Here is a 60,948-nt window from a genome sequence, read left to right as displayed (position 1 = left end):
ATTTTTCCTAAGTTAGGAAAAATTAAACCATCGTCATAATTGGTTTAATTATCCAATTAATTAAACCATTAGCTTTTCATTTTTTGTTAATATATTATTAATTAATAATATGTAAAATATATATTATGTTATTGATAAATTAATACATTTATTTATTTATTATGTATTTTTTTATTTTGTATTAAAATAGTGAGTTTTAATGTTAAACTATATCTTATGTTATTACAAAATAATTTATTTATTTATTATATTCACTTATGTTATTTTTAACTTATTTATTTATTTTAAATAATTTATTCTAGTCACATATTATTGTTTTAATTTTATCATAAACTATAATTATTAAGTAATATAATAAAGTTTTTAATTAATTAAAATATTAATATATTCTAATACTACACATTGAATCACTTATAAGTATAATAATCAATATTTATTTTGGTTAATTATCTGTTTAGGTATATATTCTATTTTCTAGTACACTTGAACTCGTCTACACTATCACCCCAAAGATGAGTTAAAATTGAATCAATTAATTTATGTTCAATTCAATTTTTCACTCAACTCCCCTCAGTTATCCATGAAGCGTATGCCGGACCGTCTTAAAACCTCTGTTGATTGTGCTTCTTTTCCTGTATCCCGCTGGTGATGTATTGGTCACATTCGCTCCTGAGGTGACGAATATTGTGATTGAAATGGACGAAACGGAAGTCGAACTCAGGAACAGGGTTACTCTCCCTCGAGTATTCCAGATAGTGAGCACGGTCCTCCCCCAACGAGACGTAGTGACGCTGCTGCTGGTTAGCCCTTGGTGCTGCCGCACTTTGGCCTCTGATGCGTCTCTTTGGCAGGTTTCTTTTGTTTCCCATTTCTCCCGAATTGCTAAATTCGCACTTAAACGCTCATCATACTTATTAATTTTCCAAGTCTTGTAGACTCATGGAATGCTTGTATAATCAAATCTCTTAAGTAACGATCCAGGCTTCTCAAGGATGGCGCGGTAGAACTTCGCCGCTCTTTCAGTGCACTACTTTCAAATTTTTTTCCTCTTGTGTTAGTTATTTGGGTTTGTTTCCATGAGGACCTCTTCACTGCTTGTCCTTGTTTCAACTTGCTATGAAGATTCAAAAATCACTTTCTTCTGGTTATATCTCTTGCTCTGGTAGGTGGCACCAATACATGGCAAGTTTCGAGTTCACAATTTTGTGCAACTGCCATGGCATGTCACAGTGTCTTGATTGCAGTGCGGAAAATGTGCTAAAAGGGAGTGCATTTTTCCTTTTCTTTTATGTGTATTAATCATAAAGAAAAACGATAATATGCTCTATGTACCAGACCGAATCATATAGCTCATTTTGCCTGACTTCTTATGTTCAAATACAATGTTTCTTCACACATATTGTTTACAAGTTATATTTGTTGACTTTGTAGGTCCTTGATCTGCATGAAATGAATAAAGCTGGCGAGCGACTTACAGCTGCCCTTGCACTGGTTAGTTTGTTTGCATCTTTTGAGCTACTGTGCTAAAATGTGTTAGATCTAATAAATTTTACTGGAAATGTTGGTACATTTTAATCTTTATTTCAGCAACATGATATGCTTTCTCCCTGACTTTTATGGAGGCTAACCATCACATAATCGATTCAATTTATGTTCGAAAATGAAAAGCATGTCTGGTCTTCTGTTCCTCTTTTATTTCCTCTTCTACTTCTTTTTCACTCTTTTTCATACGAATTCCTATTTACACTAGAAATTATTTTCCTAATTATGCACTATTAAGTCAGCAAAGGATAGACAGATAAATTAGTTTCATACTGAAAAGGGACAATTTCAATATACTCTCTGAGCTAAACTTTGATAAATAGATCAGCAAAAGGGTGAGAAAAGTAAAGGCTTGAATTAGGATTCTTCCACTTTGATGATAAAAGAGGTTGTACAGTCCTGAGGAGTTCACTGACCTGTTCTAAATAGGCATAGGTAATGGTATAAGTTCAAAAAAGAAAAAGAAAGTTAGTGGTAATATTTCATCTGTTGGTAAAGGCTCATAAGAAGGTTCATAAAAGGCACTTTTGGGAGCTTAAAAGTTGCCCATTTTTCTTGAAGTATATATAACTATACTGTGCACAGTTCTTATGTATTTATTCTTCAAAACAGTATGTATATTTTATTTCTTGTAGATGCTTATGCTTGAGCTGTCAGAAAAAAAAAAACGACTTATATTGTTCATGAAGTGGAAAGGATTGTCAACCAAAAACCCGAGTTAATGAGGTGTAGAACTCCATATTTGTACCTATAGTGAAAAGCTTTGAAGTCCTGCTGATAGAGCAGCTAGATTAACGCTGAATCTTCCTCTAGTGAATCAATCCACATGAATAGTTGAACTACATCCTCTGCACATTAAATTGTTCAATCTGCATCTTTCTGTTATTATAATCTTGATTTCTGGAGTACAGATATTAATTCCTTGAAGAGTAACTCCTTTCTGTGTGATTTTTATACATTGCAGTCCAGATACCACCATGTTAAGCAGATAAACCTTGAATTTGCACAAGATGTTGAAGACAAACATCTTAGTCTCCTAACAAGCAAGGTGACCTATTAAACTTTAGCATTCAGCTTCCTTTCAGTCCTGGCTTACCTGTTTACAGAAAGTAACATAGCTATTTTTCTAACCTTTATATTTCCAATTAATGGTCTTTCTTTTGCATGTATCTCTTGCTTCTCATCTTGCCTTGGGTTACTCCCCATGATTGATGTATAGTGAGGAGATAACTGGCCGAAAAAGGATTTGATGTGGCATGATCTTGCTTCCATAGAGAAGAAGAAAACGAGGGCTACCTTCAGTCCTCTCTCTCTCTCCTGCATACGCATGCCACTCTTTGTACATACCATTTTAAGACCAAACAAAGGGGACCATGTGATGGGTTTTCATGACTGAGATTGCTGTTAGCATGAAGTATGAAGGTACAAGAGGAATCTCAAGGGCCTGAATGGTGGAGTAAATTTACTCTGTCTATTTATTACATGAAGTATGAAGGTACAAGAGGAATCTCAAGGGCCTGAATGGTCGAGTAAATTTACTCTGTCTATTTATTACGTAAGGGCCCCATCTTTTTAGAAATAAAAATTCAGAGCAAATAAGAAGGTGGTCACACCAATCACTAAACATGTCATTTCAGCTTGCCTTCTATCAATATTTAAAAGTGGGAGGTGTGGCTGTTTGAAGTAAATCTTGTTGAATTTATGAAAAAGGGAAGTACTTCATTGATTTGTTCGAATTTGAGTACAATGAGCCTCTATTTATAATGGTGAAATAAGTAGAATTTAATTACAATTAAACTACCCTTGTCGTAGTTACACCCCAAGTTAAACGCTAAAAGATAAGTCCTAGAATAACTGAACATAAATAGAAGACTAACATAACTAAAAATCAGGAGCGACAATGCGAAACAAAGGTGACAATGCGATAGGAGGAGACGAAAGTGATAAGGAGCGACGACACGAGGATACGATAGGAGGCGATACGGAGCGTCGAAGCGATGATGCGAGATGCAGCGATAAGAATCGATGAAACGATAAGGAAAGTGCCGATGGGATAAACAATGCACGGGAAAATAATATATCGAAGCATCACGGCGAAAACAAGTGAGATTTTACGAATGTGTCGGCGAAAAGCAATGGGAATCGTAGAGTCGATCGGTATGAAGGTCTACGAAGCGAACCTCGAGAACTCATCTTGGGGCTTCCCTCTCCCCCCTCTCACATCTCGAAGAATCCAGACCTCTCATAAGCTCGCCCCCTCCCACTGTAGAATTTAGGATCTCATGAAAGGAACTTTAGATCAACAAGAAAGAAGGAGAAGAAGAAGAGAGAAGGAGAAAAGAAGAAGAAGAACGTGGAAGAAGAGAGTTTGGATTAAGGGAGAAGAGGGTCGCGTCAAAAAGAAAAATGAGGGCTGGACGAATTTGTGGAAAGAGAGGAGAGTGCTTCAATGTCCTACCTCTTAGCCAATACCTTTATTTATAGTTTTACAATACCCGTAGGGCTACAACTTGATAAAACAAAAGACATAAAAGGAACACATATTTATACTTCTATGCCATCTTTATGGAAAATACCATATTTTACACATATGCCACTCCTTTGATGTGTGGGCTTCTTATCTTGAGCTCGTGGGCTTGAGCTCATCTTCCAACACCCACAACGTCCCCAAAAGCCTTCGGTGGACGCCGGGTCGACGGAGAAGACGCACTAGTGCATTGCAGCGAAGGCTTCCAGATCGACAAAATCGTCTGATGAAGAAGGTTGGCAAACTGTAGTAAGCCGCACATCAAGAAGGAGAATCAGACTGGACAACCCAGAGGATCTTCACTTCCGAAGTGGCTCTGGAGCTATCTCTCTTCAAAAGATGACATACCGCTTTGGCTCCTCCTTGAAAATCGTCTCTCGAGCAGGAGTGAAGCGATCCTTAATCTCCCTCCCAATCGAGGTTGTCGAAGCTTTCAACTTCGTATTGGAAAAGGTTTTGGAGGGGAAGATCGGTCGAAGCTTCGGCTGCTGCCTCTTCACCCGGGATCTAGAGTTCTAGATCCACACCTAGTTCCATGGGGGAAAGCTCGAATGTTGGATTTCCCAGAGGCGAGCAAATAAAATCATAGACATGATTTTTATACAGCAGAACCCTAACTCGGGATTGGGCTGGAGATAGTTCATGTCTGCGATATTCCACCTCTTTCAGTGTCAAACGCCAGAAAAGCCACCCACTGCCTACCAGAAAAAAACCCTACCTTGTCGCCTCCTGTCTCCGCCCTTGAGAAAAACACAGAAATCCCAAAATTCACCACTGGAAACCCCCCTACTAGACCTCTCACTTAGAAAACCTTGATACAACTCTCAAAGGAAACTACCCCTCCTCCCACTCCCCACCCCCAAAAAATAGACACCCATGAGAGCTATCTTTCTCTCATCCTCCCCGAACAGACCCTAGAAGAGGGTAGGAAAAGGTTATCTTCTGCTGCAATTGTAGCTGTTGCGAATGATTGCAACTCAATCATGTCCATCGGAGCTTGGACTGGGAAAATCCAATGGCCAGCGAGGGCCACCCACATCCACAATTTACTCTGGATGATAGCCTTCAATTCCCCAGAAGACAGAGAGGCGTTCCTCAGAAACAAAAATGAAGAAGGATCCTCCATTACAGGCAAATGGCCTTGGGATTCCGGCTTATCCTGGACCGGACAAAGAGTAACGGTGCACGGCATACCTGCGGAACTCCGATGTAAGCAAACGATCAAAAGCATAGCCAATTTCTTCGGTGAACTCATATGGGCTAAGGACAATCCTCAGGAATTACTCTGGGAGAATTTCTACATTAGACCAAAATCTCCGGTAAGAGGACTTAAACCCGTTGAGCTTTTTCTGGTGACTTTTCCCTTTGGATCTCACTGGAATTCGATGACCTGTGCTGCCCCCTCCCTCCCATGGATCCCGACTCGCGAGCTCTGGACTCGCAGTTGACTCACCAAAATCCCCAATCGAATACTGAGTCACACCAGAGCTACTCTAACCCATTGATATGGCCTGAGTTCACTAGTCCAACTCAAGCCAACTCGGTCTCCCTACCCGGAATCATCTCGAAACAAAATTCAAATTTCAATATCACCACTTGCATCACACAACCCATCACCTCACCGCCTGTTCCAGAACCCGAGAATACTCCACCTCACGCTCTACAAATCCCAAAATTCCTCTTTGTCACTGCATGTCCCAGAACCCGAGAACCCTCCACCTCACGCTACCCCCACTCCTCTCTACAAATCCAAAAATTCTTCTCTGTCAGAAACTTCCAACTCACGCCTCCTATCCCCTCCACATCACCTCATATCTCCCTCCCAAAATCCTTCTCTGTCAAAAGCTTCCAACTCACGCCTCCTATCCCCTCCACATCACTTCATATCTCCTTCCCTGATCTCCTCTGGAACCAAGTACCACCCTCATCCCTACTCCCACGACACCTGGAATGCCCAAATCATTGTCCCTCCCCAATCTTGAACTTCTGCTCCTAGAGCCCATAACTCTGGTCCCGAACGTCATTCATCTACCACATCCTCCATCATCGAGCACCTTCGCCCTCCCCCATCTTATCAACCACTCCATTCCCGAACATCGCCTCCATCTACCTCTACAACCATGTTAGTCTGACACTGACTCTTCCTACCTCGCCTGCAATCTTCCAACCCTAAACCCAAAAACCCCCCTAAACACTCTAAACCCATCCCGCCACCCCCTAAACACTTTGGTCCCGAACGTCATTCATCCACCACATCCTCCATCCTCGAGCATCTTCACCCTCCCCCATCTTATCAGCCACACCTTATTCGATGCAGATTTTACCTATCCTGACAAATCCCTCCAAACAAATGATTCTTCCCCCCCCCCCCTGCGGGAACCCAATGGTATCCTGATCATGATGAAAATATTTCTCCAGAACCCATTCCCCCCCTTCCCGAAGTTTCACCTTCTATTAAAGGAAATCCCCCCACCCAAATCAACTCACCACCTCCCACATCCAATTCCATTTTCCTTTTCCACACTCCACTAGGAACAATGAACCCCAACTCCTCAAACAATTCATAAACCCCTACCACTCGCTATGGAAACAATAATATCTCTCCCATCACCTATTCTAGGCGCAGGCCCAAGCAAAAAAAGCCGCCCGCAGCCCCCATCAAAACTTACTCCTGAAGGAAAACTCACAACAAATCCAAGGACCCTACTCCAGAATCCAGCAACCCTCAACAGGAACCACCCTCCACCCCCTTCCTCCCTTGCTCGGAATACCTCAATGACTACCCTCACCTCACCCGGGAGGAGCGATGTAAAAACATGCAAACATGGATTATGAAACATTCGGCTGACAACCTCCCCTCATAGACTCGAGAAGATGATGGAGTATTGCTGGGACTTCTCCAAATATTACAATGGCCTCTTTTGCTACACGGACGAGGATATTCACAGGATCTCCTGGCCATGATAGTCTTATCCTGGAACGTCCGTGGAATCAACTCGTCCTCCGAGCGAGACCTTATCAAAGATGCCCTTTTTGAATGTAAGCCTGATATAGTTGTATTTACAGAAACTAAACTACAATCTTTTGACCACTCTGTTGTGCGCAGTATCTGGTTTAATACTGACCCTAAGTGGGTAGTAATTGAAGCTATTGGGCACTCTGGAGGCATTCATGTCATCTGGAACCACATTCCTCGCTCTACTAATCACCTAGCAGACTCTCAGGCTAAGACGGGTGTATCTCTCTAACACTTTGTTGTGGAGTCAGGCCCCCAAAGCTAGGTTTGTATTTCCCCTTTTGTTATCAATATACACACTTTCATAAAAAAAAAAAAAGTTACATAAACCCTACTTTATGTCCTTCTAATTTTATCCATTAAACTTAAATTTAGATTGAAGTTTTCTTAGTCATTGCTGAAATCTGTTATTCAGATTGTACTCTAGCGGAAGCATTCAACTTGTTATTCCTTGAATCTAAACAATTGTGCTGTGTGAATTAGTATTAGAGCTAAGGTTGGCATTTTGGGTTAAATTCAAGGCATCCGTCATATAAGTCCAAGAATTGCTGATTTCATTCTTGCACAGTAAATGTGGAGGCCATTCAGAATACAATCACTTGTGAGGAGTTCTAAAAATCTCAAGAGGAGTTATGAGTGGAGATAGGCAACAAGTTTGATTTAATTCTTTAACAATTTTCAAAGGTTGAAGAAGCTGAAAGTTCTCAAGTTAGAGATAAATTTGTTGAGTTAGTAATTTCACAGCCATTTGATCCAAGCCACCCGTCACCCATGAAAGGCTCACGTCCAAGTAAGTTGTTTTATGAGCAAAATCATGGTGATAATTTTGCTGAAACAAGATAAATACCAAATGGGATTCTGGTTTTGAAGAAGTGATTTCTGAATTTAATGTTGGACAAGAAGTAGATGGTTATCTAGATTGGACATATCTTTATCGATATGTTCAAAATCAAGAAGTTTTGGCCTGAAGTTAGTTTCCCTGATTGCAAGTAGATGGCTGGGACATGTTACTGCTTGGTGGCAGGCCTTCACCATACATCGAAAAAAACTTTCTAAGCAGTTCGGATATGGGAACACTTGAAGGAGCTTATTAATGAGGAGTTTTTTCCTTTCACTTATCGGCAAATATTGAAGTGAGAGAACGACATTACCTCTAACCCGGTCTTTCATGAGAGTTGGCGTCAACCTCGGAGTACCTATGAAACTCCACTGTGATAGTCAAATTACGATCGACATTACCTCTAACCCAGTCTTTCATGAGAAAACTAAGCATATTGAAGTGAACTGTCACTTTGTTAGAAAAAAGCTGCAAACAAGAATATATGTCTTACACATGTTTCTTCTCAGAGTCAAGTTGCTGATATATTCACAAAACCGGTTAGCTAAAATGTTCTCTCCACTACCTACACCAAGCTGGGCATATATGATGTCTTCTCACCACCAGCTTGATGTATTCTTGACCACTATAAATAAAGCTCGAGGGGGAGGATTAGGTGATTCATCACAACTCTAATTTCCCCTCCTCCTCTATGTGCTCCCTCTCCTTTCTTCTCTAGCCGTCCTCTCCTCTTCCTTCCTTCTTCTTCTTTCTTCTCTCCTTCTTCCTCCTCTCCTTTCCTTTATCACACATGACCTTAAAGTTCAGAGATGATGGAGTTCTGAAAACAATAATATATAATTTGATGGCATGAGTTGTTCGAAGATTGAAGCTTCTTGCTACTGCTCCTAACATTCGTGTTGCCTGACCTTTGCGGCTTCACAGGCTGATTTCTCCTTGTAGAAAAATAGGATTGATGACATTCTTTTTGCGTTGAAAAGTAGACTCAAAATCCTATTCAGAAATATATAATTTGTAACATAAACATTACAAGATGATGTTGCCAAATCAAGAAAAGTGCGCTCTAATATTTCTCTGTTATGAACCACAAATTGTGAAAGGATAGAGGAAGAGAAACGAAGAGAGAAGACGAGAGAAGAGGAGGTTAGGGTTTGGACAAGTTGGAGAAGAGAGGAGAGTGATAGAGAAGATAGAGGAAGAGAATTAGGTTTTTGTCAGCATTGCACACATCCTTAAGCCTTTCATTAAATAAAAGATTACATAGAGTTTGAATAGGAAAAGGAAACTAACTTATCCTAAGCTAACTTAGATATTAACTTGTAAATTAATTTGTCATCAACCTGACTTCTAAAAATAGAAACTCCTAGACTAAGTTAGACGCCAACTTTCTTCTAAATTCAGGCATCAATATAAGTTTATTTTACCCTTCCACTAAAAGCCCATTACCCTTTACCTTCTTATCCCCTACATTATTTGGATCCTGACATTTAGCATTTCATTATGAGCCCGAATTCTAGAAAAGATAGTGGAAGAGAGAAAACGAGAAGAAATGATTAAAGATGATTAGGGTTTGGATGAGTTGGAGAAGAGAGTAGATAGATAGAAAAGAGAAAGGAAGAGAATTTAGAAAGGAAGAGAATGGTTCCCCTTTGTGCTGTAATTGCTGAACCCAAAATCTCCTAACCGGCGTGACCGAAGGCTCAATTCGCCGACGTTTCTTCCACTGGCGATTTCCCTTTCGCCGCACCTAACTTTCCTCCCTCAGAGCTCCTGAGTAGCTCGTGAATTGCTCACATATCAGTTCTCAATTCTTCCATTCCTTCTTTCAGTCCCGAAACTTCCTTCTCGATAGACTCCATCCTTTTGTCCATCTTCGATTTCACCATGCCCAATTTCGTCTCGCCTTGATACCAGTTGATGGAAAACCAGAGAAGAGAGAGTGATTACCTGAGACTTTTGAGGGTCCCGACCTCCCAAATTCCAAATTCTTCTCTGTTGTCCCCTTTCCTCCAATTCCTTTATTCCTTGGTTCCCTCACTATTGTCCGGCCTCGACTAACTGTCCTGGGAAGGACAGTCGGCTTGTGCTGCTGCCTTCCCTTCTAGCTTTCCTACAATTGCCTATTTTTCTCCTCAAATTCCTTTTCTGCCCCTGCCCCTTCTCTCATATACTCAGTAACTTAAGGGTCTATCATTGACCTTCAGATTTCAATCCAGTACCATATATGGAGAGAATAATAACCATATACACATCCGTGGGCTCAATTAGGAAGCAATACAGCCACAATCTACCTCAAAACACGACAGATTCAAGAAAGATACAAACCTGATAAATTTGTAGGGGCATAGAATACCCAATAGGGCAATTACACAACCCTAGAAGGGGCATTACACATTATTAGTTGTTTACACAACACATGGAGTCATGAACTCATAGGTTCAGGCACATAGGTAAAGGAAAAAATTGACCTTGAGAGTCAATCAGCAGAAGAGATGAAAAGTTTTTTCTTTTTGAGTAGTTGCAGACACCAGAGAGAAGGAAAGGCCAGATCTGGAACCCCTTTCTGGACCTAAAGTTTTGATTACCATGTAGAATTCCAGAGCAAAGAAGTTGGAGAAGAAGAGACAGAGATCAAACAAAGATAGGAAGTAAGTAAGCTGCATCAAAAACAACAACTGCGTTATTAGAAAATAAGATTACAGCATGCATGAGCACAAGGCAAACCTGGCATGGAAACTCTCAGCGCCTAATAAAATCTAATTCTTCGTGTGGACGACCATCAGGGAACAGATCCTCACCTCTGACAACCTCCATAAAAGAGGTTACACCGCCCCCGATCGCACTTGTCCCCTTTGTGGTCTGTGTGATGAGACAATCCAGCATGTTCTCTTACATTGCGACTTTTCATGGCAAGTCTGGATGAAGATATTTCAGAAGATTGGTCTTCAAATGGGGCTACATCAGGACCTTTTTGGCACCTTTGAGATGGTTATGGGGATACACCTTCCTAAGCTGGGCAAGATAATTCTCTTGGCATGCCTTGCGCATGTCCCATGGTATATATGGCTAGAGTGAAACAACCGGAGATTCAACTCCAAGGCTAGCAACCCGGATAATGTAGCTTCTCAAGCAGTGGGCCTTATCTCTAGCTAGCTACATTCTAGGAAGGAGTTTGCTTCTCTATCAGGCGTCTCCCTTCGAGAAAATTGGGGTTTGATAGCGCACATGGCGGGCCCCGTAGGAATCCGGTTATGGCTACTTGGGATCCTCCCCCCCCTTACGACTGCATCAAACTCAATTTTGATGGCAGTGCTGTAGGCTGTCCTGGGCCGACTGAAGCTGGTGGTATTTTTAGAGACAGCAGTGGAGACCCTATTCTATCCTATGCAGGGCCGGTGGGTATTGCTGATTCAAATATTGCTGAAGTGAGTGTTCTTCTGTTCGGCCTTCAAATCTTTAAAGAGCGGCTTCATGGCAAGCTGGTTATTGAAGGCGATTCAAAGACTGTCATCAGCTGGTGTTCAAAAGAAAGCTCCCCTCCTTGGCGCCACTGGCCAATCTCTGATTGTATTGCTGACATTGTGTCATCCATTCATTGTAATTGGAACTTCGTTCCTAGATCAACCAATTCTTTGGCTGATAAATTGGCAAAATTCGGAACCTCCCAGCAATCTCTCATTGTTTGGGAAGGCTTCCCCTCGTGTAATCTGCTTGTTTGAGTTCTCTTAATAAAATTCAGAGTGATTTAAAAAAAAAAAAAAAAACCAGCAACTGCGTTAGAGGTCAAAGTCTACCTTGAAACCTTATATTAATTACTCAAGTAAACATTACAAAGAATGACTAAAATGCCCCTCCAGGCCGGTATACACTTATGTGTCAATACCAGAGAAGAAGAAAAAAATAATAAAATACACTTATACTCTACTACTCCCTGACTCTTATGTAACCTAGAGGGACAAACTACATGTTTAGAATGAATAAAATATCCTCAACTTCAACAATGATCTTGTATAACTGACCTGCATTGCTGTTTGGTGCTTTATTTTCTTGCTCTTGTAGACATTAAATTCTGGATTCCCATTTGAGGAAAGGTTTAGGTCACCTAATAAATGTATGGTTGTTTTGATATGTTTTTACTTGGTTGTGTTCGATTGGTTCCAAAAATAATTTATTTTATTTTTATTATTTAACAGCATCTACAAAAAGTTATTGCATGAGCAGGTGAATGTGTATTCGTAAGTCTTGATAGGCGATATGATAAATGCAGCTAATCTTGGATACCTGTTTTCTACTGATGGGTGCACTTTCCCCTTTTTTGTTCTCTTGATAATATTTCATTTCTAGTGCTGGTGTTGGTTGGCAGTGTATGGAGTCGCTTCAGGACTTAGAAGCCCTAAATCTTAATGGGTGCCAAAAAATATCTGATCATGGAATTGCTGCTGTTACTATTGCTTGCCCGAATCTAAAGTCTTTCTCCATATATTGGAATGTGAGGTATTCCACTGATCTGTGCTCTTTCTGCTGATAGCATGTGATACTTTATAGAGGCCTGGAAATAGTTACTCCTTTTACTGTTTGTGGGTGTGAGTTCAGGGTAACAGATTTGGCCATAAAGCATTTGGTGAACAACTGCAGGAAGATAACTAACTTGAACTTGAGTGGGTGTAAGGTACTATGTTGAATTATGTGATGCATACTGTGTAATAATTCAGAGGCTAGCTCACATCTGCAGGAAATTGTAACCAAAAATCTAAAATAAGTAATAAAAATCTGGGGGATTGTAGTTTTGTCTTCTTCCTCTTCAGTTTCTATATATTTTCTGCATAGCAGATTCTCTAGCCAGAATCGGAGCTTCTCTCACTCATCTTGTTGAGAGCAGTTCTTACCCTTTGGAAACCGGTGGATTTGTTGATGCTGTCTTGGAGATCAGTTTTTGCTGTATTTTTTAATCTTTTTACTTTAATATTGTAATTTTTGTGCTTATCTTGCAGTTTGTTATTTGTTTCTTGCAATATTTTTAGTTGTTGTTAGCAAGCGGATGTGTTGGTCTTTTGGCCTCTTTGTCTTAAGGCTCTCTTCTTTCTTCTTCTTCTTTTGATGGAACCCTCTTCTTGTTCTTGTTCTTGTTCTTCTTTTTCTTTCCCTTTTCGCCCTCTCCTTTTAACGATATTCTTATTGTTTTCAAAAAAAAGGTTGTTGCTCTATTTTTCTCAAGAAAAATAATTAAAAAGGTAGATGCTTTGTTCTAAATTTTTTTTTTTGAATATGTATATGCGATGGTGCCATTTGCAGGGTATATCAGACCAAAGTTTGCATTTGCTTTCAGATAATTACAAGGAGTTGGAAACACTGAATTTGACCAGGTACTCTATTTAGTTCTAGGTTTTGATGTAATAAACTGGCACATAATAGGTCTAAACAAGAATAAGCCTTCCTTCTTTCTTGATTACCCTTTTAAAGAACTTTGGATTCCTGTTACTGCGAGAATGCAGAAGAGGTTAGCTTCCTGGAAGGGCAAGCTTGTTACTCTTGTTGGCAAATCTGCTCTGATAAAAGTAACTGTTGAAAAATACTGTAGAAGGGTAGTTTGGTAATTTCTCACCATCTGCACCTCCTAGGAATAGTCTTATCTTATTCAGTATATTTGATAGTTTATGTAGTTCAATTTTTATGTAATTTGGAGGTGTAATGTAGCAGATATAAGGGTTTAAGTGAGTTTAAGTGGTTGCTTTATTGTTCTTGTACATGTTTTAAGCTAAATAAAAAAAGATTAGGGGTTGACCAGAACCCTAATGATGAGAGTTTTGATCTCTCTCTTGCTGCTGTCTCCCTACTCTCCCTTTCTCTCTTCTCTCCTTCTTCCTCTCTCAAAAGTATGGATGCACGGGTATTGTTATTTGTGTATTTTCTACTCCTTTTGGGCATTGTGAGTCTAAGGAGCTTGTCTGTACTCTCCTTTGTAGTTTTAGAATTTTTTTGTAGTTCTTTTAGGTGCTTTAGAAATGGAGAGTGATTCAGCAATGATTATTAGTTGGTATCATGCTAATGGGCATTCACATTGGTGTTTATTACATTTTGTGGTGAGATTCACGGCATAGCTAGTTGTTATCAGATCTCTTGGTTGCATACCCCATGAAGTGTTAACTCCATGGCAGACCAGCTAGCCCGTGCTGGGTTACTCAGTAGGATTTGGTTGTGGGAGATTTGTTTCCACTAATTGATCTCACATGATATATTTTATTCTATTTTTACTTTCCTTTTCTTTTTGTAGGTAGGCTGTCTAGCCTTTTGTGTATTCTTCTCTTGCTTTAAAGAAATTCTCAATGTTTTCACAAAAGTGAACTGGTAAAGTGTCTAATTATAAATTAATAGTGGATGTTTAAGTTAGGTAGGAATTTGGGAATAGCGATATAGAGTAAAGTTATAGCTTCTTTATTTTTGTTCTTTCTTTATAAATTTGTAAAGTTGGGTCCAAGGCCCATCCCAAAATGACTAGCCAACTTAGGAAACCTCTTTCCCAGCTAATAAACTCAAGATTTTTGTACTCACTAATCCTTATGGGACTATTCATTATCACCCCCCTTCAGTGTAGGCCCCCTTTTGTAGCTCTATAAGTGGATAGTTTAGGTGTAGACCCTCTTTTGTGGCTCTACAAGTGGATAATTTAGGTGTAGGCCCTCTTTTGTGGCTCTACAAGTAGATAGTTTTTGTGTAGGTCTTTTTTTTGTGGCCCTACAAGTGAATTGTTTAGGTGTTGGCCCACATGTGAGGACCTGCGCTGATACCATGTAAAATTGGGTCCAAGGCCCATCCCAAAATGACTACCCAACTTAGGAAACCTCTTTTCCAGCTAATAAATTCAAGAGCTTTGTACTCACTAATCTATGTGGGACTATTCTTTAATAAAATTAACTTTAAAGACTTGGTTTTCTATGAACAAAGCATATATTGTAATTGTGTGGTTGAGGGCTTTCTTAATGTGAGGTCTTGGTTTCAAAGTAACATGTATGTGTGACGCCAATATCCAAGTTAAACAAATGTTTTCTATCTTTTCTTCAATCCAAAATTAAGACAGCTGCTAATCTCAAGTCAGCACTAGGTTTCTTTGCTGTGGTTTGAGAAGTTGTACTGATTTGGAAAGTATAAAGCATACAAAGCCACATATTTGAATAACTATGGTTGATTCTTGTGCAAATTTATAAGTCTTAATTTAGTTTTTTTTTCTTCAATGATGGGGATGCCTTGCCCTTAATCTTGAACTTTCGTCCTCCAATGTTTATTAGGTGCATCAAACTAACTGATGACGGACTGCAACAGATAACACTGAAATGTTCCTCCTTGCAAAGCTTAAATCTTTATGCTCTCCCAAGGTTTGCTATTGAAAATTCTTGATTTGATTGTGGTAGTGAGTTGAAGCGTGCATGATGTTGTTCTTAGTTTTTTATAAAATAGAAGATTGAAAAATAAAAAGCAAAAGAAACCTCTCATTTGGCCTTTTTGCTGAATTAGATGAATCCAATTGCCAAAACTGATCATTTGTCAAGCAGCTTTACAGAAAACTCTTACAGGAAGATTTCATTACTACCTAATCTGAGATTCCTTGATCTGTGTGGTTCTCAGGTAAATAATCTTCTTCGGAATTGTTGAAGAGAGTTTGCCTTATTAAAAAATAGATACTAATGTTAGTGAATGTATTCCAGAATTTATCAGATGAAGGTCTTACAAGCATAGCTAAATGCAGGAAACTGGTCTCCCTAAATCTCACATGGTATGTAACTGATGTATTGACTTATGATTGTCTCCTTCTTGTACCCATGAATCAACTTTTCCACAACAGAGAGCAAAACAATTATATCTGTTTCTTTTTGGTACTGGCATATTTTTTATAGAAAATAAGATCCTTGCTGATGTGTGGCTTTTTTTTTACTTCTTGCAATACACCTTTTCACCCATATCCTTACTCTATTACTCAACTGTGTTATTTTTTGCCAGCAAGGTGGTTTAGGCCCTAAACTAGTGTAACTAATGTTTGTAATATTGCAGTTGTAGATATAGGGTAAGATAGAGAGAGAAGAAAGAAATAAACTAAGAGAGAAAGAGGAAGAGTGAAAGAGAGTTGCTGCAGAAAGGAGAGAGCTGCAATTGGGGTCCGGTTCGGTCCCTCTTCCCTTTGTTGGAATTTTGCGGTCGAGTACAGATGAGTTTGGGTTAAGAAGTTAATTTCTGTATTTCTGTAGTTAAAATGACTATTTTGCCTGTGTTTTAAGTGAGTTATTGAAGGGTATATAAATGACTTTTTTGCGTCTGTTTTAAGTGAGTTATTGAAAGGTATATTTGCCTCTGTAAATATGACATAAACAAAAGGATCAGGATCAAGGGGAATTTTCTCTTGTTCCCTTTCTACTTTCTCTTACAGACTCTCGCACAATCTCTCTCTCTCTAAATTCTCTGCTCCTCTCTCCTCTTAATCTCTCTTTTTCTATTGATTTTCTCTTAATTTAAAGTCCTTATAACAAAGCCCTGAATGTGTAAAATGGTATTAGAGTAGTGCTTTTGGGTCTCTAAGTTGCTGCTCAAGCTATTTTTCTTTTCGAAAGTTGCCTGCAGCAGCCGTGTAGGGTCTATTTGTGTCGAAGATTGAATTTTTCTTCATAAAGGTGAGTGCTTTTCTTCCCTTCTCTAGTTTATTTGCTGCCAAACAGCATTAGGGGGATACATTTTGCCCTACAACTCACTGTTTCCTGTTTTTGGGCATTTTTTATAACTGCACAGGTGTAGATCCTGACTTGGCCTTGCACAGATTGGGAATTCTTCTTTCAATTGCATAATTTTGTTTCAATTTGATCGCTTTTCCTTATTTTTTAGTATTCCTTACAGTTTGCACAAGTTGAACATTCTTTTTCTCTGTGAAGATTTGGGATTTTTGTTTAATTGCCCTAATTTGATAAAGTTGCGGCTGGTCTCGTGTCTTTAAACTCTCTGAATCTGAAAGAATCCTTTTTTGACCTAATTTCCCTATTCTCTTCACATTGAAGAAATTTTTTGTTTCTTTTGTCTCTAATTATGATTCCTATTGTATGAGTGAAGTGCTATGGCGGACCAGTCTAGTGTCCTAGACAAATCCTTGACATAAGTTAAGTTTGAACTCTTGAAATTGCAGTTGTACCCCTTAAAAAAGTATTACTCGTTGTCTTGCATTGGTTCAATCTGTCAAACAGTTCTTCATAACACATGACTTACATGAACACATCATCAAGCCTCCTCCTACTATTGATCTTGCAATTCCTCATAAATTTTACAGATCTCAAAGATGCAAAATAGAAAAACCTGTTGCAAGAAGACACTTTAGTTGTCAGTTGGATGACCAATAGTATGGATGAAGTGATAGTAATTCATTAGAGGTGCAGTTATGCAGGGGAAGGTGGTAACACCTTATGGAAAGTCTTCAGACCAGTTGGGAGATATATTTACCAAGCCTTTGGGGAGACGTGAACATGTATCCTTTAGTTTATTAGATGGGAAAGAGGTTTCCTAAGTTAGTTAGTCATTTTTGGGATGGGCCTTGGACCCAACTTAACAGATAGCTTAAGATACTATTTGATATACTTAAATAGATGTCTACAAGCAAATAGGGGAGGATCTTCAAGCTCATTATACCTGCTTTTGGGGTTTACTTTAAGCATGGACACTAGTCCAGGCCTATTCTCCGGATGTTGTTGTTCTTCAAGATCAACAAAGGGCAGCCAGGCCTTGGTGGCTACCCTCTTCTTACCTAGTATAACACTGAAGATTTTTCAGCTAAGAAAATTGTGGAGATAAAGAAGACAAAAGGAGAACCATTATTGTTGGAAGTTGGATAGAGAAAAGGAGGGAAGGGAGGAATAATTGGTGTGGAATCTTGAGAGTGAGGAGATGCCTTCACCCCACGTTCAGCCTTTCTTTATATAACTAAAACTCTTTATACAAGTACAACTCAACCCATTAGGCAAGAAGAAAGGACTTGCAATGCAAAGACCAAAAAAGAAAGTTTCCTAGAAAAGCTACATAAATGAAAAATACAACACTCTATTCACACTTCCTGCAAACCTAGAGCCTTTATATCAAATATGCTCACTTTGTTACAAAGACATTCAACTAATTTCTTGCGTAAAGTTTTAGTAAAAATGTCACCTAGTTCTTCTATAGATCAGACACGAGGAGTGATGATCTTCTCTCTCATAATTGCATCTCAAATGAAGTGTGTTTCATCTTGTTGTGGGAAATTGGCTTTCTTGCAATTTGAATTGCAGTTTGATTGTCATAGGCTGAGCAATTGCACACCCAAATTCTCTAAGAAATTTAATCCACATCATTTCACTAGCAATGTGCAGCATTGTTTTGTATGCTGCTTCAGCGTTAGATCTAGCTACAACAATTTACTTTTTACTCTTTCATGTCGCAAGCTTCCCTCTTATAAATGTGCAATACCTACTAATGGATCATTTATCACTTCGAGATCCTACATAATCAACATTTAAAACTCGGTAATGTTGAGATTTCAACTGTTTTTGTACAAAACACCTTTTCTTTTGGTGCCTTTTAGATATTTCAAATTCCAGTGGATAGCTTAAATATGAACCTTTTGTGGTTTTTCATAAACTGACTTACTACACTACCAAAAAACATGATGTTTGGTCTAGTAAAAGTAACATGAATCAGTTTGCCTAGGATGTCTTATCTTTCGACAGTGGTCCCAAATAATCATACAGAGTTAAATTTACATCCGTAGTTGTATCAGTAGGTTTCTCACCAAGAAGACCAGATTCGGAGAGCAAATCAGTTATATAGTTCCGTTGGGATAATACAACACCTGCCTTACTCCTTACCATTAACTTCAAAAAAATAATTGAGCTGTGCCATGGCCGTAGTTTGTAAGTAATGCTTGAGTGCCTTCATATCCTCAATGCCTTGAATATGACCCTTAAAAAAAAATTATATCATCTATGTTAAAATACAAGTTCAGGGGTATTTTGGTCATTTCTTATATTTTCAATATTACATTTTTCTCTTATAGTATGGCTATTAGATAGAGAATGTCTTATTTTATCTCTAGCTAAATTTTCATTCAATTTAGACATGTATTTTAGGAGATGTAATTTTGAGTATTGAGGGGCATTTTTGTCCTATTGTAAAATTTCACTTAAACCCTGATTATAAAGAAGAAAGAAGGGTCTTTCTGGCTCGGTTTCCAAGGCAGCAAAGCTGCCTCTCTTCCAGAAATCCATTTTCTCTTCTATTTTCTCCCCAAATCACCTATTTTTCATGGTATTAGAGCAATAACGCAAGTCTTGGGCAAGTTTCTTTGGATTTTGTGGATCTTCTCTCCATTTTTGGCAATCTCCTTGAAGGTTTTCCCCACATTTCTAGACTGGTAGGGTAAAAATTTTCATTTTTTCCCTTTTTCTGCCTATCTTAGCCTATTGGCTAATGATTGTTGCTTCTATTTGACTGAATGTTGGGATTTAGAAGTATTTAATGATCCCAATTTGAGAAAATTTCTCAAATCTGCCTGCATCGTCAACCTAATGCTTGCGGCATCATCCATATAGCCTACGCCATCTTGATTTCTTGCAATTAGGTCACTCTTTCATTGATTTATGGTCTCAATTGCTGGAATTGATTACTATTGGTTCTAAATTGAATGAATTGGGTGCTGCATTGCCCTAATTGAATTCGGTGTGGGGCCCACTTGATTACGCAAATATTGAAATTTGGGGAAAGTGCTTCCCTTTGGTTAATTGACACTCTAGTGTACTGAATTGTGGTGTTTGGTGATATTTAATGCCTGATTCCAGCACACGGGTTGCTGTCCAAAGGACTATTCAGAGCTCAGATGTGAAATTGTCTTAGTCTATTCAGATAACTACGATCCGGTTGAATGGATCGAATTATGTAAACTGGTCTAGATCAGTTTTGATGTATTTGAGGGCCAGAAGAATGGTAAAATATATAAATGATGATCCCCCGGTACCTGTTACTGAAGATTGGGTGGCAGAAGATAATTTAGTAATGATCTGGTTGGTCAATAGTATAGAATCCAGATTTAGTGATCAGATTTTGAGTTACAATACTGCCAAGGCAATGTGGACTACATTGGCTTCCATTTTGTCTCAAGAAAGTAATTTATCAAGGATCTATGAGTTATATGTGAAGTTCTTTAGTATGAAGCGTGGAGGTAGATTAGTGACAGATTATTTCACTGAGATGAGGGGAGTACTACAAGAGATTAGTACATTCCATCCTTTTACTACGAATGTTGAAGACATCCGTAAGAATGAAAATCAGATTCAAGTAGCCCGGTTTTTGGATGCTTTGGGGCATGAGTATGATGCTATTGGAGCCCAATTGTTGGTTAATGAGGATGTGACCACTCTTGAGCAAGCTTTTAACAGAGTTGTTCGAGCTGAAGGTGCAGTTGTAAATAAGAATGAGTCAGGTGGAGCCCTCTTAGAAGCAACTGCTCTTAACCTTCAATCTTCTACTGGTAAGCCCAACGGTCAATTTCATGGTGGTAATAATAGAGGTAGAGGTCACTCTTACACAACCCGTGGTCGTGGCCAAAATGATCGGGGTGATCGAAAATGTATTTATTGTGGTAGGACTAGTCATATTTCTGAGAAATGTTGGGACAAATTTGGTAAACCTACCTGGGCCAATTCTATAGTCACAGATAAGGACGCCTCCTCACACACTAGATTGTATGAGGAAATTCAGCAGTTATTACAGCGACTGGGTGAACTGACTGCTTCATCTACTGCTTCGCAGACTACTAAGATTCCTTCTTCTTCCTCAACGAGTGCCACAATGGTTAGTACAGGTATGAATGCACTAAATGTGTCTCATTCCCCCTCTTGGATCATTGATTCAGAAGCCTCTACACACATGTCAGGTATGCCCTCTCTATTTTAGTCTATTAGTCCATCTCATTCATATCGTCGAGTTACTTTAGTTGATGGATTCACCTATCCCATTCAGGGGGAGGGTATAGTTCGCACTACTCCACACATATCCTTAGATTCTGTTTTATTTGTACCAAAGTTTCCAGTTAATCTCTTGTCTGTGAGTCATATAACTAAATTCTTAAACTGTTTAGTAACCTTTTATCCTACTACTTGTGTTTTTCAGGACTTGCATACGAAGAGGACGATTGGTTCAGGACATGAGAAGGGAGGACTTTACATGCTGGATGATGTATCCGTTTCTCGAGTTGTAGCTCTCACTACTATAGATTCTTCTTACTTGTGGTATCTACGCTTGGGACATCCCTCACCAACTAAGTTGTGTCAGTCTTTTCCTTCTCTGCCAGCCGATATTGCATTTGATTGCGAATCCTGTCAGTTGGGAAAGCATCGTCGCTCCAGTTTCCCAATTAGTTCTAGTCAAAGCACCAAGTTGTTTGAATTAGTCCACTCTGATGTATGGGTTCCATGTAGGGTTCCTAGCCCATTTGATTTTAAGTATTTGGTGTCATTCATTGATGATTTCAGTAGAGTCACTTGGGTGTATCTCCTACGGGAGAAGTCCGAAGTATTTGATGTATTCTTCAAATTTTTCAATGAAATAAAAACTCAATTTGGTGCATGTGTTCATGTACTTCGTACTGACAATGGTTTGGAATATCTTAACCATAAATTTTCAGTATTTTGTGATTCTCATGGTATTATCCATCAAACATCCTGCCCTTATACACCACAACAAAATGGGGTGGCTGAACGTAAAAATAGACATCTCCTTGAGGTTACAAGGACACTATTATTGCATATGAATGTTCCTAAATATTTTTGGGGAGATGTAGTTTTAACTTCGTGCTACATGGTTAATGGTATGCCCTCAACTGTTTTGAGTGGTCAACTTCCACTTTAGGTTTTAAAACCCAATTGTAAATTGTTTGGTGTGGTTCCTCGTATTTTTGGATGTACCTATTTTGTTCATCGGCTTGGAACTTCGGTCGATAAGTTGTCACCTCGGTCTGTCAAATGTGTTTTTTTGGGATATTCTCGTCAACAAAAAGGGTACAAATGTTATGATCCTATTCGACAAAAAAACATGTGTCAGCCGATGTGACCTTTTTTGAACATACTCCATATTTTTCATCATCTACCGAGCTTCCTGTATCACCTGAATCTCCTTCAGACTGTCATGTTCCTATTGCAGTTTTGGATGTACTAGCATCATCGAATTCTTCATTACCTCTTCGTGTTTACAGCCGTCGTTCTCGTACTCCTGCAGTGCCTCCAACAGATACCTCTACAGAGCTCTCTTCTCATGATCCACCAACTTCCTCATTGCCTATAGATCCTGTTGTCTCTGATTTGGACCTGCCTATTAGTCTACGAAAAGGTAAACGGTCTTGTATTTCTCATCCGATATCTAAATATGTGTCACTTGATTTTTTGTCCCCATCTTTCAAGTCCTTTGTTATGTCATTGTCTACTTCCCATATACCTCATTCAGTGTAGGAAGCCTTGTGCTCTCCAGAATGGAAACAAGCTATGGATGATGAGATGAGTGCTTTGGTGTCTTGGGGAACATGGAATCTATGTGATCCACCTGCACCTGCAGGAGCAGCTATTGTGGGGGTGTCGTTGGGTTTATACTATCAAATATAACGTTGATGGCTCTATTGAACGGTACAAAGCTCGACTGGTAGCGAAAGGGTATACGCGAACTTTTGGAGTTAATGTCTTTGAGACATTCTCTCATGTGGCCCGACTTACTTCAGTATGTATCTTAATATTTGTGGCTGTTAATAAGGGTTGGCCTCTCTTTCAACTCGATGTGAAGAATGCCTTTTTATATGGTGATCTACAAGAGGAAGTGATATGGAGCAACCTCCTGGGTATGTTGTTTAGGGGGAGACAAAAAAGGTGTGTAAGCTACAGAAGGCTATTTATGGACTTAAGCAGAGTCCACGGGCTTGGTTTGAAAAGTTTAGTGATGTGGTACTACAATTTGGGTTCTATAGGAGTCATTGTGATCATTCTATGTTCCTACTTAAAAGGAAGACTGGTGTGGTGATTTTGGTTGTCTATGTGGATGATGTTGTGTTATCTGGTGATAATCTTGATGGTATTATAGAAGTTAAACAATATCTGGCTACACATTTTCAGACAAAGGATTTGGGCTCTCTCAAGTACTTCTTTGGCATTGAAGTCGCTCGTAGCAAGCAATGTATTGTTCATTCTCATAGAAAACATATATTGGATATATTACAGGAGTATGGTTTATTAGGTGCTAAACCCATAGACACCCCCATGGAAGTTAATCATAATCTACATGACACCCAGGGTCCTACACTCAAGGATAAAACTCAATACTGACGGTTAGTAGGTAAACTGATCTGTGCTACAGGTACCAGGCCGGATATTTCATTTGTTGTGGGAGTTGTGAGCCAGTTCATGGAAAATCCTCAAAAAGTCCATTTAGAAGCTGCTCAGAGGATTTTGAAGTACTTGAAGGGTGCATCTGGAAAAGGTCTTATGTATACTCATAATGGGAAAATTGATGTACTTGGGTATTCTGATGCTGATTATGCTGGGTGTAAGATGGATAGACGTTCTACATCAGGCTACTGTTGTTTTGTTGGAGGCCACTTGATAAGTTGAAAAAGTAAGAAATAAACAGTTGTGGCTAGGTCCAATGCAGTGGCCGAGTATCGAGCAATGACTCATACAGTTAGTGAGCTTATGTGGATTAAGTATGTGCTTCTTGAGTTTGGTTTTATGTTACTAGACCCTATGATTATGAATTGTGATAACCAGGCAGCCATTTTTATTGCCAACAAACCTGTATTCCATGAGAGAACGAAACATATAGAGGTTGATTGCCACTTCATTAGAGATGCAGTTATGCAGGGGAAGGTGGTAACTCCTTATGTAATAAGGTCTTTAGACCAGTTGGGAGATATATTTATCAAGTCTTGGGGAGATGTGAACATGTATCATTTAGTGACAAGCTGGGATTGTTTGATATCTACTCTCTAGTTTGAGGGGGAGTGTTAAAATACAAGTTCAGGGGTATTTTGGTCATTTATTATATTTTCAATATTACATTTTTCTCTTATAGTATGGCTATTAGATAGAGAATGTCTTATTTTATCTCTAGTTAAATTTTCATTCAATTTAGACATGTATTTTAGGTGATATGTAATTTTGGGTATTGAGGGGCATTTTTGTCCTATTGTAAAATTTCACTTAAACCCTGATTATAAAGAAGAAAGAAGGGCCTTTCTGGCTCGGTTTCCAAGGCAGCAAAGCTGTCTTCTCTTCCAGAAATCCATTTTCTCCCAAATCACCTATTTTTCAATCTACATAAACAATAAGTGTAGTAGTCTCCAACTTTTTTAAGAAATAAACACAAAGTGATCAAAGGAGCTTCTGACAAAACCAAAGTCCAGGCCATAACTTTTTTTTGAGAGAGAATGGTGTGAATGTATTACTGAGAGAAAATATACATACCTTACTGTACAAAGCCTTCCTCCACAACAAGATGTTGAAGGAAAACACCTAATTTAGCCTGATTATCTACTAAGTGATTAGCAGATCTAGGAATATAATTCTAACTACATTGCAATTGAGAAATTAAATTACATATATCCTCAAAAAGATCCCAGTGCCGCCAAGGAGGTTTGCAAGACTTCTTGCACCAATGGATGACAACTTTTGAATCACCTTCGACATAAAGAGGGCCTACCATCCGTTGATGAAAAAGATTTAATCCATTAAATAAACCAGATAGCTCGGCAGTTGTTGAGTCCGATTCACCAATTAGCTCAGAAAAAGAGAGGAGAAGGTTTCCTTTATCGTCATGGATAACCCCTCCATATCCTGCAGGGCCAGGACAACCCAAAACGCTTCCATCGAAATTTAATTTGAAATGGCCTACCGGAGGAGGAGACGAAGTTTTCATAGCCGGAGGGCGGGGAAGGTGAGACATTGCCGCTACAAGTTGCCAATTTCATCGTAAGTTTACTCCTTTGAGATTTTTAAATTCTTTTCGCATAAGAATCCAGGAGGTAACTTGCCCAACAATTTTGTTGCTTAGAATATTTTCTGGAAGAGATTTTCTATTGAACTTCCTGTTATTCCTTTCTTTCCATAGGGCCCAAACGATGAGACCAACATAGCATGAGATTAATAACTTTTCGAGCTTTGGGAGGTGGGCGTTTGTGACCTTGTGAATAGTAGATGTGAGATTTTGAGAGGGACAATATTGCATACTAATTTTGCTAATGAGTCCGGTCCAAATAGAGTGAGCATAATCACAATGCAACAAAATATGGTCTGCAGTTTCAGGGGAGGTTCGGCAAAACGGGCACAGGGGATCCATAACATGTGTTCCCCACGCATTAACGAATCAGATGTTAGGATTTTGTTTTGGCATGCTGTCCAGATGAAAAACTTTGCTCTCGAAGGCACGAGTAAGGACCACGCAATGGTAGATGGATGACAGGATTGAGTAGAGGGGGGAGAGACAAGAGAGTTATAGGCAGTTGAAGTAGAAAACGCACATTTGGGACATGGAGTCCATATCAGTGTTTCTGGAGCATTTCTGATACGAACCGTCAATAATCTCGTGACGAGAGCGGCAACTTCAAGGGTTTCATCATCAGTCAGCGCTCTTCGGAGGTTTAAATTCCACTCACCAGAATTTTGTCTGACCGTAGATATAGTCGCCTCTTTGTTTCTGGGAAGAGAGAAAATTTGACCATGGCTAGTATTGAAACTACTTGGGCCCATCCACCAATTTGTCCAAAATTTTGTCCGACTGCTGGAGATAGTGTAACACTTGACGACGTTTTTGAAAGCAGGTAACAAATGTGCTATCTTTTTCCACACTGGAGATAATTTGTTATACCGTCCTCCTTCTGTCTACCATCCAGAAAACTTTTCTGCTTTTGTCGCCACTATGTTCCGCCAAATCAATGACGGGTGCATATTAAATTTCCAGATCCACTTTATAAGCAAAGCAGAATTTGTTGTTACAGTGTCCCGTATCCCAAGACCACCCTCAACAAGAGGTTTACAAACATCAACCCATTTCACTAGGCAGTATTTTCTTTCCCCATTTTGCCCACCCCATAAAAATCTTCTTTTTAAGAACTCAATTCTATTTCTGACAGAAGCAGGGCAACGGTACAAAGACAAAAAATAAGATGGTATACCATGAAGACAAGACTACCGGCTTTGGACAAAAATTTTCCTCTCTAGGAGGCAAGTCTACCTTCAAGACGCTCAATGACTGGGTGCCAAACAGATTTTGAATGTAAGACAGAGGAAAGAGGAAGTCCCAAATACGTGCCCGGAGGAGAAGCAACTTTACAACCCAAATAATTAGCCATGGAATTTAGAACCGAAGGATCAATATTGTAACCCACAATAGATGATTTAGCCCTACTTACCTTTTGTCCAGAAGATAGCTCAAAAAGGTTGAGCAGAGCTTTCAAGTGGGAGATCTGACTCAAGGTACCTTCTCCAAAGAGAATAGTATCATCAGCATACTGCAATAGTGGAATATCTTGGCTTGGGTCGTTAGAGACAGGATTAAGCCAACCCGTTCTTTTAGCAAACCGGACCATTGAGGCAAGATGTTCCCCGATGAGATTGAAGAGGAAAGGGGACAGAGGGTCACCTTGTTTGATTCCTCTTGTAGCTTTGAAGTAACCACAGGGCTTTCCATTTACTAGGACAGAATATGATGCAGTAGAGATACAACTTCTCATCCAAAATTTCCATCAAGTCCCAAAACCCATTCTATCTAAAAGGTAATCAATTAATTTCCAGTTTGCTCGGTCAAAAGCCTTTTCAAAGTCAATTTTTAGGACGAATCTGGGCCGATTTGATTTTTTGAAGGAGTCTAGGAATTCATGGGCAGCTATGGAGGAGTCCAAAATATTTCTATGACGGATAAAAGCACTTTGGCAAGGACTTATGATTTTGGAGAGGTGGATCCTAAGACGTTTTGCAAGCAGACGGACAATGATTTTATAATAACTAGTGGTGAGACTGTTTGGTCTAAAGTCTTGTGGAAGGTTAGAGGAGGATTTTTTTGGGATAAGAGCAATGAAAGAAGCCCCTACAACCTTATGGGTGATGCCGACTTGGTGGAAATTTTGTACAAACACATACATCTGATTTGTTTAAGCATAACTACTCCACTAAACTTGTCAAATTACATTGTGAGACTTGTTTAAGCCTATAAATGATTTTCTTGAGACGACAAACGTTACTGGTCTCCTTGTGAGCAACAAATGCAGGATGTTACTCCATATATGCTTCATCATGTAGATCTCCATAAAGAAATTATTCTTGATATCGAGTTGGAACAGACTCCTTATTGACAGCCTAGGAAGGTGCTGCTAGAATACAACAATTGAGGCCGACAAGTCTCTAATTTCATCACAAGTCTATCTCAAATGCCATATGAGGGGGAGGCATTATCTAACATCCAACTAATCACCGTCTTTAAATTTCCTTCTATAATAACTAGAGCTAAGAATCTTTGCTTGTAAAAACGAATTCCTTGCAAGAGAGCTCTGATTTTTCTGCACCAAAGAAATTGCTGATCTCGATGGAACTATAGAAAACTAGAAGGACAGACTTCGAGTGGAACAAGGCCTCCAATTCCAGCCGGATTGGGATACCTATTGAACTAGCATCAAAGTTAAGTTTCAATGAGCCTTGGTTTTGAGAATATTAAAGGGTGTAATCCTTTTTAAGTTGGGGCCATTGGGTTGATTAAGTAGCAAAGCACTTAGAACTGTATCACTCCAAAATCATTTGGGGTACCATCATATTGAAAAGGAGAGCTCAAGCTGTGTCTAAGAGATGTCGGTTTTTATGCTCACCTCCCCATTTTGTTGAGGGGGTTTACATATCCCATATTGGGAAGAAAAGTGCACAAAATTGGGGGCTCATCTACTCACTAGCATTATCTGATCTCGGTGTTTTGATTGGCTGGCCAAATTGGGATCTAATCTCATGATAAAAATTCTGGAATACATGATACACGATTTGATGGTGACTTCACTAGAAAAACGAATTTAAGCTCTGATACCATGACAAAATATGTCGAACATGGTAATTGTATCGAAGATTGAATGAGAAACGAATTACAATGATTCATATGTACAATAGAGTGTCACTATATTAGGTAACTACCTAATCTTGGAACTACAAATAAGAATCAAATCAAAATCTAATCTATTCCGTGCAAATCAGGAATTATAATCACTAGAGAAAGTCAAATATTCACAGTTATACACGAACGGTATTGTCTCACATGCTGCACATTCTGTATTCACAGCTGTACACGGATTGTATTTTCGCACATGCTGTACATGCTATATTCACAGCTATACATGGACTATATTTTCCCCATGCAGTATTCACAGCTGTACATGGACTATATTTTCCCACCAAGATAATTAATTACTTCAAAACCTTCTCTCGTTGCCAAATTAAATTAGGTTTGAATTTTTATCTCCATTGTTGCCAATTACCATGTTCCCTTTTTTAGCTAGATATTAAAAATGCCTTTCTGAACGACGATCTCCATGTGGTTGTGTTTATGGAATAACCACTTGAATTTGTGTTGAAGGGAGAACAAGGTGTTTTGATAAAGTTTTACTGAATATCATCTTGTTCAGAGAATATATTTCGACTTCAAACTACTACAATTTATGGTAGGTCCCCCACCCCGTCATTAACTCGAGCTTGAGTTAGAGCCAAGCTCAAGCTCTCTAAAATATGTTCGATCCAAGTTCAAGGTTAGTGATTGGCTCCGATTTGAGCTTGAGTTTACTTTCAAGCTTGGCTTGGCTTGCCTCGGTTTGATGCCACCCCTATTGTGGTTGACCATTTTGTATAAACTTCTCAAAGAATGGTACTAACGACTAATCTATGTAGACGGCATTGTCATTGCTGGCAATAAGGATGAGATCAATAGGACAAAGAACCATTTACATAAAAACATTCGAGCAAAGAATTTGGGAATATTCAATTAGTTTTTAAATATTGAAATTGTGTTGTCTCGGTTAGGTATGATTCTTTCTGGAATTTTTTCTTGACTTTTTGAAGGAGATAGGGATGTAGGGATGCAGGTGGGTTAACACACCTATGGAACTAAATGTCAAGATAACAACTAACGCTGAATGAGGTAGAATGTATGACAATGCATACATGTTTCAAAGGCCTGTGGGCAAACTATTTACAGTCACAAGATGTTTGTGTTAAAGCCAATACATACACTCTCCACATGACTCTTATTAAATATGTTAAAATACAAGAAGTACGATAAAAGGTTACTGAACAATTTAAGGATTTAGTTATATGACTCATAGACAAGAGATTAACTGGAAACTTTGGTACAAATAAAACAGAATCTAAGGATATTTGTGGAGTAGTGTGAACTATATACCCTCCCCCTGAACGGGAGAGGTGGATCTATCAACTAAATTAACTCAACGATATGAATGAGATGGACTAATGGATTGAAATAGGGAGGGCATACCTGACATGTGTGTAGAGGCTTCTGAATTTATGATCCAAGTGGGGGAATGAGACAAATTCAGTGCATTCATACCTGTACTAGCCATCGTGGCACTCACTAAGGAAAAATGAGTCTCGGTAGTCTAAGAAGCAGTAGATGAAGCAATCAGTTGACCCAATCGCTGTAATAACTGCTGAATTTCCTCATGGAATCCAGTGTGTGAGGAGGCGTCCTTATCTGTGACTATAGAGTTGGCCCAGGTAGGTTTACCAAATTTTTTCTAGCATTTCTCAGAAATATGATTAGTCCTACAACAATAAACACATTTCCGATCCCCCAGATTATTTTGGCCACAGCCACGGCCACGGTTTATGTAAGAGCGACCTCTACCTCTATTATTACCACCATGTAATTGACCATCAGGCTTACCAGTAGAAGATTGAAGGTTAAGAGCAGCTGCTTTTGAGAGGGCTCCACCTGACCCATTCTTATTTACAACTACACCTTCAGCACGAAGAACTCTGTTAAAGGCTTGCTCAAGAGTGGTCACATCCTCATTGACCAATAACTGGGCTCTAATAGTATCATACTCATGCCCCAAACTATCCAAAAATCGGGGTACTTGAATCTAATTTTCCTTCTTACGAATGTCTTCAACATTCATAGTAAAAGGATGGAATGTACTAATCTCCTGTAGTATTCCCTTCATCTCAGTGAAATAATCTGTCACTGATCTACCTCTACGCTTCATATGAAGGAACTTCACATATAACTCATAGATCCTTGACAAATTACTTTTTTGAGACAAAATGGAAGCCAATGTAGTCCACATTGCCTTAGTAATATTACAACTCAAAATTTGATCACTAAATCTGGATTTCATACTGTTGACCAACCAGGTCATTACTAAATTATCTTCTACCACCCAATCTTCAGTAACAGGTACCGGAGGATCATCATTTATATACTTTGCCATTTTTCTAGCCCCCTCGAATACATCAAAACGGATCTAGACCAGTTTATATAATTTGATCCATTCAACCAGATCGTAGGTATCTGAATGGACCTAGAGAACTTCACATCTGAGCTCTCAGCCGTCCTTTGGACAACAACCTGTGTGCTGGAATCAGCCATTTAATATCACCAAACACCACAATTCAGTACACTAGAGTGTCAATTAACCAAAGGGAAGCAACCCAAATTTTTATGCTTGCGTAGTCAAGTGGGCCCCACACCGAATTCAATTAGGGCAATTTAGCACCAAATTCATTCAATTTAGAACCAATAGTGATCAATTCTAGCAATTGAGACCATACATCGATGAAAGAATGACCTAATTGCAAGAAACCAGGATGGCGTAGGCTATATAGATGATGACACAAGCATTGGGTTGATGACACAGGCAGATTTGAGAAATTTCCTCAAATTGGGATCATCAAAAACTTCTAAATCCCAACAATTAATCAAATAGAAGCAGTAATCATTAGCCAATAGGCAAAGATAGGTAGAAAATGAATTTTTACCTTACCAGTCCATAACTCTGGGAAAAACCTTCAAGGAGATTGCTGAAAATGGAGAGAAGATCCACAAAATCGAAAGAAACTTGCCCAAGACTTGCGTTACACCTAAAATTATTTACTTGTAGAACCATAAAAGAAGGCCTACACTTAAAATTATCCACTTGTTGAGCCACAAAAAGGGCCTACACCTAAATTATCCACTTTAAGAGCCACAAAAGAGGGCTTACATATGGGGGGGGTGTTAAGGAATAGTCCCACACGGATTAGTGAGTACAAAGATCTTGAGTTTATTAGTTGGGAAAGAGGTTTCCTAAGTTGGCTAGTCATTTTGGGATGGGCCTTGGACCCAACTTTACAAGATAACTTTAGAATGATTTTAAGGTATTTGAAGAAAGCCTTAGGGAAAGGAATGTTATACAAATCTCATAGTCATGTGCAGATAGAAAGATTTGTAAATGCAAGTTGGGCTCGTTTGCCAAATGATAGGAAGTCTATGAGGTATTGCACCCTAGTTGTAGGAAGTTTGGTTACATGGTGAAGCAAAAAACCAGATGTTATAACAATATTAAATTCTGGAGCAGAATACAAGGCCATGGTTCCTGCAGGCTATGAAATGATCTGGTTGAAATCCTTGCTTGTGGAGTTAACAGTTGTCTATTGGTGGAGTGATGCAATTTTATTGTGATAATCAAACAACTATTAATATTGCCAATAACTTAGTTTTTCATGAGCAGACCAAACATATTGAAGTAGATTATCATTTCTTACATGAAAAAGTAAAAAATCATATTATCTATCTAATATGCTTCAGCATAACACCAGCCAGCACATATATTTCCAAGGTTTTGCCATCTGCTCAATTGCATTCAATTTGTGACAAGCTGGGCATCTATTACTTATACGCTCCAATTGGAAGGGGACGGTGTTCACATATCTGAAGGCTTTTAGGCGACTTAAGATTAGAGATATAATGTAATTAGGGTATGTTAAGATTACAGACAATTTAATTAGGATATGTAAGTTGAGTCCCAATAGGATTAAGACCTTTGAAATTTCTATTATACAAAAATGAATGTGGGAAACGAGACTTATCTCAGTCTCCTGTTTTCCTCTTTGGCTTCTTTCCTCCACTCTCTCACTCTCCCTCTCCCTCTCCCTCTCTCTCACAATATTGCTTCTTCTTTTCTGCTATACACTTTCCGATAAACAATGAGGCTTTAAAGTTGATTACAGGAATATGTAGAAATATCTTCGCAAGCTTTGATTTCCACTCTAATACAATGTAAAGTTGTAGACTTAGGTTAAGATAGAGAGAGGAAGAGAGAAAAGAATGTTGCCGTAGAAAGGAGAGAGTAGCGGTTAGGGGTTCAGTTTGACCCCTTCTACATTCAGTGAAAGCAGTATAAAATGACAAAATTACCCTCTATTGATTACTTTCATCACATCATAATTCTGAGACAGTAAACAGTAAACTAATCACATTTAAGTGTACATGCTGAGACTAAGCTACTCGTGGATAAAATGACCGGTATGCCCCTAGAGTACATTATTCAACAGTAATGTATTGGGGAAATTGAATGGAAATTTCCAAGTGAAAATTTAGTAATAGTTATTTTGAATTTGGAGATGTTATACAATACAAAAGCAGGATGTTGCTCCTGCACTGCGAAGCATCTTAGACAAGGCCATTTGTGCCCATTAACGGAAGTGACACAATTCAGTCCTTCACGGTGATTTTGCATTATATAGAAGTGCCACCTATTCTTTACTATACATTTCTGTTTAATTTCTTGACAGGTGTGTGCGTGTCACTGACATTGGGGTAATTGCGGTTGCCCAAAGTTGCACCTCTCTTGAACTTCTTAGGTAAATATGAGGAGCTTTGTGTAACTCGAAATTAGGGATTTATACATGTTATATGATTGATGGGTTGGATTTCAATGAAATGCAGTTTGTTTGGGATCATTGGTGTGACAGACAAGTGTTTAGAAGTTCTCTCTACATTCTGCTCAAGCACACTGACAACCCTCGATGTGAATGGGTGCACTGGGATAAAGGTCGGTATCGTTTTTTACATACACCATTCGTCTCATTTGCTCCAAAGTCAAGTGGCAGCAATTGGGAACCTCATGGTCAGGAAAAATGAAAAGTTAACCTTGAGTTTTTATTAAATTTCACAGAGACGAAGCCGGCAAAAACTTCTCCAGTTGTTTCCAAATTTGAATTGCTTCAAGGTGCACAGCTAAGAAAATTTATGAGCTCCAAACATGGTTGATCTTTGAGTATCTACTGTGCTTTCTACTTCTTAATTCATTAGAATTATACTTTTCCCAAGTAGAAGCTAACAGTAGTCTCTGAAAATTTGAAATTGAACTGCTGAAGTGCTTTCTGTTTCCTAATGTGCTTCTAAGTTTTGTAAGATTTAAAAGTTCAGGTCTTTTAGATAATTATTCAAAGAAAAAGAAAGTCTTGTATACGGACTAGTTAATAGTTTGTGACATCTGCAGTCTATGGATAAATACATAAACAAAATGAATTCATAACTTGCTTCAAAGATGGATTTTGCTCTTTTGTATCTTGCTGAGAAGTTGCAATACGGCCCTTCATGAAAATCAAGCCTATAAGTCATTTGAATTAGGATTGGCACCTCAGCTTATAGAAGCTGAAAGGAATCGAAGATATTGTGGCCACAGAATCCATATTTCTGTCTACATGTTTAAGATTTTATTATGCAAAGGCCAAAAGTCCCAAGGGGGTTTAATGCCTGTAGAGAACCTTTGAACAACAATTGTGCGGAATTCCTTCAACAATGAAAGGCAAATGAAAATGCCGCTTATTGATTTTCAAACTTATACTCATGGCTGTCATACTTACAATTCCTTATGAGGTACTAACTTCTTTACTGCTACTTACACTCTTTTGTATTCTGTCATCCTTTAAAGATTAGTGGACATTATCTTCACTTGTCAAACAGCTACAACATTAATAAATATGAATACAGAATTACAAACATCATTCAGATCATGATGAAGAGCAATTACATGGATGTAACTTAAGATTCCAAAGTAAAGTTTGGCTAAAAACATCTAATGCATCAAAACTTGTCTCATACTAAAAACTTAATTTACCAATACTAAAAACACATGTACCATCTAAGTCTTCTTGCCACTTTCTTAGGTTCTTCTTCTAGGCTTGTTTTTCGGCTTGCACTGCTTCATCTTCTCTTCCTTGTGGCAATTCATCCTTCACTTTAATCTTTATAGGCCTAGAAATTCCAATTGGGTGTTGGATATTGGAAGCCACATTACCATTAGAGCTTGATGACTCATTCGTAGACTACAAATCCCTTTTCTAGTCCCTTTTCTACTCACTACCCATTTGATCAAGAAGTTGTGCCAAGTTCACATCCATGGCATCCACCATGTTTTTGAGTTGCATCACTTCTTCAAGTTCCCCATTCGATTAAGAAGTTGTGCCAAGTTCTCATCCATGGCATCGACCTTGTTTTTGAGTTGCATCACTTCTTCTTCAAGTTCCCCATTCTTCTCATCAGCTTGCTATAGCTTAGAGCTCTTCAGAGATTGTGAACTCTTTTTTCTTTCTCCTGCCTTCAGGGATCAATTTGTCCTTATTCCTTTTCTTTTCTTCAGCCACTTTACTTGATCCAACACCCTCTCTCTTGAGAATACCATGCACTAAGTAGGTTGTGGTAATTCCTTGAACCTTCTTTAGTTCAATTTCGTATATTTCAATATCATGATTCATGAGCAAATGCGTCAAATGTCATATATGAATTTCATCTATCCTACAGTAGTAAATGACATAACAAGAAAAACTCTTAGATTCATCTTCTCTTTCTTCACACAAGCACTCTATTTTTTAGACTGAATGTACCATCGATAGTGGTGATAAGAATTGTGCATGGAATTCTTAACAACTTGTCCAAATTTTGACTTGTAAAGGATTTTTCTTGCTTAGCTCATATTGATTTCTTTTATAGTCGTCATTGACTCTTTTTTTGGGGTAGCATCCAAGAAATATTCTTCATTTTCTATGTTTAAGATGGTGTCTAGTGAAGTAGCATCCAATTTTATAATTACTCCCAATATTGATGAATATAGGGTTCTAAATGCTGGGTTTTGAGCATGTTTTACCCACATTTGTGTAGAAGATCCTCACAAGGTCCTCACTTACAAGGTATTCAATTTGTGGATTAAGAGCGAATCTATTTGATTGCAGTTATGTTGACAAATAATTATGCATATCACATGGGTATTTTTGTAAACTCACCACTTCGAGGGCATTTCAATAATTAAGACCAAAATTGTGAAATTGTTACATAAGTTGAATATGTTCCTAGCCCAAAATCATGTGTAATTTAGATTAAAAGGGGTATTTTATGTAATATTTATATAGGAGTATTTAGAAAATTTTAAAAAATTATCCAAAGTTTCCTTTTATGAAATTTATAAAATGTCGATTTGGGAACCATATGCAATAGATACAAACCGGTTTGCAGTATATGGTGACACATTTAACAACTTATGTATGTGACCAGTGAGGTGTTTAGAGGCATCAAAATCAATAATCCAAGATGAATAGTTACCATTAGAATTTGATTCCAAGAAGAACACCTATAATGGCAGCAATGGTTGTAGTAGTATTCTGAGAGGCTGCCATCATATTCTTGAACTTTTGAAATCAAACAATGTCTTTTTTTGACAATGTTCCCCTCTGGACACTTCATTAGGAGCTGATGTGGTAGAAGCCTAATTGGCCTTAAAATAATCAAGTTTTTCATGTAAACTCCAACACCTTTCAACTAGGTGATTATTCATACCACAAAAGTACACTTTCTTTTCTTGCCAATGGTAGAGGAATTAGGGCTGCTTTTACTATCTCATCTTCCTCTACCTTCACCATATGACCTACTACCTCTTCCTTTTCTTCTACGATAATTGTTACTCCTTTCTCTCTTGTGAGAACAATGTTGAGCATACGCATCATTAAAAGACAGTTTGGCATAGGAGTTAATTACCTAATTTTTTGCAACATCCAAATAAGATTGTAAATTAGCAAGGTATATGGCAGATACAAAATCTTCCCTTTTGATTGAGTTGCAATGTTATTTGAATATGACTGAGTAATTATCCATTTTTGATGTAGACCTCAAAACCTAATAAAATATTCATGATTTCTTTCATGCTTAGTTCTACACATCTCCTAAAATATATCATAAACTTTTTGAAGGTTGTCAGGTGTAGAATATAATTGAAAACATGTATCCCAAATATCCTTGCTTGTATTGAAATGAATAAAATTGTCGGCAAAACTTCTTCCATACTATTAATCAACTAACTTATATTCAATGTATCTTTCTTCAACCACTTATAATAGGAAGTATCATCAGCATGGGTGTGGTTAGTCCAAGTGTTCAACAAGGTCCCTTGTTATAAAAAACCGTTTAACAAATTGAGACAAAGATACATAGTTGTTCAAACCCTTGAGACGAAAAGTAGTAATTCTCAGAGGATTATGTTTTGCTAAAATCGGCATAACTCTAGGAAGATGATGAATTACTTGAAATTTCAGTCATTGAAAACAAAACCACAAAGACTTCCTTTTAAAGAAGACACACAAACACACTTTGGACTAACCCTAAAGGTAAATGATCAGTATTTCACAATCAACTAAACAAGTGTACAACTTGTAGAATGAATTCATGAACTAACACAAAACCATACGTGTGTAAGGTTTTATCTATCTAAAGGCACATGTATGACTTGACTTTAAAAAAAAATATATTAAGAATAACTAGAGAGCAAATAACTTAGGGTTTCATGAAACTAGAAAGCAAATAACTAGAGACAACGGGAGATTTAATCAAGAATTTTAGTAGAATTTTTGAATTTCTTAAAGTGAATTTATGGCATGCTAAACCAATCACAACAAGGCGGCAATAAAGACTTTAAAAAAAAAATCGAATTCAACAATGATTTTGGCCAAATTGCACTTGATTTCGCATAGATTGAAGAATTGATTCTAAAAAAAATGAGGAATACGATTCTAATATGACAATGAATGAGTTTAGGCCATGAATGCGGGATTTAACACATTTAATGTAGGACTTTGCTAACACTTTGCTAGAATTTGATCTCCTTTGCATGTTTCAACACTTTTTAGAACAACTTTACTTTAAGAATCCTAGATTTTTTGCTTTGATACCATATTAAATTATAGGGTTCCATCACTAGAAGGTCTAGGTTTAAAGAGGAAAAGAGAAAAATAAAAGAGAAGGAGGGAATAATGAGAGCACGATTTTGACCTCCCCTCACCTCTTATTTATAGTTTTTGAAAATATAAACCCTAATACATCAATAAAGAAAAAAGAACTTAAATTATTACATAGTTACATCTCATGTCACACTGAGACAAGTATAGTTTAAATGAAATATGATTCTATTTATTTTTCTACTATAAATAAATACTCATTGTATTTAATTATTAATCCGTTAATAGATTATTTTTCTTTTTCATAAATTCAATAAAATTAAATAATAGCCCAACACCGGCACTCGTAGATCCTAAGTGCTTTAATTTACGATGACATCCATAGCATGTAACAAACCCTACAAACTTTATTACAACAATTAAACAAAATTCTTTAAATAAAACAACATTTTCTAATAAGAATTTAAATGACAAAAAAAAAAGAATATTTCTAATTGAATATAGAAAATCCTAGTTACTATTTCTTACTTTTAATAATATAACATAAATGCCATCAGATGCAAGAGGCAAACACCGAAAGCAGTCCGGATACCCGCCAATCTTTCTATCCTCCAGTTGCTGCTCACAGAGTTGCGGATAACGGTTCCGACAGCCCGGCCACCGCTGCCTATCGGTCTGATTCTTGCTGAAGAAAACGAAATTACAACAAAGAGTCAAAACCTAGCTGCCACCGCAGAACCCAAAACCCATCAAGCAAAGGAAGTAAATGGAGGATTTACCATTTAAAGGCGTACTTAATGTAGCTGAACTGTTAGCGAATTGCTTGAAAGTCGTCGCTTCCGTCGAATTCGGCGACAGGTGCAAAAGATCTGCACGACAGATTGGAAATGAGAGTATATATCGTCGGAACAAGTGTTTGTATAAATGTCTAAGAGAGATCTGTTTTTTCTTACCTATACACTCAGTGATGTTTGTATGTGTCTTGCAAGAAACGGTGAGGTTAAGTACAAGAGAGATGTTGAACTTGAAACCTAACTTTGGTTCGTTTCGGTCCTCAATAAGGAAACAGAGGCATTTGGTGTTGTTTTCCAGTAGGACGAAAGACTGGCAGCAGTCATGGGAAGGAAGCTTGGCATGACCGCTGTCGTCCCTTATGTAATGAGAGCATGGAGCCATCCCCAGCCATGAATCCTCGCACTCTGCCCTGTCTCCTGCAAAATCCGATCTTGCTAAGCTCACGAGAGAAAAGATCAATAGACATGTAATTTGGGCGTTCCGCATCATGGCGCCCAGTCTCTAACAACGAAGAGCCGATCAGTAGATTTATATTGCCGATAGAGCAGGTATGGAGTAGGTTTAGAGACGCCGAACGTGACCGGGAATGAATTTGAGGAAGAAGTAGAAGGAAAAACTTTAATTGTTTTTGGTGTGGGTGGGCGAAACGGATAAGACTCGAAGGTGGGCGAGCAAAGCTACGAGGGAAACCTCTGCCAGCTTGATTGTCATATAATAAAAAAAGAGACAGGTGTGAAAACAAAAAAAATTTATATATCTATCATCTCTGAAAATGAATCTAAAGCAGCCGAAGGTTTCAACTGACGAAGTTAAATTGAATTTGATGGAATTAAATTGAATTGAACATAGCTAAATTGAACTCAGCTGGAGAAAATTCAAAATACCTAAATTCCAAATAAAAGTTCCATCAGAATTAAAATATCCATTCATAACTTGGCTATCTTAATTTAGAACTAGGCTGTTTTAAATTTAGCTATGCTAGGTTTAATTTAGTTCCACTAAATTCATTTTAACATTGTCAAATTTTAATTTTACTAATTATTAAAAGACACTCACGTGTGTAGGGGTGACATGACTAGTAAATACGGAGAAAGTACAAGAGTCCGCCCAACATCTAGCTTGAGTTAAGTCGTTTTATTCTTCACCCAAGAGGTATTTTACTTTGAGCTACCCTTAACAAGTGAGTAGTCTCTTTGTTGTGCCAAGTTGGGGTGTTTGTCTGCCTTTCAAATTGTGTGGAGTGTTTTCAAGACTATAGTTTGTTTTAACTGGTGTATAGAACATTGTCATGCGTCTAGGAGTGATTTTCTTATCTAGCCATTATTTTGTGTAAGTTGGGTCTCTTGGTAAAGAACAAAGAGATCCCTAGTTCGAGGAGAAGTAGAATTGAAGGACAACAAAGAGGTAACCAACAATAAAGAATTTCAAGTGTTGTAGTAATCAAAATTTATGTGACAAAAATATAAAAGTAAGGGGAAGAATAAGATGAACACAAGATGAAAAATACAAACAAGAAGTAACAAGAACAAGAATCAAAACAAGACAATCAAAATTTCTTTATCAAGCCACACAAGATTGTGATTTCTTTACAAGCACACAAGTTTCTAGACCAAAACTATTTACATAGTGAAGTTACAAACACCTACTTGAGGAGCAATGGTAAAAGAGAAATTAAAATAATTTTAAAATTAAATTCGAAATTGAATTTTGTAATAATTAAGGAAAATAATGACAAATCAATCAAGAGATTGATTTTTCATGATTTCCTAAAATCAAGAGAAATTCTTGATTGATTTTTATTCTTAATTTAAGTAAATTTGAATTCTTACTTAAGGAATCAAATCATCATTCGTTAGCCTATAAATAGGCTTGTACTAATTATAAAATTCATTCCGATTCAATAAAATTTCTCGCTCTCTCTTTCTATTTGTGGATTAGGCTCTTAGGGCTGAACCACATAAAATTGATTTGAGTTTTTTGTTCCTTTAATCTTCAATTTGATTTTCATACAGAAATTTCTCGTGGAATCAAAGCCAAAGGTTTGGTTTTGGCTATTTTTTGTTTCATAGTTAATTTCAAATAATTTTTGCACGTTGTTTATTTCGTTGTTTTTTATTCAAATTGATTTGTGCATTAGATATATCTACTTACTATAAGTATTTTGCCTCTTGTTTCCTCAAAAATCCATTGAGAAATGGTTTATAATTTCCTGTTTCTCACTAAGAGTCACTGTGTTTTTGAACCATTTTTTTTTTTGTAATATAGTGCTATTTATTTAAATTGAAGCATTAGTTTGAAGATGACTCAAAATCCAAGTATTTCGCCACTTGTTTCATCAAAATCCATCAAGAAATGATGTTGCAATTGAGATTTTCAATCTCCTGTTCGTTTTGCGTTGAAAGGAAGATGATGAGCCAGCATGACTCACCCTAATAGGAACACCGGATCTGACGCAACAACCATGCACAGACCCGAGACGATGGTACCGTTGCACTTAACCGTGTGTCTATCTGACACATGGATTCAGTTCTGACTAAGGATTTGTGCGCAATCCGATGCATAGTTCTGATTCATGTTGGAAAACTGACAAAGAATCCGCCTAAACACACTGCACCCGTTTCAATATCCACATCGCAGTCCGCTTCTCGGATCCAGATTTGACGAGCAGATCCGACTTGTGATCTGAATAGAAGATTAGACCCGTTTCATTATCTATTTATTGTTTTTTAGTTTGGTTTTCTCATTTTTTTAACTCGAACTGGACCAATTTTTGCTTCAAACAAAAACTCTCGTATTTCTCTCATTTTCCATTCATTTTTATGAAATTTCACTACACTATTTATTATTGTTAAAAAAGGAGAAGAATTGAGAAGATAATTTATTTATTGAATCAGTAAGGAGATATGTTTTTTCTTTTTGGTATTAGAAATAGGAGTTGTGTGATGGATACAATCTCATATCTTAAACCATTTTCAAATATCATATTAATATATTTTATTTCCATATACTATCTACCACTATTTTCATACACCATCTATAACTATTTCATCTCATTTTTTTTTTATCACATTACTTGTTTGTATAATTTTTTTGAGAGGATGGATTTTAGACATGCTAGTCGGATGGCCTCCTCCATAGTCATTACCATTTCATCAAGATTTTTCTCCATCCCATATGACACTTCATCGCACCATCAACGACACCAAGCACAAAGAAAGTCCCCTTCATAAGATGGAGGTTCATCCTCAGGACAACGAGTTATATTTTCTCTTACCCCCAATAATTCGTGGAAGGCTCTCTCCCTTTCCTTCTTGTCTCTTCTCTACCCGACATGTTACCCACCAAATAGGATAAAAAAATCAATTACATGTTACCCAAGAAAGACAGGCTTTTGCCATTAAACAGAAGAACCACATAAACTAGCCTTGGTTACATTACTGGCGATATACAGTTCAAGCGAAGATTAAAATCAAGTTAAATGAGATTTAATCACCCCAGTAATTGATAAGAAATCAAGAAAACTAAAAGAAATCACCAGTCGATGTATTGGATGGAAGAGATTGAGGCTTGAGAAGGATTGATTGGTTAGTTCTGTCTCTACTAACAAATCTGTAGGCAAAATTAAAAAAAAAACAAAAAAATCTACAGCTCAGATTGATTGGTTAGTATGCTGCTCAGATTTGTCGAAAACGGGAGGTTACGGCTGGTGTGAATTTATAGTGTCAGAGTGAAGTTGTTTCTCCCATTATGTACGTGATATTATTCGATGGAAAGACGTGTTTAGACTTGTGCACTGTATTGATCGTCGTAGCAGCCAGATATCCATGGGGTAACGGTGTACGCCATTAACATCACTGAAGCTGTCTACACCGTGAATCTGCTAGTTTGACGTAGAAGACAACTGTCATTCTTTTGTTTAATAAATATGAAAGTACATAAGGTCCATACTGTGAACATAAAGACTAAAACTAAGTATTCAATAATTATAATTTAGTAGCTATAATTGAGTCCCTACTGGGGAGACTATTCTTCTGCAGATCTTTTAATGCATTTCAACAAGTTTTCACGAACCCTTGTCCACACGAAATGCTCTCAATCTGTCTGGTTTTCCCCAATCAACTCCTTGATTAATACTTCCATATCACACATGGACACTTCAATTTTTATGATAGTTCATAATCCTTTCTTGGGTTGCTAGGTGTTTACACTTTAGAGTTAATTTACTATATTTAACTGTCAAACAACATCTATAGAAAATTCCAACAAATGTCATTTTGTAATGTTGCTCATAGATGCTTACACCCCTCAATTGACCACAATATTGAATTTACAATATTCACCCTTTCACACTTGGCTCACTGTCCTAGATCCAATCTTATTATTTATTGCAACAAATTAGATACTCTAATCTCGACCTACAAAGGAATTTTAACAACATTTTAGGCTTTTTAGCCTAAACTCTCAGAGGGGACTTTAGAAGTCAATTACACACTCTAGCCGAGACCTACAAAGGGCTTCAAAAGTAAATCGACAACCACAATGGTTTCAAGAAATTAAGTTGAGGGAACACTACAAGAAGAATAACTTTTCTTGGCAATTTTATCTCTACAAAATTAATTTCGCCAACAAATGCCACATTTCTAGGCAAAATAATTTCATTGAGAAAATATTAGGAAAACTAAAAAAACTAAAAAGACCCACTAATTCATGATGTAAATTTCAAAATCTTTGATAAAAATATACAATTCTCGACAAAATAATTTCTCTTAAAATAAGAAGGGAAATTAAAAATAAAAATATATAGTTAGTCTAGGTGAAATTAAAAATCATCAAGAAATATAGGCTTTTCTTGGTGAAATAATTTCAATGAAAATAAGTATGGAAAATTAAAAAAATCCAAAAAATGTAGTGACTTATTCTCAAAAAAATAAAAAATAACCAAGAATTTTACACTATTCTCTGTGAAATAGTTCACCAAGAATAAGTTAGAAAAATACCCACTTATTCTTGATAAAATTTCAAAGTTACCAAGACATATATGTTATTATTGGAAAAATAATTTCATCTAGAATAAGTATGGGAAATTCTTTAAAAATTAACACAAACTAAGGACTTATTCTCTATAAAAATCAAAATAGCCAAGGAATATACACTACTCTCAACAGAATAATTTTTTCAAGAACAAGCTAGAAAAAAATGAAAACATACACACTTACTCTCAAAGAAATTTAATTTTTTTGAGAAATATATGCTATTCTCGGTGAAATAATTTCGTCGAGAATAAGCAAGGAACTTTTTTTAAAAAAAAGTTGAGACTTGTTCTTGAAAAAATTAAAAATCACTGAGAAATATACACTATACTCACAGGAATAATTTCGTTGAGAATAAGTAGGAAAAAATGAAAAATATAAAAAATACCAAATTATTTTCGACATTTAAATACTACTAAGAAATGTATGCTATTCTTGATGTAATAATTTCACCGAGAATAAGTATGGAAATTTTTAAAGAATATAAAACAAATTAGAGACTCATTCTTGTTGAAATTTAAAATCACCGAGAAATATGTATTGAAACTTAGGATTTCATGAAGTATAATCACATTAGAAGAGGATTAAGGGATGAGAAGAAGAAGAAGAAGAAGAAGAAGAAGAAGAATTGTGGAGAGAATGTTTTAGGAGGAGAAGAGGAAGAGTGACAAATTTGGAGAAAAGAGGAGGAAGAATAGGGTCATGGACATATTCCAAACCTTCTCCGTTAAGTTCTATTTATAAATCATAAAAGTACAATATTTCAATTATACCCTTCACCCTAGTAAGAGTAATGAAAAGACATAAAACATAAAGCAATTACATAAATGAGCCTCCAACATATTCATATCTTCCAACACTCCCTCTCAAGCTAGGAGGTAATGGCAGTGATCCTAGCTTGAAACAAATAACATAAATATAGTAATAAGCTCCTGCATAATGGTGTCCCAAGGATAAGTGCGACACTAGGCACAAACTCTCAAAAGTAGAAATGGGTGATAAAACATAAGTCAAAACCAATCTTAAATGATTTCAAACATATATAGTGATAATAATCACTAAAGTGGGTAATGTCTGTCATTCACAAAACAACGATAAAAAAACCCAAGGGTACTACTAAAAAGTCTCAAAGGACTTAAAAACACCCATATATAAAAAAGTGACCAACCAAAGCAACGCTTCAAAAGGGTTGGCCAAAAGGGTAAGTGAGAGTCAAATAAAGGATAGTAGGAGAAAGACTGCCAAATAATAAGGGGGTAATGGGAATCAAAGGAAGATTCCACCATGTGCTTTATTTTCCGAAGTAATGCATATCGACATCATATAAACCAATGAACCAATGCTGACAATAGTCAGCAAATAATGAACCCAAGGCAAGCGACAGTGGAGTTATTATTTAATAATAATGTCTCATCAAAGAGACACAATAGCAACTAAGGTAATTAACCAATGCCCAAATAACACATACCAAATATGTTGTTATATAGATGCGGATAACTGGTAATTAGTAAAAGTCCTTAAGAGTAATAAAGACACATGAGATAATATGAAGCAAGTCCATCATTGAATAAGGAAGATGTGCACCAAATAATAAGCTAAAACCGAGTACTAAGCTACCAATAAGTTGAACCAATTGTTGTTAATCTTCTACAAAAGAATAACTTAATTGAGTGTTGCTAGTTCAAAGAGTAGCTACAAGGTCTTTTTAAAAACAAAGAAGAGTTAATAAAACAGTAATGGATGTTGCTTCCGTGCTTACTGCATCAATCATTAATTCAAACACCAAACCGAGTGCTAGCCATATTAAACCAACTAATTAGCAACCAATGACATAAGTGTTTAATTTCTTAATATAGTCCATGCTTAGAGATGTAATTACACAATAAAACCAATTTTGAAAGGCAAGATAAAAAATTAAAGGCAAAGCTTCAAGCTAGACCAATTATAGCTTGAAAGGATTTCATCGAGTGATAGGCTGAGCGAGGCTGCTCACTTCATAAGGGGATAAATAAACCAAGTACTGCTCCAACATGTGGTTAATATGCCACAAGGACTTTTCATAACCAGAAAAGAAACACACATTTTGAATTTGATTCTAGATCAGAATCTCCTTACATAGATACTTCTATAATTTGTAGCATTAAATGGAGTAACTACTTTTTTTGGAAGTTGTCATAACTCAAAATAGGGACACTTCTTCTCTATGACAAATAAATCAAGGAAAGTTTTTTAAGAATAAGATGATCTTCTAAAGATTCTTTCTAGAAATTGTTAGTTAAAAAATAGAAAGTTTCCAAGGGTAGATCATGAGATACTTTCCTGATATTGTTGATCAGTAACTCAAAAAGTGAAGCAAAAATATGGTTTGAGGTCCTAAAATTGGGCTTTGACGCTTTAGATCTTGAGAGATGCTCTTGAAGGTGAAGTATATGAAATACTTGGATTTTCAAGTTATTAGTTCAATTAATTTTTTTCATCATCTAATGCAATGTGGGAGTCAACCTACAATCAACACTCATGGCTTTTGAATATATTGATAACGAGTCTGCAACTTCCAAAGAGGTAAGTGACTCGAACTTTGAACATGAACTTGAATTACTTTTGGAAAAATTCATATATAAACTATATAAGTATAAATAAAAATGCAATGAGCAACTACACGAGATTGCAAAGCTCAAGGAAGAGCTAATTGTCTTGAAGGAGGAAAATGAAAGACACATAACAAATGCCTAAATACTAAGTGGATTGATAGACAAGCTATCATGTGACAAACGTTTTTTTGAGAAGAAAAGCTTAGACTTGGAACAACAAGTCAAACTTATATCTCTCAAATCTATAGCCAAGAGGAAAGCTGGGAAGAACAAAACAAAGAAAAATAAGAAATTATCTCCCATTCCTCACATTAGATGCCACTATTGCAATGATTTGGAACACTATGCCCACATTTGCAATATAAAGAATGAAAATCGAATCAAACAAACTTGGGAACCCAAATCAACCAAAAAGGTTGTGGTAACCTAAAAGAACTTGGGCAAACAAATTTGGAAGCCCAAATCGCCTAGCACCTCAAATTTCATCCCAAAGAGAACCAACCTTAAATTGGTCTCTAAGGGTTAAATCTCTCATCATGTAGGTATGTCTCCAAGCCAAGGCACTGAAAAATGTTTAGACTTTGGATTGTGGTTGCTAGAGGCGCATGACTTGTGACAAGAAGAAGTTCATTGAACTCAATCCCAAAGATGGTGGTCATGTAACTTTTGGAGACAACAAAGGTACCATAAAAGGAATTGGTATAATCGGTACCTCAACCTCTTTCATATCCGATGAGTACTATGTAGAAGGGTTGATGCATGATTTACTTAGCATTAGTCAATTCTTTGATAAATGAAACAAATTTTCATTTGAAAAAGATAGATGCTTAGTAATGAATGAAAATGATGAACTAGTTTTGGAAGGACATAGAAACAGGAATCTCTATGTAGCTAACATTGTCAATATACCCTCCGCTAGTGTCATCTGTTTGGGTGCAAAGATTGATGAATCTTGGTTATGGCAGAAGAGACTAGGATATATAGGAATAAATTCCTTGAACAAATTAGTGAAAAAGAACCTTGTGAGAGGACTACTAGATCAAAATTTTGTAAGGGAGAAACCTAGTGATGTTTGTCAACTTGGGAAGCAACACAAAACTTCTTTCAAGGCTAAGAATGTAGTTTCAATCTCTCATCCTCTTCAACTAATCCACATGGACTTTGTTAGACCTACCTGAAACGTAAGCTTAAATGGGAAGTGCTTCACCCTAGTGGTGGTAGACAACTATTAAAAGTTGACATGGCTAGATTTCCTAGCCCATAAGGATGATGATTTTCCAGCCTTCGTTAAATTATGTGAAAATATTCAAAAGAAGCAAGGCTATAGCATTGTTAAAGTTAGGAGTGACCATGGAGGAGAATTTAAAAATTCACATTTCGAGGAATATTGCACAAAGCATGGAATAGACCATACATTCTTTGCTCCTCGAACTCAACAAAATGGTATTGTTGAGAGAAGAAACTAATCCTTAATTGAAATAGCTAGAGTTATGCTTCATGCATACAATATGCCACATAGGTTTTCAGCCGAAGCAGTAAACACCACATGTTATATCATTAATCAAGTAAGCATAAGGCCACTTCTCAATAAAACTCTGTATGAGTTGTATGCGGGCATCCTTCCCAATATTACTTATTTCAGAACCTTTGGATTTTTAAAGTATTCATATTAAAAGAACCTTTGGAAAATTATGGAAATTTGGGTCTAGAGCCGATATACGAATTTTCTTGGGTTATTCTAGTAATAGAAAAGCTTATAGAGTTTATAGCAAGGCATCTATAAGAGTACAGGAGTCAGTTCATGTTGAGTTTGACAAATCCAATTCGCCAAATCCAACTCCAAGTCCAATTTCTAATGACAAAGGGAAACCCCTTTGAGTCATCCTTAGGATCTCAACCTCAAGACCAAAATCTTGAAGAGAACCCAAATGACCCGAATAACAAAGAAGAGCCACCTATGGAGAAAAGAACTATAAGTTCATGGCATCCTTTAGAACAAATTATTGGTGAAACTCAAGGAAAGATTGCAACTAGGAGAGCAACTCATGAGACAATGGCCAATGGCGCATTCGTTTCTAAAATAGAACACAAAAGCTTTGCCGAGGCCAAAAAGGATGACTTTTGGATTATGGCAATGCAAGAAAAATTGAACCAATTTGAAAGAAACAAAGTTTGGACTCTAATACGTAGACCCAAAAAACAACAAGTTATAGGAATGGAATAAGTCTTTAAGAACAAAACAAATGAAAAAAATTAAGTAGTGAGAAAGAAAGCTAGGTTATTTGACCAAAAATAAGGTATAGATTTTGAAGAAACCTATGCACCCATGGCAAGATAAGAGGCAATTCAAATCCTCTTAGCATGTGCTTGTCACATGAAATTCAGATTGTACCAAATGGATGTAAATAGTGCATTTTTAAATGGTTACATCCAAGAAGAGCTATATGTTGAACAACCTGAAGGATTTGAAGATGTGAGTAAGCTTGACTATGTATAAAATTACATAAAGCATTGTATTGTTAAAGCAAGCTCCAAGAGCATGGTATGAAATGTTAAGCAAATTCTTAGAAAAGAATGGTCATAGGAGAGAAAGCGTATAAAAGACACTATGTACTAAGAACCATGATCCAGACTTGATTATCATTCAAAATTATGTGGATGATATCATATTTGGTTCTACTCTTGCTAGAGTAACGAGAAATGAGTTTAATGAGTGAACTCACATTCTTCCTTGGACTTCAAGTTACTCAAACCAAAAATGGTATATGTTGGAAGATAGGGCCTAAACCCAAACGACCAAGGAAGGCCCACATATCCAAGTGTATTAGAAGATGGGCCCAAGCCCATAAAACCATGGAAGACCCATGCATCCAAGAGATATAGAAGACGGGCTCAAGGCTCACAAATCAAGGAGAAGGCCCATAGGGCCACATACAATGATGGCAAGATGGTAAATAAAGAGTCATCTAATAGATATGGCATTGATGTAATTAGGCAAGGGTTAAAACCCTAAACCTTAAAACCTAAGTTCAGGGGTATTATTGTAATACAGTAGTTTCATTAATCTATAAATAGAGCTTCAGGGGGAGGGTTAGGACATCAAGTCCATAACCTCTTTTTCCTCCTGTTTTCTCCCAATGGGTTTCTCTCCCTTTTTCTCCATGAGCTAAATCCATGGAATCCTGAAACTCAACATGGTATCGGAGCTTTGATTTTCAAGACTCGTAGTATGTTTTTCTGATTACAAAAAAATCCATATTTTTTTTTCTTTGTTCGTATTTTTTCTTCTGTCTTCTTCTTTCTCGTTATTTTCTTCCCCAAACTATAGCTTTTGATTTTTCAAGTAAAGGTTTTTCTTTGTTCTACCAATACCATCCCTTGCCACCAGTTCATGGGAATCATTGAACTTATTCAACTATATTGGTGTTGTTGATTCTTGGATAATGTTGCCCTTACTGGTACCAAGTTCTTGACAAGCTGCATCGAGCACAAGTTCGAGGTTCTGCCTGTTCGAGTGAGCCAAAAAATCAAGCCTTCTTCTCCGAGATATTACTCTGGAAGATATCTCCTCCGTTGGTCTTGTTGTCATCGTGTTGTTGCTGTTGATTTATTGTTGTTGTCGGAGAAGACACTGTCTCGGTGTTTTGAACCTTTTTTAGCCATTGATAGGAGGAGTTTGATCTTGCTGGTTTGTTGCCATGCTATTCAGAAACCAGAGCTCTTTAGGGAAGAAGAAGACTTTGTTTCCATTTTTTGGATTGTTGACGAAGAGGACAACTTCTCACGGCAAGGAAGACAACGACTTCTCACAGCGAGAAAGTCATCGAGCATTCCTGCCGATTGCCGTCCGAAAATATATTTTCTGCTACTTCCTTTTCCAAAAGAATTTTATGCCCCATCAACTCTGATAATCTCGCAATCTCTTCGCCATCTTGTTGTCATTTTTGGACTGTTTCCACCGAGAGTCCTTCAGTGCCAAGGGGAAGAAGGGCACATTGTTGCGATCGAAAAGTTTCCTTCTGTTGGTGGATATCTTAGGAACGATTTTCCGAAAAATCCTCTCCATTGTTGTTGCCAATTAATCTGTTGGATTGATTGTTATTCGGAATGTTTCCCTCTGGTTTTCTGTTGTTCGATCGAGGAAGAAGATACTGTAGCAACATTAAATTTTTCCAAGTTAAGAAACTTGCATTAATCGAGCGCCGACCCACGTCTGTTCCAACCCGCTGGGACCGGGCCGAGTTCACCCAGCGAACCCAACTCGATTTTTGACCCATCTCACTGTTTTCAAGCAACACCATCATGACAGAGTCAACCCAAACCAACTTGGGCCGAGTCAATTGGGGTTGGGTCAACCTGACTCGGGCCACTTATTTTTTGCCTTGGTATATGCGTCTAGACCAACGCTTATACATATTTCTACCATGACTCAGATATATTAGTCTACTATTTGACTTAGACAACTTGATAAATTTTTTATCTAGCTGGATTATTACTTTGAAGAATTGATAAATTATTCCATGATCAACATTTTATTTGGTACAGATACTTGCATTGGATTATTTCATGGGTTATTTTACAAGGATTATTTTGGTTCGTGTGATATGGGCCCATGCCCATTCCAGCTGCTACTATTGTGTCTCTTCGGATGAGACATTATTATTAAAGAAGAGGTAGCCTCATACCATCATTTATTTGTCTCCGTAAAAAATATCAAATGTCAATGGTTGGAATTCCATGACGGAGGAACTTAATACCCCGTCAAAAATATTAAATGTCAATGGTTGGGATTCCATGATGGAGGAACTTAATACCTCTGTCAAAAATATCAAATGCCAATGGTTGGGATTTCATGATGGAAGAACTTAATACCCCTTCAAAAATATCAAATGTCCAAGGTTGGACACCATGACGGAGCAACATATTATTACATTTACGTAAAATCCCCCCCTTCCTTCTCCCTTTAATGTCATATATTATTCTACCACTTGAGAGTCGTTGTCCTGTGGAGGGACACGGTGGTGGAGGTGGACACTTCAGAGCAATGACAATAGACACACTACCTAAAGAAGACGGAGTACTCCCTATATCCAGCATGAGTTAAGATTGGAGTATGGAGCATATTGGAAGATGTGCCATTGTTTAAAAAAATGATTTTATACATCATTTACAGCAAGCTTGGAGTTAATGTTGTTCTCTCACCCCCCAACTTGAGGGGGAGTATTGGAAGATAAGGCCCAAACCTACACGACCAAGGAAGGCCCACATATCCAAGTGTATTAGAAGATGGGCCCAAGCCCATATAACCAAGGAAAACCCATGCATCCAACAGATATTGAAGACAAGTTGAAGGTCCATAGATCAAGGAGAAGAAACATAGGTCCACATACAATGATGGCAGGATAGGTCTATAACCTCTTCTTCTTCCTGTTTTCTCCCCACGGGTGTCTCTCCCTTTTTCTCCATGAGCTAAATCCAAGGAGTCCTGAAAATCAACAGTACATTCATAAATCAATCCAAATACACTAAGGGTCTGTTTGGATCCCTAGAAAAGAAAAGAAAAGGAAAGAAAGAGAAAGAGAAAAGAAAATAGAATACATTTCTTTCCTCTTGTTTGGATGCCCATAGAAAATAAGAGAGAAACCAAACCCCCCCCTAAAGCATCGACCGACACCTCACCTGTGGAGTTTTCAGATCCTGTTGAGGTAAGTCCTTCTCTTTTTCTACTTGGTCTACAGTTTGATACTCGACCCATTGCTCTAAGAAAAGAATGCCGTTCCTGTACTACTCATCCTATATCCAACTATATGTCTCACCATCGTTTGTCTTCCACTTGTTCTCAATTCCTTGCATCTCTTTCTTCCACTTCTATTATGTAATTTTATTAAGAGGCCCTACAACATCCAGGATGGAACGTGGTTATGGATGAGGAAATGCAAGCCTTATATGAGAATCAAACATGGCATTTAGCACCGCTTTTGAAAGGTAAGAAACTAGTGGGTCGTAAATGGGCGTTTTCAATCAAACACAATTTAGATGAGTCCGTTGCTCGTCTTAAGTCTTGACTCGTCACGAAAGGGTACACTCAATGTTATGAAGTGGATTATGAGGAGACCTTCTCTCCTATTTCCAAGTTAAATTTGGTACGTATCTTATTATCACTCGCCGCTAACTCTTCATGGCCCGTATATCAACTCAATGTCAAAAATGTTTTCTTAAATGGCAATATATACGAGGAAATTTATATAGTTCAACCACCTAGTTATGTAGTTGAGGGTGAGACTGTATACCGCTTAAAGAAGTCCTTATTTGGGCTTAAATAGTTCCCTTGGGACTGATTTGATAAATTTAGCCAAGCACTACTACGGTTTGGATTTTGTCGATGCTCATTAGATCATTTGGTATATTTTAAAGATACCTCAAAGGGTATATTATTGGTTGTGTATGTTGATGATATTATTTTAACTGAAAATGATGTGCATAACATACAAGAAGTTAAAAACATGATATGTCATTAATTCAAAACTAAAGAGCTTGGACTTTTATATTATTTTTTGGGCATAGAAGTTCTTCAGTCCAAACATGGAATAATGTTGTCTCAAAGGATGCATGTCATGGACCTCCTCGAAGAAATGAGAATGATGGGGTGTCGCCAGACTGACACACCTATGGATGTGAATGTAAAATTATGTGCAAGTTTTGGAGAAGATATTGATATTGGAAAATATCAAAACTTATCTACCTCACATTAACTAGACCAAACATATCATATGTTGTAAGTGTGGTGAGTTAGTACATGCGTAAACCACAACTTACCCATTGGTAGACCTTGGAGAGAATATTACGATACTTAAAAGGAGCCCCAAGAAGAGGATTACTTTATAAGAAAAATGGTCACTTCAACATAGAAGGTTTTTCAGATGCAGATTGGGCTAGATCACCTGATGATAGGAAGTCCACTTCTGGATATTGCACTCTTGTTGGAGGGAACCTCATTACATGGAGAATTAAGAAGCAAAATGTAGTTGCAAGAACTAGTGCAAAAACAGAATACAGGGCAATGGCTCACACAGTTAGTAAACTCCTATGGATCATATCCCTTCTTACCAAATTAGAATTTTACAAAGGAGGTTCTATGGGTCTACATTGCGATAACCAAGCAGTCATTCATATTACTTCGAATCTAATCTTCCATGAAAGTACCAAACACATTGAGGTGGACTACCACTTTATACGAGAGAAATTTCAAGCGGGTATACTCCCCCTCAAACATTTTTCATTACAAGAGCAAGTAGCAGATATTCTTACTAAACTGGTTACGTCTAAGATCTTATCCTTTATATGTGGCAAGCTAGGTATCTATGATGTTTTTTCTCCTCCTCTAGTTTGAGGGAAAGTGTTAGAAGAGTGGGCTCAAGCCCACACGTCCAAGAAAAGAAATCCCACACATCTAAGAGGTGGCATATGGGTAAATAAGTAGACTTCTTAAAGATGTCATGGAGTTGTAAATACTTGTCGTTTTTATGTCTCTACTTTTATAATGTTGTAGCCCTTAAAGGGCATTGTAAAAGCTATAAATAGAGGTCTTGGCTAAGAGGTAGACCATCCAAACTCTCTCCTCCTTTTTCCCAAAATTCGTCCAAGCTCTCTCCCTTGGTAGGTGCTCTCCCTCTTCTCCTCCATCTAAGCTCTCTCCCTTGGTGATTGATCTCTTCTCTCTCTCTTTTATTTCTTTTTCTTACTTTGGTTAAAGTTCTTATCATGGTATCCTAAATTCTATAAGAACATACTTATATCGATATTGTTTTGTATCTGAATGGGCCTACATTTAACAAATTATAAATAAAATTAGTATACAAATGTTAGTTAAAACATAAAAAAACAAAATATGTATGAACATACTTTTATGTAATTGTCCCACACTTCTGGAACTTCATGGTTGATTGATTAAAACCAAATCCACTACCATTATTATGATGGAGTTCCTGAAGTATAGCAAAGTTCTTCTTCAACATCTTCAACCGGTTTTTAATGTGTTTGACAGATATACATTGCAAAAGATCCAAAATTACTTGACATAACTCTAGAAGCTACTGAATAGGCAACTCCTATAAATGGCCTATCAATTTTTTGGTCCTTATTCCTTTGATCTATAAGAGTCTGCATAAGACAATTATCCATGTCTTGACTAGTTTTCTTTTTATCACTTCCACTACTATCCATTTTCCTAAAAAATTTCAATATGAATTTTTCAACAATTAAACACCAAAACCCAAACACTTAAATATATACAAACATGGAAATTAAAACTCCAATTCAATTAAAAATTGAAACTATTGAAATTACAAGTCTAACTTAATACATACATACTTTAGATATACACAATTTTCAAGAAGATATTTCATGTTTGTACAATGATATGGAATTCAAATAAGTTATTTTCATTTCATCTCATCATACCACATTTTTTAGCTATTTTTCCCTCAATTTTTCTGCTTACCAACGCTCTTTAGACAAATTTGTAATTAAGCACACTTCAATGTCAATCTCTTGCCCCAGAAGTTCTAGGTTTAGATTAACCCCAATAAAAGAATTATGAATAATAAACATTCGTAATACAATATCAGCCTAAGTTTGAATTGGATAATTAGGCTCTATCTTCAAAATGGGAAAACTTTTCTTTAATACAACAAATGTTGTTTCAATTGCATTTCACAACTGGGCATGTTTATGAGTAAACATCTCTTCAAAATTCTCAGCATGTGATAGCTTTTACCTCGATATGGTGTAAGAAAGCCAGTTCTCAACATTAACCCCGCATCCACTACATAATAGTTACTTGAGGGCAAAAAGATTAATTTATTACAATTAAATTTCTAAAAATAATTATTTTTATATCTTAGGGATTACCTTTAGGTACAATCAACTTGTCTACTTCTTTTGTCAAATGCATTATTCAAAATCCTTGAATCAGTTGCATACCCTTCCCAACCAACCAAAACATATGTGAATTTTAGATCAAGTGCATGCGACCAACACATTTTGTGTTAGATGCTGTTTTTGTCCTCGATATCTTAATACATCATCTTCTGTCACTTTCACATGAATATGTGTTCCATCAATAGCTCCTACACAATCCTTAAAGTATGACCAGAACTTACTACTATTTTTTTATTTCTAGGGGAACTCTAATCCATCAGGTTGTTTGAAAAAAATATCTTCCAAGGATATGATTGCTTGGAGGACTTGATGGAAGTGAAAACTAATTATTTCTCCATAACGAAAGAAATGTAATTTTATTGGACAGTTCTTCCAATTATGGCCAATAATATAGAGAAACTTTATCACTTGCTCCTCTATTGTACTATACATAGTATCCTCAAAACAACCTATTTCCCTCAAGATGTTAACAAATCTTCCAAATGCATTTATCCCCATGCGTAGTTATCTCGACAATATGTGTCATTTGAACAGGTAAGTTGCTCCATTTGTGCTCTTCAACCACTATAATTTCCTTCCAAGATCGGTTAGTAAATTTTTTTTGATAATCCCATACTATTGCATGACATTCAGCATATGCCACACTCGTGGCTCCATAAATTGCAACAACCATTTTTTTACACTTTTGTTATCTCATCCTTTAGCGAATGAAAGAACAAAATACAATCATGCATTAGAAAAAGCTACCTTGGAAGTTGTAAGCGAAAACAAAACATCTAATATTACTTTAATTTTTTTCTTTCATCAAGATGACTATGACCTCCTAAGCAAAGTCCAATAATATGGAAGAAACTAAATATAATACCTTCCTTTCATCTAATAATATGAAATCTCTCTTTCCCTTTACAAGTCATAATCTTTTCATTTTTTACTGCCAAACGTTTTCCACTTGGCTCCTGTGCTGGAAAAGGAAAAGATTATAGAAGAATTTGAAGTAGGTAAATATATACATCAGGAAATGGTCAAAGCCTCAAAATGGGTATTTATTTATAGTACCATACTAAGTGCCTAACTCATTAAAGTTGAAAATTTTCCTTATTATAAAGCAGAGCTCAGCTTCATTTAGTTAGGTAAAACTAAAGCAATAAATCATAGTCAATAAGAAGTTTTGTTGCACAAATAAAATTCTCATGTGGGAAAGGCTCCAAAATTTTCATTTATTATCCTGTAAGACATGGAAGACTCTAAACCTGCCCAATATTCCTTTTCACAGAGAAGTGAAAGCTGGAAATGAACATGAGTGATTAAAAGGTAAATCTACTTCTAGTCTTAGATTGAGAAGAAGGTTCCTCTAGCTCAATTTCCAAACTTTACATTTCTCCAAACAACAAATTATACTCCAAGGTGTCCTTTCTCAGCTTTCTTTCTAAAATTTTATTTAAGTGCTAATAAGTTTTTTTTTAATACATATTGATCTGACACATTAGATCTGAAAGAAACTTACACCTACAAGCCTATACTCGTAATTTCTTCAAACTTAGTTCTACTTCTCCATAAATAATTTTTTGTTCTAATGGTCAGCTTCCAGTTAGATCTTGTTACAATGTGGGACCCACCATGATGCTCGAGCTGGTGGAACCCACCATGAAGACGTGGGACACCAAGAAGAGTCCTCACCCAAGCAAGCACAAGTTAAGGAATTAAGAAGTACAAGCTGAAATGAGTTAGAAGACTTGAAGATCAAGTGGGACCCACAATATCTCACGAGCTGACAACCTTATCAAGATGAGCTGGAAGATCATGAGGGACCCACAAGGATAAGGCCACGAGCTGGCCTCCTCCCTTATATTCACGTGAATCAAGAAAGAGTGCTAGTTCAACTCATATTAGTCTTCTAGTAGATTGGTTTGAATAGATTTATCTTAGAGAGTTAGAGTTGGAATGTAATTAGGATCGAAAGACTAATTGTATAAGGACTCTACCTCTTCCTCTACTATAAATAGAGGTGTTGTAATTTAGAATTAATCAAGTTACACATCTCCTTCTTGAGTTAATCTCACTCTCTCTCTTTGCTTGGCGCCACCTCTCTTTTTTCTCTTTTATTTTTTCTTCTCTCTACCCGAGAGTTCTTCTTCCCTTTTCTTTGTTTTTTCTTTCTTCTTTCTCTTGCTCGGAATTATGGAAAAGGGATCCTAAATTCAATAGATCTAAACAAAATCATATCCACTTTCGGAGTAGTATCAGTGGTTGTTAATTCTTCATGTAATATCTTTACATGTTATGCCTTTTTCCCTTTTTGTAGGGATTGATAGCACTACATGAGTCCAATATTCCCATGACACCTGGGCAAACTGAATCAAATGGTCCACATTAAGAAGCACCAGATTGCCATTTTCTTTTCACTTACAATGTCGTGATCCACACGAGTAAATGAAGTAGGGTTCTACCATCAAATTATACCATCACTTTCTCCCAAAAAAGGGGAGAAACCAAGAAAAGCCAATTGCATATTCCATGAACATGAATATGAATGCTGCCAGAGAAGTCAGAGTAGTGAAAATAACAGTCAATGCAACATAGTTGTTTGCTTTATGAGGAAGCATGCACAAACCAAAAAAAAGATGGAAGAAAGATAGTGGCAAACATGACGCTCGAAGTGAATTAGATGCCATCTTCAATATTCTTCTAAACATTTTTTAGTTATTGGCAAACAAAGATTTAAGTGATTCCCTCTCAAAAGAAACTAATCCTAACTAACTTCTAAGAAAACAAGAGACTGAACTTTTATTTCAGTAGATCATCATATACTGGGAATTTACTATAAAAAATGTAAATAGTATTGGGTAGGATCCAAGCTAAGAAGCTGTTTGCTGGAGGCTAACAAACTTAGAAATGGGCATCCATCAGAGTCGGGAGGAATATAGGGAGGAGTGACATCAATGTTTTGAAGTGCAGCATAGTAGAATCAGGTAAACAGCAATTTAGGCAGTCAGTGTAAATCAATCTAAATCAAATACACTAACATGGAAAACCTGATCAATGGTGGTCCTTGAATGTGATATAGTCATTGCATCATACCATTCTTTAGTAGAAGATTATACCACAACTAGTTTTTTGTGCTTAAGAGTAGAAGCTAAGGGCTACTAGAAACATGCTTCTTTCTTCTGAACATTTCTCACCTACTTTGGGATTACAGTAAGAAGAAAAGTATAATTATTGATTTTCAGGACTTCATGAATTTAGCTCACGGAGAAAAAAGGGAAAGAAACCCATTGTTGGAGGAAGAAGAGTTATGGAATTGATTATTCTTTACCTCTCCCTGAAGCTCTATTTATAGATTTATGAAACTAAAATATTACAATATTACCCCTGAACTTAGGGTTTAGGGTTTAGGGTTTAGGGTTTTAACCCTGGAATTTTAACATAATTACATCAATGTCATCTCTATAAGATGACCCTTTATTTACCATCCTGCCATCAATTTATGTGGGCATATGGGCCTTGAGCCCGTCTTCCATATCTCTTGAATCCATGGGTCTTCCTTGGTCTTATGGGCTTGGACCCATCTTCTAATACACTTTGATATGTGAGTCTTCCTTGATCTTGTGGGCTTGGGCCCTCATGCTGGGAGTGAGAAAACAACATGAACTCCCAACTTGCTGCAAATGATGTATAAATTTTTTTTTGTATAATATGCCTTCATCTTCCAACACTCACCTCTCGTTCAAGAGAACCAACTGGTATATTAGCACTGAGAGTAAATCACTCCAAGTCACTAAGACATTGCTTTGAAGTGTCCACCTCCACCACCGTGTCCCTCCATAGGATAACAACTCTCAAGTAGTAGAGTAATATATGATATTAATGGGGTAAAGTAACATAAATATAACAATAAGTTCCTCCATCATGGACTTCTAACCACAAAAATTTGATATTTTTTACGAGGATGAAGTTCCTTCGTCATGGACTTCCAACTACAAAAATTTTGATATTTTTTATAGGGATGAAGTTCCTCCGTCATGGACTCCCAACCACAAAAATGTGATATTTTTGACGGGGTTGACAATAAATATAACAATAAGTTCCTCCGTCATGGACTCCCTACAAAAAAAAAATGATATTTTTTATGGGGTTGACAATAAATATAACAATAAGTTCATCCGTCATTGACTCCCAACCAAAAAAAAATTGATATTTTTTACGGGGTTGATAATAATTAATGGTATGAGGCTACCTCTTCTTCAATAATAATGTCTCATCAAAAGAAACACATTAGCATTAGCTTAAATGGGCTTGGCTTGGGCCTACTTAACACGACCCAAAATAATTCTTGTAAAATAAACCATGAAATAGTCCAATATACATATCTAGACCAAATAATATGCTAACCAAGGAATAATCTATCAATTCTTCAAAAATAATAATCCAACCAGAAAATATTTTTTTACCGAGTCACGCCAAAATCTTCAGCATGCATCCCGAGGCAGAAATTAAGTGGCCCGAGTCAAGTTGAGCCAGTCCCAAGTTGACCCAGACCGAGTTGACTTGGTCTGGAATAGAAGTCACACGAAAGCTATTGAGTCAACTCGATTCGGGTTGCAGCAGAACCAGCATTGGGTTAACTCGGCACTCAATTAATTTTTTCCTAACTTAGGAAAAATTGATGAACAGTGCTTTATCTTCCTCTTCTGGAAGCCGAATAGTTCGGGAGATCAACTTCAAGGGGGAAAATTATTTCCCCCACTTGGACACGTCGTCCCGCGCACGTATGTGCGCAGCGTGTAAACTCACACATGGACTTTCACACGTACGAGATTCACACGTGTGGCATTTTCTTTTTATTAAAAAAAATAATTACCTCCAGTGTCGCTGCTCTTCCATCGGAGGATGCAATTTCGTTTGCACTAACCTCCACTAGTGTCGCTACTCTGCCACCTGATGATGAAATTTTGTCTGCACCAATCGCCTCTAGTGTCGTTGCTTTTCCATTGGACGATGCAATTCCGTCCGCAGTAGCCGCCTCCAGTGCCTCTGCTCTGCCACTTGACGAACCAATCACCTCTAGTGTCGTTGCTTTTCCATTGGACGATGCAATTCCGTCCGCAGTAGCCGCCTCCAGTGCCTCTGCTCTGCCACTTGATGATGAAATTCCGTCTACACCAGCCACCTCCAGTGCAACTGCTCTTCCACCAGACGATGAGATTCCGTCTGCCCCAGCCGCCTTCAGTGCCACTGCTCTACCACCTGATGATGAAATTCCGTCCGCACCAACCGCCTCCAGTGCAAGTACTCTTCCACTAGACGATGCGATTTTGTCCACCTCAGCCGCCTCCAGTGCCGCTGCTCTGCCACCTGACAATGAAATTCCATCCGCACCAGCTGCCTCTAGTGCCACTGCTCTCCAAACCAATTCTAAGAACATTCTTTTTGAAGATTAAGATTGAACTCTCCTTTCGGTGCTCCATCTTGCAAAAGCATGATAGAGATAGAGATAAAGATAATGATAGAGATAAAGATAACTAGTGATAGAATTAGAGATAGACTAAATTTGTAGAGTCCTAATCACCTACAATCTCTCTGTGTAATTCTATAAATAGTTTATACTTAATCAATAATAATCAAGGCAATATTATTCTTCATTCCTATATTCTATATTATCATTTCCGACATTGCTTCCCTCGGATGTTGCCAACTTAGCTGGCCTGTCATACAACTTGTCTTCCAGCAAGAATCCAGGGAATAACAGCAATAATAACCAAGCTTTAATCCGGAATTAATCTAGGTAGATGTCTACAGCAACGGAGACATGTAGAGAAACCCAGAAATCTACTGCTAATCAAGGAGAGATACCAAGATACCAAAATACGATTTGATTAGCTGGATACGAATTACCTGGGTTCACCTTTGATAAAGGAAAAAAGAAAGGAGGAACCTTCCCCAAAATAAATTAAATAGGAGCGAAAATCTTCCTGAATAAGCTCATAGACAAAGACGCCGTGCTGGAACTTTGTTGGACCGTGGTACCAATCCCGGAAATTTTCTGGAAGTTCTCTTGGTTAACAACAGTGTGATGAAGATAGAGTTCTTCCAGCATAGACACGAAGAAACAGAGAATGAAGGCAGAGAACGAAGAGAGGATACCACGGCCGGCTGATTATAATTAGCAGTGAACAAAAAATTGGAAACTTGCCCAGATAGCAGCAGCGTGATAGAGCCAGAAAGATTCCGTGAAGCTACCTCTATTCTTGAGCTTGCCGCATGCCGAGAAGAAGCCATCGTGGATAACTTTCGAATGGAACAAGTAATTTTCCATGATTATATGTTGCTGGAAATAAAATAGAGAATGCTTTCCAGAGTATTCTTCCTTTCTCAGAAACGGCAACCCACGAG

At 37.3% G+C, this 60,948-nt stretch overlaps 1 protein-coding gene across 2 annotated transcripts; it reads left to right on the top strand.

The window, feature by feature from the left end:
- The first annotated feature begins 613 nt into the window (after positions 1-613).
- LOC137941525 (F-box protein At3g58530) lies at positions 614-33,565 on the top strand. 2 transcript variants are annotated; one of them, XM_068786977.1, is made up of 12 exons: positions 614-851; positions 1,432-1,491; positions 2,507-2,590; positions 12,287-12,417; positions 12,517-12,592; positions 13,216-13,286; positions 15,207-15,293; positions 15,471-15,543; positions 15,624-15,691; positions 32,769-32,837; positions 32,923-33,028; positions 33,152-33,565. In XM_068786977.1, exons 1-12 carry the CDS (start codon positions 696-698, stop codon positions 33,215-33,217), a joined length of 1,047 nt encoding a protein of 348 aa, XP_068643078.1. In that variant the 5' UTR covers positions 614-695; the 3' UTR covers positions 33,218-33,565. The 2 variants fall into 2 exon arrangements, with proteins under 2 accessions (XP_068643078.1, XP_068643079.1); XM_068786978.1 differs by lacking the exon at positions 614-851 and adding an exon at positions 942-1,000 and having other exon boundaries at positions 33,152-33,564.
- Positions 33,566-60,948: the final 27,383 nt, after the last annotated feature.

The sequence above is a fragment of the Aristolochia californica genome, unplaced genomic scaffold, assembly GCF_029961685.1.
Source record: "Aristolochia californica isolate CCGP_79_NKW_82.1479 unplaced genomic scaffold, dmAriCali1.0.hap1 SCAF_9, whole genome shotgun sequence".
Taxonomy (NCBI): Eukaryota; Viridiplantae; Streptophyta; class Magnoliopsida; order Piperales; family Aristolochiaceae; genus Aristolochia; species Aristolochia californica.
The sequence above is the reverse complement of the archived record's forward strand: the minus strand, read 5'-3'. Positions and strand labels throughout refer to the sequence as shown.

Bases quoted from the DNA above. Each gene is read 5' to 3' on its own strand.
- LOC137941525 (XM_068786977.1), top strand. From the start codon at position 696: ATGGACGAAACGGAAGTCGAACTCAGGAACAGGGTTACTCTCCCTCGA. The intron at 15,294-15,470 runs GTTTGCTATTGA...TTTGTCAAGCAG, and splicing joins AATCTTTATGCTCTCCCAAG to CTTTACAGAAAACTCTTACA. The intron at 15,544-15,623 runs GTAAATAATCTT...AATGTATTCCAG, and splicing joins TTGATCTGTGTGGTTCTCAG to AATTTATCAGATGAAGGTCT.